The sequence below is a fragment of the Rhipicephalus sanguineus genome, chromosome 1 (assembly GCF_013339695.2).
Source record: "Rhipicephalus sanguineus isolate Rsan-2018 chromosome 1, BIME_Rsan_1.4, whole genome shotgun sequence".
Lineage (NCBI taxonomy): Eukaryota > Metazoa > Arthropoda > Arachnida > Ixodida > Ixodidae > Rhipicephalus > Rhipicephalus sanguineus.
Window position 1 is genome coordinate 218,286,368 of NC_051176.1, and position 60,948 is coordinate 218,347,315.

The following is a 60,948-nucleotide window of genomic DNA, read 5'->3' on the forward strand; positions in this document are numbered from 1 at the left end:
CGCGACTCTATCGCATGAGACATATACTGACGTTTAGTACGCTCTCTTAGAGGGACACATGCGAAGGTCCAGTCGAATCGGGCTCGCGGTTTTGTTTTGGCCACTTGAGGAAGCAGGTAATGTTCGTGTGTCCGTTAAAAATGGAAAAAGAGCAATATCGGTCGGTGATTCGATTCTTGTTTTTGGAAGGGAAATCGCACAGCGAAATCAAAGAGCGACTGGATGCCGTCTACGGTGAGTCTTCTCCTTCGATGGCAACCGTCAAAAATTGGCTCAATGAGTTTAAACGTGGTCGCACGTCGGTTTTTGATGAGCCTCGCCCAGGGTCCCCGAAAACGGCTACCACGGCCGATAATGTGGCAAAAATCCACGACCTCGTATTGGCAGACCGCCGACTGAAGGTGCACGAGATAGCTGAGTCAGTAGGCATCTCAAACGACCGCGTGGGTCATATCCTGCATGAAAATTTGGGCATGAGAAAGCTGTCGGCGAGATGGGTGCCGCGTTTGCACACTCCGGACAACAAGCGCACCCGTGAGACCACTTCAGAGCAGTGTTTGAAGCTGTTTAAGCGTAATCCGAAGGCGTTCCTGCGTCGTTTTGTGACCGTCGACGAAACATGGATACACTGGTACACACCAGAGACCAAAGAACAGTCGAAACAGTGAACTGCACCCGGAGAATCTGCTCCGAAGAAAGCGAAGGCTGTCGCATCGGCCGGAAAGGTGATGGCCACCATTTTCTGGGATTCTCAAGGTGTAATCTTCGTCGACTACCTTGAGAAGGGCAAAACGGTGACAGGACCCTACTACGCTGAATTACTGGGCCGATTTGACGCCGAATTGCGAAAAAAGCGGCCACATTTGGTAAAGAAAAAGGTGCGCTTCCACCATGAGAACGCGCCAGCTCACACCTGCGCCGTCGCCACGGCCAATTTGGTCGAACAGGGCTACGAAGTGGTGCCCCATTCAGCGTATTCTCCAGATTTGGCCCCGAGTGATTTCTTCTTGTTTTCCAACTTGAAAAAGTCACTCGCCGGACAAAATTTTGAGTCGAATGAAGAAGTTATCGCCGCCACAGAAGCCTACTTTGCAGCTCAGGAGAAAACGTATTTTTCTGACGGGATCAAGAAGTTGGAGGATCGCTGGGTCAAGTGTATAGAGTTGAAAGGGGACTATGTTGAGAAATAAATCGACGCTATTCCAAAAAGTTCGTTTTTCTTTTGAAGGCTAAGTACTTATCGGACCGCCCTTACGCGGGCTTGCTCATAGTGCGGGTCCGCCCGTTGCATCTACTTCTTCTGGTTTCTTGTTTCTCGCGCTTCATTTGGGCGCTTGAGTAAAACAGAAAACTTTTTCCTTAAACAGTGCAATGATTGCCCCTTCCCCTCCTCCTCATAAAATAAATTGCACATAAAGTAAACTGCGCACAATCTCAGTGTGCTACGGAGTTTACAGCCTGTGTATCATACTTGACCGCGGTTTTCCCATTTTCGGTTCTCCTTAGCTCCGGACGTCCCTGACGCGCCTGAGCGGCCGTGGCTGCAGCGACAGCACCGCCATCCTCCACTTCCCAGCTGCCAGGGTCCAGTCCGCGAGACGGCGGCGTGTTGTCGTCGTGCTCATCGTTGGGTATGCACGACGCCCGGGCGCCACTCGTGCGCTATAGCGAAGCGCCGGCCCCTGAGGCGCGCTCTTTCACGTGACAGTCGATGCGGCCGAGCGAGCTGACAGTGGCGACAGTGGGACGGCGACGACGCATCTGGAGGAAAAGACGGCTGACGGGAAGAGAAATAAGAAGCAGTGGGGACGGGAGGAAGGCACTGGTTGACAGCCGCGCCTTTGTCCCCGTCGTGCTGTCGCCATCATGGATCGCTGCCAACTTTCCGAGTTTTCTGTATTAGGGCAGTCGGACGTATTGTAATTAGCTTTGAAGTTGGCAGTAAGCAAATGCAGCCCCTTCAATAGACGCCATTGCTTTTTATCGTTTTAATTTTCGTTGAAATGTAAACGCAGGGGAGAAAAGTTTACATTTCAAAGGAAGACGTACAGCGCGTGTAATGAAAAAGTAAAAAAAGAACAAAACAAAAAGAAAACGCGATAGTACTTAGTTCAGCCCGCTTTTCGTTCTCACAAAAGAAGTTAGGGGAAGGATAAATGCTGTTTGTCGAGTCATAAGAAAAGAGCAGATCGGAATGAAGAGATGTAGTGCGGCGTAGCACTGCTTATTGAACCATGGGCAATGTTTCTGCTCGCTGTGAGCGAGGCTACCACTTGTGTCAGCGTGCTAACACTTTGGCGTCAATAGCTGCAGCCTGTCAGAAAACCATTGCAGAGAACGGAAACCCAACGTCGCCAGTCTTATAGAGATGTCATCTACGAATATAACCGACGTCGTCTTCGGAAACTTCATCATAACATATCAACTACGTCGTGATATAATGCTCGAAGCTTTCAACAAGTGGCCTACGTTACACGTAAATTATTTCTTGCGGCCTCTTCGCGCCTGCAAGAAATACATTTTCTCGCTTGCCGTGCTTTCATCGTAGGCTGCTGACGGGTGCCGTGTCGTTGGCACAAGTGTACCTGGCAGCGAGTCTGGCCGGCAACTCGTACCTGCACCTGCTGCTCATGTCGTGCGCCGAGCTGTCTGCCTGTGTGGCGCCTTTGGCGCTACTCGAACGCGCAGGTTGCGGCCTGGTCGTCTTCTGTGGCTGCTTGTCCGGCGGAGCCGCCTGTCTGGCCCACCTGGCTCTGGCCGGTACGGGCCCCAGCTTCGTCGTCATTTTGTTTCTCTCTTATCCGATAAAGTACTACTACGTGGAGCGCGGCTGCATATTTCTCCATATCCATACAATACTTTAGCAAGTGCTCGCAGTAGGCGTCAATTCCAGTGGACTGTCTGCATAAAAATACGACTGTGGCGGGCGCGTTTGCTCAGGGCGTCCCTGCTTGAGTTTGTGCCTGCTTGCGGTGGCCAAGGCGTCGGTGGGCAGCTCGCTGGCAGTGCTACCGGCCTGGCTTCTCGAGGGCGCGCCTTGCACTGGGCATCACCATCTCACTCACTTGGCACAAGTGGCGGAGCTGGCAGCATTCCCCGTGGTGCCGCTCTTCTTCCCGGCGGTGAGATCTCGTTTGCTTGAGGGACTGAACTCACAAAGTTTTTACTGTTTTTGCCTTCAACGTATCCAGCATCACGATTCGCTGAAATCTGCTCTCAAAGATACTTTGTAAGGGTGTAACAAGAGAACTTCTTGGGCATGTTGGTGCTTACATTTGCTGTGCATGTTTCTGGCTTGAAGTTCAGATCTTGAAAAAGGGTACAGGGGTGATAAAGACAGTGAAGCGCCAACTACCTGCTGTTTAATGACCGTCCCAGATGCAAACAGAACAAAAGCATTGCTTCAGCACATGCGCAGTAGAGCCAAGCTGTGCCGCCGAAAATGACATGGTCATGATAGCGGTCTGAAAAGTAAACATATTTTTGTTCAGTACAGAGCGATAGACGCGTCACCAACACAAGCAGACCCCTTCATTTGGAGCGATAGCTCTATTCCTATGGATGCGAATCCAGAAAATGTCTGGTTCCGCGTATCTGACCTTCAAGGTTGGCCAAGGTCATCCCCGAGTATCTCAGCTGCGTCAGCGCTGCAGAAAATTGTTTACACATTGCCCGCTGGATGGAGCAAAGTTTTCGCTGATGAGTTCGCACCGACGTTTCTCCAGCGTACCAGCGCGTTGACCCCGTGCTTCGTTCCACGCGCCTCGTCGCAACGCCGGCCGAAGGGCGTCAGCGAAACGCTAGAGAGGCGCGTTCGCAAAAACGAACAGCGGCTCAAAGAACAGCGGCTCAAGGGTTAACTTCGATGCCGCTACCGCCAGAGGCGCTGCCTGCATCCAAGTTCACTGCGCGTTCAGTCGACAGCGCCGACGGCGCCGAGCAGCGTCTGCGTGTTGTCTTGTGGTGCTATTGTAGATGTTGTAGTTGCTGCTACAAAAGCGGCTGTCTGCCTAACCAAGACATGCAATGAAGTTAAATCTCTGCAAACCAATGGTCTCGTCCTTTCCCAAAGCCAGCAAAACTGAGCTAACGCTCGGCAAACTTGGTTTAACTGCGTTCAACCACTGCAATTTTTAATATAGAAAGCTTGCGCCATGCTCGGTGCAAGTGTCGATTCTCTAGAATGTCTAGAGATCAAACTGCCAGAGCATTGATGACAGCAATCCCGGCCGCGGCGGCCGCATTTTCGATGGAGTCAAAAATGCCTGGAGCCCGTGTACTTAGATTTAGGTGCACGTTAAAGAACCCCAGGTGGTCGAAATTTTCGGAGCCCTCCACTACGGAGTCCCTCATAATCATATCGCGGTTTTGGGATGTTAAACCCCATCAATCATTATTATTGATGACACCTTTTTTTATGTTGACAAGAAAGGTTCTGCTTGTATCAAAGCCACACCCACCTCTTTGCACTACCGTGTTTTCTTGAAGTACTCACACCTTGGCGTCACACCTTCAGCATGTGCAAAGGGTTCTTCCGTTTACTTCTATGACTGTCGTTAAGCAGTTCGTTGTATAACGCTTCACTGTCTGTCCCACTTTTCAGGACTGGAATATCACGCCGCAAACAAGATGATGCACTAAGGCTTTATGGAAGGAAGCTAAGCATCCAAATAGGCATAGAGCAACGGCTTAACTATATTGTACCCTCTCTCTGTTACGAACAGTTGCGTATAACGTGTGAACTCTTTTGTGAATACTGACCTGGGAGGCCTGGACTTGCGTGGGAGACGGGGTGCGGGGACGTGGGGGGGATCGACTTGGCCCTGTGTCTCCAGAGTTGGTGGGGAGGCACTGTCATGCCAAGCCAGGAATAAGGAGGTGCAGAAAATATCGTGATGCTTATGCTTGTAAAACTCTAAGGACTACGAACACGTTAAAACTCCATATTCTTCTTGTACTATCGCAGCCAGCTGTGTCTCATATCTGTGAAGTTCTTAGAATTAAAGCTCTATCTGGACAAACATCTCTCATGGCCTTTATAGTGTGACAACACGCGCAGAAAATATAAAGACTACTGGAGTACTTTCGTGAAATGTATGAACATTTTGTACTTGTGTGCCTAATATTTTCTTGTAATTTTCGGCGGAACCACTTATGATCAGGAGTACAGAATATATAGACTACGTACCATCTATATCTTTCTTTTGGCTATTAATGATAAAGTTTAAAGGAACTGATAGCTTTGCTGCCCTATGATCTTATCATACAACGGCACATTAACGATATTTTACTTAGAGGAGACGGTAAGGAAGGTACAGCACAGAAAAGAACAGGGAGCATACCAGAGAAAGAAAAAAAAAAGGCGGGCTCTGGGTGAACTGTCGGCGAAAACAAACGTTTCATACGGGCAGTGACCCGCTCTACGTGCGTGCCCATTCTGCGTAGGGGAAATAGATCGGTTCGGTGTTGCGAATTGACGCGACTGACGCAATGGTATGTACCTCCCGGCGCCGGGTCAAGGGAAGTGCTTGTACCTTACGCAGGACAGTCCCGAGGCAACGCTCGCCGTGTTGAGCGCGCTGCTGGCGTTTAGCTGTGCCCTCTCGGTGCTCGCTTGCGACACAAGACGCGTCCGTGGACTGTGGTGCCTGTGGCGGCCTGACGGGCCCTGGAGAGCCTGGTCTTGGGACAAGAGCAGGTAGGAGAATCGCGGTCATGTGCATCACATCCACGGTGTAAGACCTACTGAAAGGTAAAGCAAAGTGTCAAGGTTGCTAAAGTATTAAGAAATATATCGTCTAAGTTCACAGAAAAAAAAAGCGAGAAAAGAACGGAATGAAAGAAAGCAGGGAAGGGCGGGGGGGGGGGGGGTGAAGTCTAGGGGCGAAAGCCCAGATGAAAGAAGGCTTGAAATATGTTTTTCTACGTAGAGGAACTGATTCTGTATTACTGAGAAATGTACCTTCATCTTCAGATGTTCTATTCTGACCCAGGTGTAGGACAAACCGTTTGTTTGTCTGTTTTGTTGTTGCACGTTTACATGTGGCCGAGGGTTGCCTTCGCTTTCTAATTTTTAGCGCCGTGAAATGTGCCTGCCGTTCTCTTTCATGTGTTCGTCTGCTTAAAATGCTGCCCGTAAAGAATTTCATCTGCTTATATGGACACTGCGTTTTTGTTACCGTATGCTCTTGTTACCTTGAATTACCTTGAATATGTGAACTCTGCTTGTCACCGAGCAAACAACGCTTTTTTTCTTTTGCTATATAGTGTTTCTTGGTTGTGCGAAAATGTATAAGACAATGGGGATAAGCAAAATGTGCACCCAGAGGAAGCGCTCCAGCGTCTTAATTAAATGGCCAGTTCGATATCATTATTATTGCGAAAACAATTATATAGACATTCTTGGTGGGTTTTGTCGTCACCGCCATGTTCCGCACAAAGTACAAATCGACAACATCGCCCCACGCATCGTATGTTCTACGCGCTAGTAAAAGCGCTCGAGCGCTGGGGGCGAGAGTGGCTCAAGCAGAAATGAAATGAGCCGGCCATCTCCGTCGCACGAAGGGCACATGCGATAACATCGCCCCGCGTGCGAGGTCTGGCGTCGATGGCTTCTTAAGCAGAGAGGAAATGCCTCGCCCGTCTTTCGTCGGGCGAAGGAGCCTGAAGGGGTGCGTGGGGAGGGGGGGGGGGATAATTTCCTCGAGCAGCAACTGTGAACTTTGGTCATAAGGGCACGCGCACTACCTCGACAGCCATCAGTAGACGGCTAGTATACGTGCTGCGCTATCACCGCTTACTTCGCGTTGAGACGATAGACAGCACGAAAACCGCTCCACTCCCTTGAACGACCGTATTCGCTTAAACCAGCGTTTTGTAGAGTTGCGCCATCTCGGATGCTAAAGCTGTCAGCTAATAGTTGGTATAACATTACAATTTTTTGCTATCGCATTCATTGCTTCGCCATTGCGGCAAAGCTGATTTTTTATTGTATACAGCCAGCCAACTAGAAGATACTCATACTTGCTTATAGTATTTTCTATAGCGAATTTCGCATTAGGATGAGTGACGAGGGGGCTCGCGCAGCTGATCTTGCTTTATCAATTTGCGGTTGGAGTTTGTAATTGCGCACATTACTTGCAACACAGTTACACACAGTCGTCTCACGTACCTCTGGTGTCAACGCCGCATAATGTAAGGCGCGTGCTTCGACAAAGCGGCGACATTACACATCATGAAGTCCCAGTATCGCACCAACCTTTTAGCACCACGCAGGACGAGAGGCCAATTCATTCTCGACTCACGACACATGTCACCAGTCTCCTTCCAACTTCATCCCGAATACAGGTCACGGCTTTATATGACACTAGAGAAGATATAACACTGGCGCGTAGCACAGACAGGAATTTGTCAGTCCAACAGCCTCAAAAGTGGGCTGTCTTTTGCGACTCTAAGGCATCCCTTCAGAGTCTGCAATCAGCATTACGACGAAGGGTGCACGAGCAGTTAGTGAACGAAATGAGAGAAGCTCTTCACCAAGCTTTATCGAAGGGACATGACGTTGTGTTCCAATGGCTGCCGGGACATTGTGGTATTGTGGGTAACAACCTCGCTGATGATGCTGCTCGGTCCGCTCACGAGGATGCCCAGACAACCCCAATACCCTTGTCGAGGACAGACGCTGCAAAGGGTCTACGCTCGTTCGCTGACACCATGACGCAAACTTGGTTGAGTGACCCCAGTGTCTGGAACCGTCGACTGCATGAACTAGACCCATCGAGGAAGCTCCAAGTTCCATCGCACCTCCCCCGCCGTGATGCAACTTTACTGTGCCGCCTGTGGTTAGGAGTAGCTTTCACGAAGGCGTACTCTTTTCGCATAGGAATGGCAGACACCTCAAAATGTGACTCGTGCAATAGCAACCAAACGATAGAACATCTACTGTGTTTCTGTGGACGTTTTGTGAACGAACGAAACGTTCTGCGCGATGCGCTGAACAAGTTAGATGACAGACCGTTTTCCGAAGAGAAGATCCTCGGATCGTGGCCCTACGGGCATCGCAGGCCAGCAAAGCGACGCGAGCATTACTGCTGTTTTTAAAATCGACCGGCTTAAACGACCGCTTGTAGGCATTCTATGGACAGGTGCATATGTACCCTGGCAGTGCCTTCTTCCCTCTTCTTTCTTTCTTTTAATCCCTTCATCCTTTCCCCCCAGCGTAGGGTAGCAAACCGGGCGCGCGTCTGGTTAACCTCCCTGCCTTTCCTTAATTTCCTTCCTCCTCCTCCTCCTCCTGTCAGTCCAACAACCAGCTCTCTGCCGGGTCACGAGAATTCCTAACCGAGGGGCTGCAGCGTTTTCTCACGTACGCACTTGCGGGAAAAACTGTGTAACTGCTCTTAGTTTGTCCAACGGAGAATAATTAAGTAATGAATTAAAATTTCCATACGAACGTCAATAAAATGTAATCTAATGCATAGATAACACAGAAGCATTTTTAGCAGCTGAAAACATGAAAGAGAACAGTGCAACAGTGAATAATATGGCAATAGAACAAATGTAGTAAATTCAACGAATTTAGGTGCCGCAAATCCGCGATCTCAGTTTAAAAGGAAAGTAGATGAAGAAGGCGCAGTAAAAATTTCTTTCGGTAAGGAGTTTCTGTCATGCATACATGCATAATATCCGTACTTCAATAAATTTGTGCGAAACTTTTTCAGTGTATCGTATTCGCAAAAATATTTTTTTTCTAAAGTACCTATTCTTATCAGTACCAGTTCTGTTGTTCAGAATTTCGTGAAGTAACGAGAGTCTCAGATACAACCGATAAGTATTTATCGAGGAGAAACCCATAGATGAATAATTGGATGACTAATGCATTTTTTCTATATATATTTTGCAATCTTTCCAAGTTAGGTGCCGCCTATACCGTTTAACATATGTGACCGAGTAAGGCATTGGGTCCTGTAAAAGCCTACCGGCTCACTGAACTTATCCTCCCGATTGTCTGAAACGAAACATATTTTATTTATTCGTCTCGAAATTGCTACAGCTTAAATCTCTGATTTTATTTTTGTTAAGCAGGTGAGACTTTTCTTTTCGGGCATCGCAACTCTGCCTTCTGTCCTGCACAAAAATTTTCAACAACGACAGACTAAAAAGGTGTTCGACATATGCGCAATTTTCTGCGAGAAAGAGTGATCAGTGGAATTGATCATCGGGCCGCAATAAGAACACTGTTTATGTGAAGCTCAATGAACAGACATACAATTTTGTGCAGCTCAGAGAGTGTGGATAATATACGGTCTTGTGCGCATTTACAATAGAAACGCGACCTCAAGTAACGGGAAAGTTGTGAGCTTGTTGTTATTAAAAAAAAAAGGAGAGTAAGAAGTTCAAGTTTAAACCGCTTCCTAGGCATTTCATGGATAGAAACTATAGTGTGGGTGCAACTTTTCAACCGTTACGGCTAATTCTTTGTGTTCAACTCGTGCTTTAAGCAAACCAATAAAAAACGAATTAAGCGTTCCGCTTCAAGTTGAAGAAGGCTATTTGAAAGCAGGTCTCGGGAAATATGTCGCATACAATTGTGTCTTTCAGAGACATGAAATGTCGGAGCATCGCCTGGGAGTTCAAGTATCCGCAGGTTCCGTCGCCCATTCCAAGGTATGTACTTACAGTAAAAATCAAGCAGGCTCGTACCCAGCGAATGTGGCACCATAGCGGGTTCTTCTTCTGGGAATTCTAAAGCTGAATTCACATTTGTTTCGGTATCTATAGTTTTGCTAACAACGCTGTTATGTTAACATTTGGCCACTCTAAAAGCGCCCGCCTCGTGTTACCACTCACAAGCGAGCTTCACCGTTTCGAGTGCACTAAGCGACGGTCTGTTCAAATCTCATATATTCTATAGACAGCGCAAGAAACGCATTATCGCCTAGCCGAGCACCCTCCTTTAGTTTTCTCTTCTCGAGTTCTTGGAGCTTTCCAGTGGTTGAACAGGGGAACTTTTAAGCTCACTGAGCGCCCTTGTGCGAGGGTTGGTCTTTTTGTGGCGCCGTGGGCGTCGGAGAGAGCCATCGCGAGAGCGCATTCAGTGCGAGTTGTGATGTTCAGCAACTGGAAAACGGCGTTACTTCGCGGTGTGCTGTCGGGGAAGTGAGCCTTGCTGACTGACGCAGAAACGCCGAGAGCGCACTCGCGGCATCGGTGGCATTGTTATTTTGTTGTATACGCCAGGCCAAGGCGGTTGTATTGCCGCGCATAAGAAATACGTGAAAAGTGTGTTGTGCTCATGTGAAAGCGGACGTTCAAGTGTTTGTAGACGCTCTTACGTACTTAAGAGCGTAAGAGCGTCTAATTTCTGACTTAGCATACTTTATCGGGTATTCCGACACAGTCAGTAACAGGCTAGCATTTGTTGGGAAGAACATAAAATAGTATTATTAACACACATGTAATGCGTTTTTCGACGAGATACGCCCGACACTAACATGCAAGCTTCAGCTTGTATGGTCCATGAAAGGCTGGTGACTGTAAGTGATCAACGATGCAGCTTTTCACTGAGCTTTTACGATTCCTTTTTCTTTTGGTTATTGCAGCCTAGTGAAGAAACAAGAAGAACGAAAGCACGACGGTCACTACAGCGCTCGACTACGTTTGGCGGAGGTCGTCAGGGTGACGGTCGTTTGAGCGTTAAAACGCAAACGTACTTCACCGCTTACAGGTCGGTATTGTTTGCATAGAGGCAGCTTTTCTGTGTGCCTTTACTCGAAAACTCTTAACTCGTTCGCTAATATATTTGTTTTTCTTTTTGGGGCGGGGGGTCACAAAGACTTGCACTGGTGCTTAGGGTTCACTTTGGTAATTACTGCGATAATTTATCATTTGTCTTGGTAACTCTCTGCAGAAGCTAGATTCTTGATAACAACGTTAGAGCGCCATTTGGAGAGGAGCCGATATATTTGATTTAGATTTCTTGATCTTCATTTCAAAATTGAATACAAGTCTTTCGTGGTGTCTTTTTTTCTTTGACGTCGCTTACACTGATAAACTCGCATGCAATCGTACTCGAGATTCGGTCGCATATGAGCTGGCAACCCCTCAAGTTATAGGGAGTATACGCACTCTTATTCTGTCGCATGTTGTTGCTTATTAATTGTTGACTTCAATGAAAAGACTTCCCAATTTGCCGTGGTTTATTTTTTGTTGGACGTCTCTTCTCATACGAAAACAAAAATGCTTATTATTCAGAAATCCAACAGGGGCCCCGGCATTCGCTTAAGACGACTGGAAGGCGAAAGACATGCGGTGTGGCTATCTTACTGTGCACTTTATATCGACGTCCAACGTTCACTACGTGACTATAGTTAATTAAGGGCGACGCAAGAGAGAGCATGAAGGTCGCTTTGCCTGCTGCAGAGGCAGCGTTTCCTTACTCCGGCGTTTTGTTGAGTTACGCCAGGTCGGATGCTGAAGGAGTTAGCTACTTGCCTTGCTTCGTATAATATTTCAGTTTGTTGCTATCGCATTCATTGCTTCGCCTATGCGGTGGTGTTGGTAACAACTTTACTAAGAACTCCGGCAAATTCGTGGCCTAGGCCGCCCCCGAGGAGGACCGGAGACCCTGTCTCGTCGCCGCCTCACGTGCTTGCTGGATGGCCCACAGTCGATCTTGGAGGTTCAAGCTGCGCAGCGCGGCCGTCCACTGCGCCGCAGCTTCATCTGCGGAGACTGCATTTTCTTCGCCTATAAACGTACATTCCCAGAGAATGTGGCTAAGAGATGCGTGCGTCCAGCCTAATAATTTGCATTTGTCGTCTGAATAAATGCTTCAGTGTATCCTCCTGAGATGAACGGGGTTGGGGAAGGTCTGGGTTTGTAGCTGCCTCCAATCTACCGCTTGGGCCCTGTTGAGTTTGGGGCTTGAGGGTGGATAAATACGCCTGGATTTTTTTACAAAATTTTGTTATGTCAGAGTATTTGGTCATTCTGTCCCTCTCTGTCCCACGGAAACTACACAACACGAACTCGCGCTGTTAGTTCACAGGCGCTCGTGAAGTCCGGTGGTCCTCAAGAAGCACAAGAGGGCGTTCGTGGCCTTGCGCATATGCGAGACCGTAGGCCAAGGTCCCAAGATCTTCTTTTCTGTCAGTGGTCTTGAGTCCAGGTGGCGGAGCTTGACTTCCATACTACTTCGTTGAGCCTGATATGATGGGCAGTGACATAGAATGTGTTCAAGCGTCTCCTCGCAGGCGCAAATGTTGCATGCCGCACTGCTGGCCATTCCAATTAGACACGAATACGCATTCGTAAATGTCACGCCCAACCACATGCGGCACAGTAAAGTTGCATCGCGTCTCGAGAGCCCGGATGGCAAACAAAGTTGCAAATTTGGAGTTGCAAATCTCTTTCTTACTCTTCCTTACCCTTTCCTTTCTATTATTCCCCCTCTCCCCCACCCCAAGTGTAGGGTAGCCAACCGAGCCAAAGCTTGGTTAACCTCCCTGCCTTTCCTCTTCGTTACACACTCTCTCTCTGTCCCACCATCCACTGGATTTCCCTCCCCTGGAGAAGGCCTTTCTACGCGGGCGCGGAATGTGAGACCTCCGGCTACACAGGGTACGGGGTGTGGGGGGACGTGTGAGCGGAGAGCCATAATGTGTCGTTCTTGCGTCTCTTCGGAGGTGATATAGTTCGCGTTGGCGTTGAGGATAGCCGCGGCCTCTGGCGAAATTCTGCCTTGTGCATAATTTTTGACTGCCGTCTGCGAGTCACATAGTATATCGCTGCAACTTGGGCAAACGATAGGGCTATGGCCACTTCTTCCGCTACCGAAACTGTGACTTCATGTTTTAATCACTCGAACGCCGCAAAGACGATGTGAACGCGCAGCTCGTGGGCCTCTATCCACAAGGCGCGGATGTGGTCATGTGACTTTAGGCCTAGTCACGCGAGCACCGCTTGTTTTTTGATTTTTTTCTTTTTAGTCACGCGATCCTGGAACGAGGTGCACGGTATGTTGTGTTTTTTTGTGATTCATGTGGTTTTTTTGTACCGCACACCGGCTTTTCGCCACGTGGCCCATCTCAGGAGGCCTTAAGACATCTTTAACTGTAGTTAAGGTGCACGTTTGCGACAGTAGATTTGAACCAACTTGCAACCAAGCGCTATCATAACGGTGTCTTCGCACTCACTCAATGATCGCCCGATGGTGCGATGTAAACAGTGGCGTAAATCATCGGCGAATGCTGATATCATGACAGTTTAGCTCTTCAGCGTTTCAGTGTATGTTTCCTGGATGAAATTGTCCAGAAAGCATTAATCTGTACAAATTAGAAGCTTCAACTTTTTTGCACATCTGGAAGCGGTTATTAATTCTTCGGATGTTGGACATCGAGTCCCGAATTCGGATCTAGCATCACACTTTTCCTTTATAAATCAACTTATTGGAATTGGTGGAGTGACATGTTTAATCACTACTTCGAAGGATTTGAAAGTGTACGGAGTTGGCTTCGTGTGTAGTTTTGCATAAACAACAACAACAACAACGACAAAAAAGGCCCTCTTATTGGCCGGGCTTTATGGCGCTGTCTTGGGATTCGCAGTATGCACAGTTAGGAACAGCAAACGATGATGTCACCGTTTTCCAGGCAGGAGGTATCGATGAAGCAGCGATTCTTAAAGGGGCCCTGCAACACTTTTCCAAGTAGCCATAGAATGGCTTTACTACAGGAACTTATTGCCTCACGAATCGAACGCCGCAAAAATTTTTAGAATCCGTCCAGTACGAGCGAAGTTACAAAGATTTGCCGCACGCTGTAATTGCTTTCTCTCTTCTCTCGCCCCGACGAAAGCGCTGGAAGCTAAGCAGGGAGGGGGGGATGGCACAGGAGAAGAACGTACGTCACGCGCGCCTCCCGACCTTGAGCACATTTTATTTTTTTTTTCGAACGCGTCGCGTACTTCAGTGCGATGGATGGATGGATGCTATGAGCGTCCCCTTTATAACGGGGCGGTGACAAGTGTGCCACCTGGCTCGACAAAAAAGTCTCTTTCCTTTTTTCTTTTTTTTTTTCTGTTGGCCTAATGCCTCTACTTCGATAAAATCTATCTTACTACAGGAAAAAAAAACCGTTAATTCTCAGCCCAGTTCTCTGCCCTTTACTGCAGACTGTCCTTATTTTTCGCAATATTTATTTTTGTCCTTTCTTTCTAATTTTCTACCACCAATACTCTAACCGTCTCTTACTTATTTCAATCGCGGGTGTGTTCAGCTTTCCATTGTTGTCCCTAAAACCCAAGGCTTCATGTAGGCTCGCGCCCAAACGTACACCTGGGTGGGTATCTCCACATTCAATCAGAACGTGCTCCACCGTTTCCTTATCTTCCCCGCAGCATCGCGCAGGCGAGCGGCGGCCTCTCGCGACGGCTACAGTAACTACCGAGTGCGCCATGTTCAAACCAGCCAATGGAGTGGAACCTGCCTGTGACGCCGTAAGCATCATTTTTTGTCGAGAGAAGAGGAAGCGCTTTTTAGCTGACTTTGCGAATTTATTGTAAATCCCTGGCCTCGTGCTGCGCTATAACGTTTGGCTCGCATGTTTTTGGGAGCCTCGACTACCGATCGGCAGCGTTTTCTGACCATGCTTAAAAAGTGTTGCAGGGCCCCTTTAATGTCCACAGAGGGCACTACGTGGCTCGCATTTATTTGTATCATGAGACAATGAAGCTTATGGTTACCAAATTCCAAAAAGGTGGCGTAGATACCAAGAGCGTACATCAATATTTGAGGCAATTAGACCTACATCCACAAAGAGTCTGTGCTCATTGAAAGAGTGATCGATAAAATTTTACATCCCAGTTTCATGTCTGTGCACCAAGGGACGAAGCAGTGTACAGGGCTCCTGACTAATACTGACCGACTGGGTTTTAAAATGCGCTGAAAGGTATAAGGTGAGGCAGCCGCAGCTGTGTGTCGAACCCGCGATGCCAGACTCTGCACCGGAACACCACTGGCTTTTCGCTTCCGTGGCAGGTGCTGCTGGCAGCAAAAGGTGTCCAGTTACGCTTCGACACAGTCATAAGCGCAAGGGCCTGAACGTGATGAGCAATCGTACTCGACAAATTTCCGCGAACGAAAATTCTATACGCATCGTCGCCTCGCTTCTTAGGCAGGCCAACTTCAGAGGCGCTCAAAAGGTCATTTTAAAGCCATAACGCCCGGATTTTCGGTAGGTTTCGCTGTGAATTGAGATGCGAGCACAGGGTCGCCAATGCTGTTTACGCTGCGAATTATTCTTCGAGAAGACAACCTGAAGTTTTCGCTCCGAATGCAGGATTGTCTGCTGGAACCACATGTGGATCCTGCGCCTTCCAGCGAAGTACGGCGGCGTAGCTGCGCCAACCGCACTGTCGCAACTTCATTTCGATTTCTGACCGCACACCCATGTATGCACGCTTCTCGATGCTTCAGGCTGTCTCTACCTACATAACAAAATGTGGAGCGCGGCGCGATTAGTATCTCTCGCTTCGGAATGCAATGACCGTAGCACGCACGTGAGCCCATTCTCGCGTGGCCTAAAGCTATGCCATAGGTGCTCGCTTGCTCTAGTGTCAGGAGGCGAAAGCTCAAAAGCCTATCGGTGCCGTGCGAATTTATTGACGAAGGAAATGTGGCTGCCTTCCAAGATCCCTCGTCGTCTCTCTCTCTCTCTCTCTAGTGTTCTTAAACGCTCGAAAAAAATAATAAAAAAACACTTGGATGATTCTGCGGTCGCCAAGACACAAATAAAGCAGCAACATCTATTACATACCTATAGAACGAAGCACACTGCGCATAAAGTCTGCAACAACGCCACACTCGAGTGTTTGGCTTGAAATGACTCGCACAAACGACGTAGCAACCTCCGTGTATTGGTCTGTTGTATATCTTAAAAGAAGATGCTCGAGAAATCTAAAACAATTGTACAGATTTGATCTCTCGTGGTGGGAGTAGTGGGGATGACCGAGTTGCAAACTGAGGTGCCGTTATTAATTCAGACCATACTAACTATACATATGTATTACAAGCTGTCTACACGATTTATAGGCTGTACGAAAGTTCATCTCACTCTGCATTATTTAGCGCATAGGCGAAAAACACTTCTTAAATAGCCTTTATTTTTCTTTCCTTCTTTCTGCGTACGGTGTACACAATTTGCGTAGGACAGCGCCAATTCAATACCCGCTATGTCCGTACACTCCCCCGTTTCGTAATCGAGTACGAGGAAACGGAGAATTTCCAGAGCAGTGGAGAAGCGTGACGGTTGATGTAGAATCGGGGTATGGGAGTGCGCACACGCAGGCACAAAATACCGTGCTCGCTGTTTCTCGCTGTCCTCTGCGATTGCTTTCGCGTTCTCAAACCAGGAACCCGATGATTCACTGTCTCAACGGCATCTGCCATCAGTCTATACGTGTAATGTACGTGCGACGTTACCTATCGGCCATGAACAACTTTTTATTCAGTGTGTAGGAAACCGTAATAACATTGGACATACGCAGCTACACTGATATTTGATTGATTTTAACGATCTCCTCGAGACCGAGACAGGTAAGTATACGTCGCAGTACAGGGCTGTGGGGTTTAACTTGAGATCACCGGGGACTCGTTTGTGCGCACCGGTATATTCGTAAAATGTCGCACTTCATTCCACTGTGGCTCGGGAAAATGCGCCAGTCGCCCCTGGAATTTGAACACGCGACACTGCGTTCAGCAGAAGTATCTTGCCGCAGTCAATTCTCCACTCATGGAGAGTGTATGTCTCCTAATGATAAGCCCAACGATCACTCTATTGCTGGCAGCCCAATAAAGCATCCGCTCGCCTTGGCCGCGCTGTGCGTAAGATTCTTCCTGAACAATCTATCGAAATTTAATCTTCCCTGCGTTGTAACAAAAAAAAAAACAGATTAAAGTAATGTAACGCAATGCGAGGATGGATCTGCGTGACCATACAGCACCGCTCCGCACAGTACCCGGAAATCGATGATTCGGTGCGCACGGTGTATGTTCAACTGCGGTGCCGCGGCGTTCTAAAACAACCAACAGAACAGGTAATTACGTTGACCGTTTGGGAAACGGGGACGGCCATTTCAGATCGTGACCGTGTCGCACTAATCGCATGACTGGTCAAAATAAATAGCGGCACTGCACGCGATCGAAAGCCAGACTAAACGCAGTGCCCGCGTGGGCTGTATGGCTTCAGGTAATCCAATGTAGAGACATTAATTGTATCCACGTAGAAAACAACTGCTCTGTATTTTAGCTCTGCGCATTGCTTTACTAAGAAGGGTCACGCTAGGTAACGACAAACAGGAAACATCAGACGACTGATGTATTTCCTATTTTCGCGAGCGTTGCACTTGTGTATGCGCACTTCGCACTTGTGTATGCGCCAGTTGATTTTTTCATTTTTTGTTTTCTCTCTGGCAAGCAAACTGAAGTTGCAGCCCCAGTGGAAGTTGGCGTGCGCGAGCGCAGCCTTCTTCTTTTTTTATCATTACCCGAAGTGTAAACAGTGGCTGGCCCCGCCACGGTGGTCTAGTGGTTATGGCGCTCGGCTGCTGACCATAAGGTCGCGGGATCGAATCCCGGCTGCGGCGGCTGCATTTTTCGATGGAGGCGAAAATGCTTGAGGCCCGTGTACTTAGATTTAGGCGCACGTTAAAGAACCCCAGGTGGTCGAAATTTCCGGAGCCCTCCACTACGGCGTCTCTCATAATCATATTGTTGTTTTGGGACGTTAAACCCCACATATTATTATTGTAAACAGTGGCTGGAGTCATTTACATCGTTGCCATCGCGCTAGCTTTTCTTACGCTGGTAATGTATACGCGCTACGAATCGACATGTTGCATGGTAATCAACACGAACACACAACAACCACGCACACGCAGGATCAGCGTTAATTCAGCGCATGGTCCTGCGTATCCTGTGCAGCATATGCTGATTTAGCACGTATATATATGCAGGTTTCTTTTCAGGACGTTTTAGGTGGTAGAGGGCTGCGCGCAACAGTTAGCACATGTTTGCCCATTTCTCTTGTTGGCCAGCCGAAGCAGTTACCGAACTGTTTTATTATAGCTTCCACATCTTGGCAGCATAGGAATGTAACGCCAGCAAGCAAATGGTAGGACACTCATACGAACTTTGTTTCTTTACAGGAATGTCCGCACTGCCATCTTCACTGTCTACTTCAAAACAAGGGGATAACAATGAAAGAACCAAAGAGAACCTTTTGTTTCCGTCATATTCATGTGTGTGCAGTCACTGTGTGTACGGAATTTACCACGCATTTTGAAGCAACTTTTTTGCTGTACCGCAAAGTACATCTTACGTCATGAATGCAGCAAGAAACGGAACAACTATGGCCACCTACTCATTTATACCGCGTGCCTTTACGCAACCAATTGACGCCTTTGGGAATTCAACGGGAAGGTTTCACAAGCATTTATTTTTCGACAAGAATGGCTAAAAGGGCTCGTTAATAACGGCACCTGACGACGCACGGCCCTGAGTGTCGCCAGATGTTCATTTTTCCACGTGTCATTCCTTGACTTTGCCACGCTACAGCAAGGCAGATTTCCTTTCCATAAGACGAAAAACGAGTAAATATATGCCTTCACAACATGCCGCGCAAGTGTCGCCGCAGACATGTACTGCAGTCTGATGGGTGCTGTACACCGCACATTCACGTCGTCGAACGCGAGATGCACTGAACATAGCACTAGATTTGTTGAATGAAAGAAAATCGATACCTTGAGATTTCTACTCGAGCAACCGATGATGTGACGAACATCTGACAGAGAAACATAGGTTCACTTCTATAAATTTAAGAAAATGAGCAGATGTGCGCTAACACGGACTTTTTTAATCAAGTGCAGTAAGAGTATGTCGACACGACAAACTGCATTTGAATCGAAAGCTGCGAAGTTAATTTTTATGTGGAGAGCAAGAAGATTGGTGATGCATTAAGGTAAAAGAGAAATAACGAGCATATCGGCTAATAATACGCACTCACGTAATGCAGGGACAGCCGGGCTATCGGGTAGCGATACCATTTCCTACGCTAATCCCTTTCATGCTCTTCGCGCTTGCCCATTGGTCAAAGTGACGAGCAGACCGTCGCTCTAAGCAATGGGCGAGCGCGAGGAGCATAAATAGCATTAGCATCAGGAAAGGCATCGCAAGGTGGCATCACTCCGCGATCGCACCGTTGGGGTCCGAATTACGAAAACCACATGAACCATTCAATATAAGCATTCCAGGACCTACACCGGACATCCATTACAGATTCTGCGGCCCTGTCGGCGAAGCGCGTCTCCGTACCCTAAAGAGCGCAGCAGCGCAACTTCTGGTCACCGTCACACGCGGGAGAGTCACGTGACCAGAGCAGAAACGTCACGTATGACGTCACTGGAAGAGCGGCACGTCGCTGTCGACTCTGCTTCTGGCAGTAGTGATGGTGGCAAAATAGTGAGAACCGCGAAAGTTACTTGCCCTCCAACGACACGGGCCAACCATTGACACTGGCGAGATAGCGATATTTATACAACGCCATGCAGAACCTTTCCCTTTCATTCAAATTTTGGCGGGGTATAACGTCATACGTGACGTTATTGCTCAGGTCACGGGACCCTCCCATATGTCACCGCGACTGGAAGTTCCGCTACTGCACTCGTTAGGGTATGGAAACGAGGGCTAAATTTGAGAGAGGATTCTAAGAGCTGAAGATGGGACAGTTGTAGGCGTTTGCTCATGGATAAGTTCTACATCAACTTTACATGAAGCGATCTTCCATCATGTATTCAAGAACACACCTAACCGCAAGGCAAGCTGCACGAAAAAAATCTGTGCGGTGTCTAGAATGTGAGCGTGCTCTGCTTGGTTACTGACAATTATACCTAAAGTAACTGCTCACCCATGCCTCCGGCAGCATAAAATACGTTTTTACGCACAGGAGCGCTATAGTATGACGGAATATTACGACACGAGATTGGACCAGTTGGCTTTTTAACGGGCACTTGAAGAGGTCTTGCCTTTATTTTTCCCCGCGTGAAGTACAATAATCGTCGCTATCCGGAACGCGAATGCGCGTAATATTGCTGCGTTCTATGAAGACTAAGGAGATGCGCGAAAAAGAATGAGGTACGACAGGAAGGTGTTTCACCGACAGATTCCACGAGCATGACGGCAACCTGAGTTGCTGCGAAGATTGTTGCCTGGTCAGTCGCTGCACAGTTTGCGAATGCCATATTTTTACTAAACGAGAAAAATTACTACTATAATAAGGGAGCGATCTACACCGAACCCGCATAATTATATAAAATAGAAGGGTAAAAGAAATTGGAGACGATTGCGTCATCAGAATTTTGTCTTATCGGAGAAGAAAAAAGACAGCAAAGGTACTGCGACTTCACCAAAATGAACCAACTGAGTACTCGAGTTTCAATGATATATTAATCGTAGCTAAATTAAACACATTCATAAGCTACCTGTAGGTCGTTTCCTTTCTTTACCTTCGTCTTCTTGTTGTACTTCTAGATTCTTTATGTCGTGAGAATTGAGTGAATCACAAAAATAGAGGAATCAGAGAAGTTTGTAGTTTACTTTCAGTTACGAAAAAACTTAGGAAGCGAAATTCGTGTTTTTCTAATAGAAGAAAATGTGCTATACCTATTCATTCCCGAAAGCTGAGGATATGCAAGCGCGACCTAAACCAACACTAACGATATACATTTTCGCTAGATATGTTTCCTTTCCGACGGAGGCTCGCTTTACAAAATATTAAACAAAAAAGAAACCTACAGATACAAATGTGAGCGCGCATCGCGCACGAGGTCCAGTAAGGCTACGTAAGTCGTCATCGTCCCATTTGCTGAAGCCACCGTGCCTATCCCTGCGGAAGCCAGACCGTCTGAGCAAGGACTCAAGGACTCACGGACCTGTCGTGTGTCTGGGCCATGCCTACAACAGAAGGTACTGTGTGTCGGGGCTTATATGCCGGGCAGTACAGTTGGGGCTCGTGGTGTCGTCCACGACGAAAGCCTTCCACTTGCAGACGACGACAGGACTGTTGATTTCCTGAGCCGTATCGTCCTCATGAGAGAAACTTCCTCGGCCTTTGTGAGATAGCGGGCCGGGATGCGGAAGGGAGCGAACACGTGTTGCGTCAGGAGAGCAATTTTTTTTTCTCTTTAGATTCATGAAAGTGGCAAATGATACTGACACAAAAAGTGAAGTGCTCCTGTATGCGTGTTCGTGTCATCACGTGTCAGATTGCCTGTCACGTTATAAAAAGGTCAAAGCTGTGTTGTATTCTAGCGAAGTAATGTATCTTTACTGGCTCACTTCAGCTCAATGGCAGTAGCGGAATCTGCGTATATGTGTACCTGGGTGATGTCCAATAATTAAAAAGCTACCTCAGTGGCGTCATCTATGGCTTAGAATTCAAGTCTAATAGAGTTACAGACATTCATCGCATATTCCTCATTTCCTGGCCGAGGTAAATGCTTAGAATTGGTCAGTGCAGTGAGTGGACTCACTGCACTGACCAATAACAGCATGCGTGTTAAAATGTAATTGGTCACTTGCGCATCCTGAGAACATAAGAAAGTCGTTACTAATATGTTTTTGTTCCAGTTGAGAATAGCGTGTTCATCACTGTCGCTTTACAGAGGCTTTTCAGGGAAATACGAAAATGAAGGTTACAGTGCAGCGTGGCGTTGTCAGCGATGACTTGGATTACGCGAATAAAGACGTGATTAATACCAGTTTTTTATTATTCGAAGTAAGATTTACGCAGAGTTCTCAATTAAATGATACCTTCCAACGTTCGCGTAAAGATCCTTAGAACTCGTGTGTTTTATCCCATTAGGCCCATTTATCCAAAAATTTGTGCAATTGTCAATATGTGAACGTCATAAATTTGTTATGTTAGCCGTCTGCGGCTTATATAAAAGGGCATAGTGGTGGAAAAATCCTCGCATGATATGCATGAAGTGTTCAACTCGTTATAGGCGGGACCTAAAGATGTGCCAAATGGGTGCATCGTAGTCGCTTCGCCGTAAATTATAAACTTGACAAGGCCGTAGCACCTCTATATATGCAGGAAACGAAGGCAGCCCATGACAAACTTTTATGTGCGACACGGACGCAGCACAATGGCAACATCGACTTGTTAAGCCTTTCTAACGAAGGACTACTCGAGGAGACGTTGTGGAAAGCTGCCAGGACAACGACCGCACAACACTGAACGCTGCCAGGAGACCGGCACAACTTCGCTTATATACTGAGATCCTCTCTCTCTCTCTCACACACACACATTTTCTACCTGTGTTCGAACGATTCGAACCTGTTGCGAACGATAATAGGCGCACCTATCATTGGGGGGCTTGCCCACCAGGGGTCATAGCTTACCTTGATTCCTCTCCATAACTGTAGACAATTACGATTAGCAGGAAGGGCTCCTGGTATCAACAAAAGGGCGAAATTCGTCTGTGGGTTAAATAGAAAGAACCCAAATGGAATATTTTCGTGAAATCAAACTGGCAGGCTTACAAGACAGCCATGCGAGCAGAGGTGCTTCACGCAAATGAGGCGACTGCAGCGAAGACATCTAACTTTCAGAGGTGCAAGAACCTTAAAGAAGTACTCAATAAATGTGTGGAATGAACGACTACACCCGACTAGTTTTGATGGACGACACTTGAGAAGCTATAAAAGTCACGAACATTTCAGATGGAAGAATGGTAGAAAACAGCTATTTCGAAAAGAAAGCAACGACTGTTGACTCTGGGCGGCGAAAGTGCGAACGGATATGAGAACATGTGGGGAAAAGTCTCTTCTTCAATTGAGATTAAGGGATATTGCAACACAAAGAAGTTCTCTCTCTCTCTCTGCGTGCGTGCGTGCGTGTGTGTGTGTGTGTGTGTGTGTGTGTGTGTGTGTGTGTGTGTGTGTGTGTGTGTGTGTGTGTGTGTGTGTGTGTGTGTGTGCGTGTGTGTGTGTGTGTGTGGCCGGTGAAAGTGGAATCAACACGCAGAAAACTGCGATCCATGCATGTTGAAATGGTTTCCAAGAGACCAACATTACTAATTTCTTTCGAGTATTTCAGTTAATGATATCAGCAGATCAAATCTGGTAACTTTTTCCCTGGTCCGGCAGCTTGGTGCCTATAGCGTAGCGCTGCTGAGGTCACGGCTACGATCCCGGCCGCGGTAGCTGCATTTCAATGAGGGTGAAATGCCAAAATGCTTGTGTACTTACATACAGGTGCATGTTAGAGAAGCCCAGGTGCTCAATAATAACCCATAGTCTTCCATCGCGGAGTGCCTCATTACCAGATTATACTTTTGGCACGCAAGACCAAAAAATTCAAAATTTGATAGTCTTCTCTATACATGGCAGTTTTCGTCTTGATATACGTACGAAAGCGACGGCGACGCAATCTCTTGACTGGAGTCGCATTGTCAACTAGAAGGAAACCGCACTCGCAGGGAATCGGCGCGCCTTTATCCGGCACAGGCACAAAAAACAAACGCCGTTATCGTAATCGGCGGTTCGTGAAGACACGGTAGAGTAGTGGGCTGCGGCTCGGAGATGGCGAATCGCGGCAACCCCGAGTGGCCACGAGGCCGGCCTTGTTTGCGGACCCTGTGGCAGCTGGTGGCCGCACTGATGGTCTCCGGAACGGTGGCTCGAGGCGCGCGCCAACCTCACGTAATCTTTATCCTTGCCGACGACGTTGGTAAGTGGGCATTGACCATAACGGCTGTTTCCCCCTAATAGCAACGCAACGGGCCACGGTTTGGCTGTCTCTGCTGGCCTTGTGAGAGCATCGGTATGTACGAGGATTCGTTACCATATTGATCCTTAGCAGTATACTCCAAGGTTTCGTGCCTTTTACTTTGCTGAAACAAAATAATCTACCAGCAATGAGTGGCCCGTTCCTGCGTCGCAGTCGCGCAACGACTGTTTTTCCATTTAAGACCAATTTCCGCGTTACAACTCGTTTTCTCCATCAATATCTATATAACACAAATTTCCGTGTTCCTGCGCATTCTCTCCATTAATCTCCATTTAAATCAATTTTCCCTTTACAGCGCAGCAAACCAGACTTTTTATGCTCATGTGAGACAGTAAAGTTGGGCCACTTGGTGCGAATCGCAGACTTGAGACAAATCTCACAAATCTTGCGTGAAAGTGCTGCACATGCCACTAGCCGTACGTTTTAGAGAAGTAAATATTCAGTTTAAGTTTGGCGCTTTGTCGTGCGCGTTTATTTTTCTCGTACGACGTCTTTTGCGCGCTAATTAGGTGTGTCTAAAGCTTTCCGGTTAGCCTCCCTGTCTTTCCTTCGTTTCACTTGTTTTCTCTTCTTTTCTTTTTTCAACCAGTGTGATTGGATAATTATTGCGATAGCTAGAGGTTGTGCACTGCGGCCAACTGTCTCGTCAGCTCTTCTTGTGGCACTAACACTGCTTTCACCTGGAGAGCCAGTATAGCATTTCGGCTCTCACTGCATATTACTTCCAATGTTCGCAAACGTTTCTTACGTGCGCACGTGTAATCGATCGCTGCTGCTCATAAAGATGCTTCCGGGAAGCGTTATCTTCCACATGATTGTCCCGTTCATGTAACGCCACAGCTTCAAGAACAATGGTATCAGGAGTACTTAACGCGAGGCATATATTCCTAAAGTCGGGTGCTGCGCCTTGGCGATACGATCACGTAGCTTTGCCTCGAATTATCTGCAACGGAAAATAAGCCATCTCTTTCTCTCTCTAAAAGGAAAGATATGCAGAGAGAAGCGGACTGGTGAAGGTAGTGGTGGGCGACAGAAGCAGCTGAATATCCCGAGGGGAGAACAATGGACGAGCAACCTGTGCTAATTAAAAAAAAAAGGGGGGGGGGGGAGTTCGTTCGAATCGGCTTTGGTTTCTTAATCAGTGCTTCAGTTGGTGCATGTGCATGCATGTGCCGAGCTTGCCAGTGGTTCAGCTGAATTTAGCGAACACGTATGACTAAGTAGGATAGAATAACAGTAAATAATAGGCACGCAAGTTTTCATGGCGCACGGTTGCATACAAATCAATTGGAAGCTGTTCGCCGCTTGTTTTGTATTCGTTAACAAGTTATTACTTGCAAAGGAAACTTTGAAGCAAGTGATTGCTTGTAAAGGAAACTCCTAATGCATTAAAACCCCACCATGTAAAGTTACGATGCATTGTGAGATGATAAATGAAGCGCTATATTTTGTTGCGTACAGGCCGGGGGTTTTATCTCATCTTTGACAATTTTTTTTAAAACCACATAGCGCAAATCTGCTTTTTGGACTAGATTACTCAGAGCAGGACACTACAATGGAAATTAAAATAAAAACTTAATGCATGGCGAAATTTACTTATCACATCTTACTAATTACTCGCGAGCACTTGCAATGCTGAGTTGAAGCGAGTCCGCTGACAAGCACATCCACTGGAAAAATGATTTCGAAGGTAGCCCCAGTTTTCAGGTAGGTGCAGTCCCGCTTATGGTAAAAAATGCACTGCCACTCCATTTATACCTTTTTGAACAAGACACTTTTTGATGCATTGAATACTGATAGCATATTACTTACACACCTGTGCGTTTTGTTGTAAACTTTAGGAACACCTTCTTGTACTGACACAATCGTCGCAATTTGTTCAAAGTCGATATGATTTTCGAAGTAGCTGGCTGCAGATCGGGAACTTCAATATGTGCCGCAAGGTAAGTAATATAGAAGTTAACCAACGAAGCTTAGCTAATTAGTAAAGTATGTATGATGATTTTTTATGCAAATAATGTTCGTCTCTGACAGTAATCAAGAATGAGAAGCGTAATTTTGCCACATGGCAAGAGGGATCTTTAAAAGTCCCTTTGACAAAAGAAAGACAATAAAAGAAACGAATGCAGGACCCATGCAATATTTCAACAGCATTGTTGTCCTTACAAGAAGTTGTTAGGAGTGTCGTTGACTAACCTAAAGATTAGGACGTGAAGAGCTCCGGTAAGAAAAAAAATAATAAAGGCGCATCCACAATCAAATCACTCTCAAATTTAAAATGTGGGCAGCGCTATTATCACGTCGTTTGTTTTGCGTGAAAATAATTCCTGTGCTATTATAAAAATGTGTGTTATGAGCTTTTTTGAATTCAAGCTGAAAGCACGCGCAGCTTTAGTTTGACTGCGAAAAACGACCGCAGGCTTGCGACGGCCATGAGAACAACAACAACAATAATAATAACAATAACGAATGGACAATGATTCGTGGTCAGTCTTAAGTTCGGGCTCCTCTTCATAAAATGCTGCACTACTCGGCTGTGTCGCCTCCTCCAGCTCGTAGCGAATGTTTCCCGTTATTATACCATAATGATCTGTTTCAAAGCCGGACTATTTTTCCCATGGGTGTGGTGTTAGGTTTTAGTCCGGACATACTATTTTGCCAGCGGTGTTCGCATTCACAATACAAATCGTGCTGTATATTCCTGGATTGCAATCACTGGTAGGACCAGAAAGCGTGGACGAATAGCAGAATGACAAAAAATGAGGAAATACCGAGAGAGGTTAGCCAGAGGGCCGTCAGGTTGGTTATTCTGCACGAGTGAATGAGTAGGAGCGAGAGATAAACAGCCGCTGCGCGTTCCTAGCCTCTTTTTGCTGTGCAACATCGTGTAACTGAGAATGGCAATTTATGTAAGTATATCTTCCCCTACGAGTGTCAAAGGAGACAGTAAATCCTAGCTAAACTGGGCTGCGAATCTAGAACTCGGCGTCACGAGATCATGCTGATGCAGGCTGGAATGACGTCCCGTGGCACAATGCGGGCCTCTTCAGCCCGAATCTGGCCCGACTTGCATCAGAAGGCGTCATCCTGGAGCAGTACTACGCGCAGCCCGTTTGCACACCGTTAGTATTGATCGACGTGGGTATGCATGAACTCTCAACACTATGAATAAAGCTTTTTTTCCACTCCATTCTATTTTAAAAGAAACCTTCGCAAGCGCCAAGCGGCTCATAGATCAAAACCAGCGAACCTGTAGGCATTAGGGCATTTTGAAACGTCAAATACTTCGCTACGCTATAGCCTAGAACGTATTATTCGTTATGTTCGAGCTTATATAGTACTTTAAAGGTCGCCATTATATCCTATACACGATAGTTTATAATGCACCGGCCATATGAACGCCGGCTTCGGGATTCCCGTTCATATGACCGGTTAGAGCTGTGTCGCTGACCGTTCTAAGTGACGGTGCTTCACTGGTGCCAACGTCCAGCAGTGCCTTCTCACTGATACCCTCTTCACACGGTTACACCTCTCGTGGTAGCTTAGCAGGCTCAGGTGTCGCGCTCCTTAGATCGGGGACGCAGGGCTGGTTTCTGTCCAAGGCGACCCTTTTAGGCGAGGGCAAAAGGCAAAATGACGCTCATACATAGATTTAGGAGCACGTTGCACAATCTCAAGGGGTCAAAATAAATTCGGAGCCTCACACTACGGCGTGCCTTGTAGTCGTATAGAGGCTTTATACGGGAAATCCCAGATAATTATTTTCGTACGGCAACTTCAGGGCTTCAAGGCAGGGAATTCTACTGGTTGTTGTCTGATTGACCTTTGAGACCGACTGCGCGCCGCACAAGCAATGTTGCGTAACTCTTTTAATAACAGCTTCTCTGTTAGAAAAGTGGTGTCGTGTACTAGGATGTTTGGTTATACATGCATAAAATCAATTGCAGGCAACGACAAATATATATATATATATATATATATTTTTTTTGAGTGTCTCCGACTTTGCAATATGAAGAAAAGTGGTGATCTGGAAAACGCAGTAATAGCAGCTGGTTAAATGTCTTAAGCGTATGATGTACTGGTTTGAATGCCAGTGTTTTCCTTCCATAAAAAAATTTGGTACGAAGGAAGAGTGACCTTTTTTGTTCTAGGAAATAAACGCGCATTATAAACAGGAAAATATTATCTTTTAAATTTCGCCAGTCCGTCTTTCCTTCAGCTTCCAACGCAAGCTATGCAAGAACGAACGCTAGGATAGTGCAGCTTTTTGGAACAGAATACTGACGTCATTATGCAGTTAATAACGCACACTTATTCTACTCTTAATCTTGCAGAAAAAAAGTTTATTGTGGCAGAAAAGCTGAGAGGTCGGCCTGAATCAATCTTTTGGCCTGCTACCCAGCGTTAGGAAAGGGGAGGGGGTGGGGAAAGAGAGAAGGTGTTGGTGAGAAGGAAGGTGGCGATGAAGCAAAACCTTGAATGTCCAGAAACTATATACAGTCTCTTGTCGAGTTCTGCCTCGCGCAAAAACTTGTTCAGCGCTTTCAGAATATCGCGTGGATGACGAGGGGGTGGTACCAACAGACCCGTTTTCAGGGCTACATCGATGTGATTCGGCTACTTCTTGAGCAAGAAGATAATATGGCCCTCGTTAAAGCGCCGATTTTATTACTTGAAGCGTTGTTTTGCAATCACAAAATATAGTCCAGTTGCGAGGAGGCTGCTTAGATATATAAAGGATTACCTCGCGGATGGCCACAATCTCTGCCGCCGTCGATGTTGTTCAGTGGTCTAGACGGAAGCGTTCGCTGGTCTTCAAACTTGGTATGACGAACGCCGCTGTTGACACAGACCCGTCTGTAAACGCATGTATGGAAGCGGCATATTCTGTAGATATGCACGATAACGTTAATTGTTTTAGGCCACATGAGGGTATACGCGATTTTTTACCCACTCCGGGAATGGATAAGCGCACCTGAGGTCTAGATAAAGTCCACGCTGCTACTTCTGCGACTTTTGCCGGTGCGAAGCATGAGGAAATGATGCTTTCATGGCGTGAGATGGATTCTGAAAAAGTACTGTCCGGTTGGTGGGTGTGGATCATCGATAGAGGATGACGATCATGACGGGTCAACAGTGGGAGAATAACCCTAAAGGTTAAGGGAGGTCTACACTTTATCTTGTGGGCATTCTGTTTTCACCGCCCGTAAGTTAAGCAAAAGGAGGAACAAATTTATGGATGGCAGTGAGCTTGAATTCATCTCTACGTATCTGTTATGTGTTGGTTGTGCCCTCAATATTAAGAACGTCTCTTCATCTTACCGCAGAACGCGAGCTGCTATTCTGACTGGCAGATACCCGTACAAACTTGGACGGCAGGTAAACACTTTTTGAGACTGTACGTTCCATTAGCCTACACTCGATTACACGGAATACTTCTCGTAACACTTTCTTTGCTCCTTGGTTTTATATTTTAGGGACACGTGATCGATCACCTGGAACCCACTGGGCTGACAACGAGTGTGCCGTTTCTGGCAGATGAGCTGTCACACCTGGGATACTCCACACACGCTCTGGGAAAGTAGGCATAAAATAAAAACTACACTTGCAGCCGCAACTATTCCGTGACCGCTAATGCAATGCCGTTACATTACAGACGGACAAGACTCACTCAAATTATAATTCGTGGGTTATATTTAAAGCACGCTAAAGCATTACGAACTGGAGGATCTGCAAGTTATTGGGTCAGGACAGGGCATGTGGTGTCATGTACTCAAAGATATATATATATATATATATATATATATATATATATATATATATATATATATATATATAGTTGAAGAAATGAAGGAGCACACTTACGAAAATTGCATATTTTTACTCATTTACGTTTCGGCCGTGGCACGGCCTTCGTCAGGAACGAAGGCCGTGCCACGGCCGAAACGTAAATGAGTAAAAATATGCAGTTTTCGTAAGTGTGCTCCTTCATTTCTTCAACTACATGTGCACCGGACCTTCAGAACTTTCTTTTGAATTATATATATATATATATATATATATATATATATATATATATATATATATATATATATATATATATATATATATATATATATATATATATATATATATATATATATCCGTGGATTATCCCGTATTTGTGTACCATGCTGGACCGAACGGTCCAATCGCCAACTGTTAGAACAAAAAGTTGCAGACCATTGCGCGCAAAGAAATTCCGTGTAGAAGTTTTTATTTGCGCTGTTAGGTTTCTGGGGTCTACGGGCCTTCATATGATAGACTTTAAGGGCACCGGCCATTAACACTATAAAGCATACGTGGTTACATTGTTCGTGCTCGTCTGTCTCTCCCTGCCATCCACTCTTCTTCTCTTTTTATACCCTACCCCTTTGCCCCGTACCCGGTAATACTACCTCAGGTTAGTAACCCGCCTTTCTATGCAACTTTTCTAAGGACTCTCCTTGCGCAAAATGATCAAGTTTTGTTTGCTGATCTCATTCTCGTTATCTGACCTCCAAGCATCCGCACACCGACTTTACTGAACATATCTGCCTATTGCACGCGCAGCCATTAAGTCGCGACATTTTGGAGCAGCCACCGCAGATCCCGGACAGTTCAAAAAAGAAGGAAAAAAAAAAAGAAACGACTATAATCGTAATGCCGGCGGGCCCTGCTTTCCTTACTTAAAATTACAAAGTTGAAGGCGATGAACTGTAGCTATGTAAGGTAGCGCGGCGTCTGTAGTACGCGTGTCCGCAGTAATATCGGTTCTTTTTTTTGCGGCACAGGTGGCACCTTGGATACTGCAACTGGTCGTACACGCCAACAGCGCGCGGCTTCGACTCGTTCTCTGGTTTTTATCTTGGCTCTCAGGACCACTACTCGCACACTGCTTGGGTCAACAAACATACGGGAGGGTTCGACTACCGCGCCAATGCCACGCCCGACAGGGATGCTCGCAACCACTACTCTTCGGTGCGTGCGCCGCTTGCCCAAATCTTCGTTCACCGGTTCAGTGATCACTCTTTGAAATGATCACTTTCCTCTAATTGTGTTCATTATTCATTACTCGCCATGCGGAGTGGTCGTTGAGAAAACACGCGCAAGGGTTCTTCCAGTGAAAAAGAAAAACGAAAGAACCTTATTCTCTCCTTCACACTCTGCTGTGACAGCGGGGGCGTGGTTTAGCACGCCAGTCAGTCAGAAAGCAATCACGCAGCGTAAACGGAATGGAAAGTGAAAAGAATCGTTGTGCTGTACTGTGCAATCATTATCAATTTCGTTATGCCTGCCACTTTCACGTACGTTTGTTGTGTAGTCAATGACTACTTTTACGTACTAAAATGCGGGCATTCTAAAAAAAGGGGAAAATGGGCAAAAGTGATCGTAGACATCATAGCAAATAAACAGGGAGTATAGAACCACTTACTACCTACAGCAGGAGTTATTGACCTCAACAAGTATGAGGTGCACGCAGCGCGGGACTCCACGAACTCGCCGCGCGTACAGCCGATCGCAAAAACGTTCTGCGAAAACGTAGTTTACGAGACAACCTACTTTGCTCGCTAATTCGGTCATAAAGATGAAAATTTATGTAAGGAATAATTTGACCTTACGGAGAAATGTACTGCACACATTTCAAACCGAAGGGTGGCGCAGTCGGTGGTACGATGTCTCGTATAGTTAATTTTTTCCCTCGAATCCTGTGGCTCCAAAAATTTTTGTGACAAGAGGTACTTGATACCCCTTTGCCGGTCTCTGAACCTACGGGAGTGGACAAGTAAATATGTGTGTAAATATCTCAAGCCGCAGTAAGCAGCAGAACTATTTCTTTCCAATACGGGTGTCGTTGTTTGTCTTCTGATATGGAACTTATCTACTACATGCAACGTTATTACGTTTTTAAGATCTTAGGTCCGCGGAATCAACAGTGCCATCGACTAGAAGCGATTGATCCAGGTGATGAAAACTGAAGATTATTGTAATAAGTGGCTTAAAGAAAATAGGCCCTTTGACGATTGTCGCAGGGATGTGTGCGGACAACCGCCGCGGTGGTGCAGTGGTTACGGTGCTCGGCTGCTGACCCGAAGGTCGCGGGTTCAATCCCGAGCGCGGCAGTCGCATTTTCGGTGGAGGCGAAAATGCTAGAGGCCTGTGTACTTAGATTTAGATGCACGTTAAAGAACCCCAGGTGGTCGAAACTTCCGGAGCCCTACGGCGTGCCTCATGATCATATCGTGGTTTTAGCACGCCAAACCCCAACAATTATTATTATGTTGGTGGACTGGCCCCTGGACATAAAAATGTGCCCATTCGTATTCACTGCGCAGAAGCTACTGGCGGATGACACGATCAAAGTGCTGGCCGATCACGCAGAACAAGATCGTCCGCTGTTCCTGTACGTTGCTTTCCAAGCGGTGCACGCGCCGCTGCAGGTTCCACCAGAATACGAGGTTCCCTGCACCAAGTACCAAAACACGAACCGTCGCCTAGTGTGTGGCACGTACACCCTTGCTTCATTTCTCTCCTCATTAACTTTCTGACATTGGCCGTTGTAGGATGCTACATGCGGATTCTGCCTGACAAGCTTACTTGAGAATCGTTCCATGTCAGCGGCTTTAACGTGAAGGCAAAGATTAACGGTCAAGCGCACCAAGCAAAACGGTGTCGTGGAGGAAGGCGATTACAAAGCGCAGGCCTTCTTGCCTTACAATCTTGGGCTCTTGCCAGTACGTTACGTGCTGAAAGTACGCGAACGTTTGTCTATACGTTTGTCTATTCAGGTATATGACACTTTGCTTTTTTTGTTGTTTTTTTTTCACTGTTAATGCGGAATTGTGCGGCTATTACTTCTAATAACAGATAAAAAGCGCATGCAGAAGTTCTGATATGTAGACATGAACTCTGAGCGATTAATTACATATTTTACTAACAGCGCGAACTCACAAAGTACAAAAAAAGGATCATACAGCCTGAGTGCCTACTCCACCAATTAGCCATGGTTTTACAGGGATTCGTTATCACATTAATTATTATTAAGTAAAAAGAAACCCTTCATGATGATGTTACCTTTCCCTAGGTTCTGTAGGCATAGGCGTGCGCAGGGTTGTTCATAGAGGGGGGGGGGGATCTAACTTTTCAGTGCTGCGCCACTCGCCACGGTGGTCTAGTTGTTATGGCGCTCGACTGCGGACCCGAAGGTTGCGGTATCGAAGCCAGGCCGCGGCAGCCGCGTTTCGATGAAGGCGAAAGGCTAGACGCCGGTGTGCTTACATTTAGGTGCACGAGAATGAACACCATGTCAAAATTTCCGGAGCCTTCCACTGCGGCATCCCTCATAATCATGTCGTGTCTTTTAGACGTGAAAGCCCAACAATTATTATTATTCTTATTACCGCATTGCCCCCCCCTCCTCCTCCCCCCCCCCCCCCCCCCATTGGTCGAGTCCTAAAGAAAACAAACTCCGCAATGGTTGGAAATATAAAATTCAGACATGACGTGCTTCTCACAAAGGCCAGCCATTGGTCCCCGGCTTTCGAGGGGGGGGGGAGGGGGTAATAAGCTGTTCTTGGAATACGACATCGGGACATGAGGGGTCCCCTGCCCGCCTCCCCTCCTTGCGTACTCCTATAACGGTAGGGAGCAATTCTATTAAGGAAAATCGTTGTATAGGGAGCTTGCACGAACGGCGGCGACGCTATGCACTGTGGGTAGGCAGCCATTTTTTTGTCAGAGCCCACCGCGAAGTGCAGTGGCGCAGTCTTGTTTGCGAGCGTTGGCGTAGCTTGCAGGTGTGATGAAGAGCGAGCGCGACGCAAATTCAACTCCCAGGAGCGTCGTGCACGATGTCAGCTACACTGGAAGACTATACCGCAACACTGTGCCAAAAAGACCGCGAGCGGTACGAAGAAAAGACGAGACTCTGCGGGCTGCACCCATTCACACTCCGTCGGATGAACCTGTGGCCGCGCGTCGACATCTCCGATATTCACGAATTTCTCGTTTTGAGGACGAGTTTTATTACCGGGGAACAGCTGAAGTCGAGAAAGGCCCTCGAGGGCCACAGTTACGAGTGGCTGGGAGCCGTGGGCGAAGAAAGTCGCCGCCGACACCGTGATCGTCGTCACTCAAGTAAGACGTGTTAGTTATTTGACTTTTTCGTAGGCGTTGATGTTTATTTCTCTGCGCTGACTTGCGTCGGCTTTACGACAGATCCGCATTAACCCTTACTCACCAAGAGCTTTTGGAAAGGTGCCGTGAAATTTACGCTACACTTGGCGTAAATGATAAAGCTCAGAGGAGCATCGATGCAAGAACAAGGAAGCAAAACATGTGCGTAAAATGGTGCGCTTGACGAACTGGCCGAATCACAGCATTAGCACCTACGGAAAAGTCAAATAATTAACACGTCTTACTTGAGTGACGACGATCACGGTGTCGGTGGCGACTTTCTTCGCCCACAGCTCCCAGCCACTCGTAACTGTGGCCCTCGAGGGCCTTTCTCGACTTCAGCTGTTCCCCGGTAATAAAACTCGTATTCAAAACGAGAAATTCGTGAATATCGTAGATGTCGACGTGCGGCCACAAGTCCACATCGCTTACACAGTCGTCCGACGGAGCGTGAATGCGTGCAGCCCGCAGAGTCTCGTCTTTTCTTCGTACCGCTCGCGGTCTTTTTGGCACAGTGTTGCGGTGTAGTCCTCCAGTGTAGCTGACATCGTGCACGACACTCCTTAGAGTTAAATTTGCGTCGCGCTCGCTCTTGATCACACCTGCAAGCTGCGCCAACGCTCGCAAACACGACTGCGCCACTGCACTGCGCGGTCGGCTCTGACAAAAAAATGGCTGCCTACCCAGAGTGCATAGCGTCGCCGCCGTTCGTGCAAGCTCCCTATACTGACGTATAATTGAGCATAATGCGTCGCTACGAAATACCGCCGCAGACACAGCAATATATTACGCTTTATTCTGTCATCAGCACAAAAGAACATGACGTTTTATCTAGGAGGTTGTCCAAGCATGCCAGCATCTATGGGTTTCCCCTACTATTTCATACAATTGCGACATTATACTATAATATATTGTTTCTTCCTTTCTTTGTGTTGGGATCACATCTTTACTCAGTACTTTATTTTAAAAAGCTAAAAAAGTCACAGTTTCGCCGCAAGGGCGAAGCAATGAATTTCATAGCAACAAACTGGAATGTCACATGAAGAACGGCAAGCTTGAAACTTGCGGTGCGCTTCTTAAGCCCAAAGGACGCACGAAAAGAACACACACAGGACGAGCGCGAACTAACAACTGTCACAGCTGGACACTTGCAGCGCGCTGCTCAAACACAAATAAGGACGCACGAAGGAATGCGCAGGTATACACAGGACGAGCGCGAACTAACAAATATCAGAGTTGTTACTTTGTATTTGACCAGCGCGCTGCAAGTGTCGACTATGCACAACCAATCAGCCCCTACTTTTGCTCTTTTAGCCAGCAATTTACTCCTTTCGCAAACGCGGCCGCCGCAGCGAGCGAAGTGACCTTCGTGCGGTCTATAGCTTCGACGCAAACTTTGCGGTGAGAGCACAAGAGGTACGAACCTGCCCCCTCACGAGATAAGCGCGCGAGCATGTGCGACCACGCCCTTTAAGTCAAAAATACAGGTTGGTGGCGCATGTGTTTCGCGCGCATCGGAGGCGCGCTAAACACGAGCGAGGAGACGACCTTTAAAGCTAGAGTTATTGTATATGCTACCTTTAGGTAGCAGAGTTGCGCATAGGTCGAGCTAGCAACCAGAGCTATGCGGTGAAGTCGCACTCAGTTTCTGCAGGCGACATGCCTACGGTGTCGCCGATTAACCTGTCTTGCGTGTCGAAGACCGGCGATAAACATTGGCTGTCGATGACTAGTGTTAATTCAGTTCGCTGCAGCGACGGCGTCGAGAAATACAAAAGTTGGCCCGAGCGTCAGCTTCTCTGCAATGCATGGTTGCTAGCGGCGTTTGGAAGACAGATGCGCAACTCTGCTACCTAAAGGTAGCATATGCAGTAACTCTATTTAAAGCGCGCTCTTCGCGCCCTCTTGCGGGTGATAGTGAACAAGCTGAAGCACCTCCGAATTCTGCGTACCGCCAGTAGTAAATGGTGTATATAAATAGCTCGCCGTTAGTATGCTGGAGGACGTATGCTGCGTGGAGGAGTTGTCTAACGCGGCGCGCTGCGGTGCGAGGCGAGGGATCGCAGGTTCGAATCCGCGGTCGCGCTCTTCAGAAAACATTCCTTCTGAATTATTTGCCTTCGTCGCTTATGAAGGCGACGGCAAAAACCAGCCGAGAGTGTCCATATAGTTGCTATCGCAAGAAAAGCTAAGCCACGGCAGCAAAGCTGATGTTCAGCGACGAACGAACAGACCTTTCAAAGACGGCATTAGAAACAGCGAACGTGTAAAACACCACGGTGTTCTATCACATTCCTAAAGAATACCAATAGAGAAGGACACGCCTCGAAATTAAAATTTTCCGCTTTCAGGCATGGTGAATGCACTGGATGAAGCTGTGGGAAGAATCGAAAAGGCTCTACTGCACTACGGATACTGGAATAACACTCTGCTGGTATTTAGCAGTGATGTAAGTCAAATGCACTCTAAGTTATTTGACCTGGTCGCTTCATTGCACACGCACACAAAAGGGAAACAGAATAGAAAATAAAGACTAGCGCTGTAAAGAAATTAAAGCTTAGAGGCAAATCACCTAGCACTCTCAGGCGAGTCGTTTTAAAACTCCATTAAGTGGGCGATAATAATCTCTCAGTACGTTTATTTTCATGGTTTTGTGGTTATTGCCCAGCAAGAAAATGATAAATTACGCCTGCATCGTCTTTCAGAATCAACCCGGTGATCTCATAGTCAACTTTTCTTCTGCCAATTATCTCTTTCTGAAAAGTGCTTTCTACGAACTGCACCCACGCCGCCTATGCTATCGCACATACCCATGCAGTCAGTGTAAGAATCAGATTTAAAAAAGGCGGGGGGGGGGGGGGGGGCAAGAAACGCTACCTTGTTCTCTTCATTTCGCATGTTTCCCTGCTGCTCGTATTTTCGCCACTTCTCTCCACACAAAGCATTGAACTCAAGGTGAGCGCAGCGCAATCCGCAGTTTCGAAGTACGTACGTTCACGCTATTTCGAAGTATATACTTACGGTATGACATGTTTGTGGGTGCATGGGTCCTCGAGTAAGCGTTATTTCACCGATAGGAGTAATGCAAACGGGATCTTCTCTATGTGTCCCGTAGAGCGCTAACCATCAAGCCCAGGACGATTCTCACGCAACAGTTATGTAAAGCCACGCATGCCTGATTTGCATACGGGATGCACAAGGTGAACCGTACATTGACTATGGGATGTGAGCGGGGGTAGCTTCTTGGATTCTTGCTTCTTTTTTTCTTAGTGTCTTGCTCACGGATTAGGAGGCTACCTGTTTGAGCAAACTTTGTATCTTTTTTTTTTGTTTTTTGCGGGAGGAGAAACTGGAGCTATCATTTTGGTTTTCTGGCATCGTTCGACTTGTGATAATAGATCGCAACACCGCGTTTGTTTAAAGCTTGATACAAAGTCTCGACGGGTGAAATCGGCTAAGTATCTCGCATGGGAAACAGGAAAAGAGTGACAGAGTAACGCGTGCGCCAGTTGCACAAGGATTTGGGTCGCACGTGATGTCGCCGTGGGCCCATTCAGTTCGAACGAGAATAAACACAGCGATGGCGGAACGTGCTGCAGCATACGAATCGATCGTGAGGCAACTTACGCGAGTACACATTGCGCGTGCGTGCTATACAACATCATCTCGAACATTCACGCTGATGAGCTTTCAAACTTCGTATAGAAAAGAAGGAAGGAATGACGTGGGAATTCGTTCGACGTGCGAGCCTTGTAGGGTGCGTTATGTAACGTTGGCTTCAGCGTTCCTTCGATTACACGCATCCTTCTATTGGCGACGTCACGTTTCCATGTATTATAATATTTAGGGGTATATATGGACAGACAGGATTCGACACGGCTTCCAAGGGAAGGCAAAGCCGACGTCTGATGACGCTGCGTTGGGGCGAAAAACCACGAGTAAGTCAGGCAGGCTGGGCGACTGTTCGTCGCCGCCGCATTTTAATAACATGATAATAGAAATCAATCCTTTTATTGTTAGTAAAAATATAATAATTATAACGCAAACGTTGCCAAATAAGATATTACGCATGTCCTATCTAAATGCATCCACTCAAATAAAAAAAAGCAGTTAATTTGACTTGTTACTGGCACATCCTCGTATCATTTCATGATAGTTCTATAAGCGTAATCCGTATTTACGAAAGCGGCACGAATAATAGAGTGATAGTCTGCTTGTTCACTGGAAATTGCATGCGTGTGACCGGTTTGATAATGCTGCCGGAGCAGTCATTCTTAACATCTCGAAGAAAGCGCGCATAGTTTGAACGCGATAGCGTTAAAGAGCTCGTTTCGCAGAAATTCCGGCGTCGGCGTCGATGGTTGTGAGCGAAGTATCAGCGTTATCCGTGAGCGGTAATTCGAGATAGATGCATATAAATAAATAATAAAACTCTTACGTTCGACAATTTACAGAATGGCGGGCAAATTCTTTTCGGCGGGAACAACTGGCCGCTGCGTGGGAACAAGAACACCCTGTGGGAGGGCGGCACCCGAGTGCCGGCTTTCGTAGCAGGACCAGTGCTCAAGAAGTCGGGCTACACAAACAGCAAGTAGGTTGCTGGTCTCACTAAGCAGGTTTTCAACAACTTATCAGCTTATCGATACGTTTTCGAGCGGAACACTACCGGCAACAAGACATTAAAGCTGTAAACACGCTTCCTTTTCCTCCTTCTTCTTCTTCTTTTTGTGCGTCGGAGATTAGTGAATCACCGTGAACCGATATTATCTCTGAAATGTCTACAAACATCGTCATGAACATCACGCAACTACCTCTACACTCGTAAACGATGGGTGTGCTAATGACATACAAAACCCGCCTTCATATGTAATGTGAAGCGGTAATTGCCGACGTGCTGCTGAAGATGCTCCCTACAACTTGTACATTGCACGAAAGGCGGCGAGTCTTACTATTCGGCCCCTTTCGGGTCGGAACTGCTTTATTTTTATTTTTTAAGTGTGCATACAATAGATACATGAATTATTTATTGTCCTTAGTGGTATGGGCGGTATACGGCAGTTACCCTAAAACTAACTAGCCCAATTTTGAAATTAGCTTGTGTCACACGTCTTACCATTTATTTATTTATTTATTTGAAAATACCTCACAGGCCCCGTGAGAGGCATAGGGTGAGGGGGGCATACAGTACAATTCAATACGTTGTATATGAGATTTCCACAGAGTACAAATTACAGGGCAGTAGGATAAAATAACACAGAATAAAATAACATGTAGATAAGAGATAACAGATAACTATACGTGCAAACAAGGAAGAAGAAAAAAATTAATTGTGCGCGACATAGTAAGTATTGCGTAGGAGTAATATAATACGAATTACAGCCACAATACACAATATAACAGCCACCATTCAATTGCGTCATTGTAAAAAAACAAAAATGATCAACCACAAGCCTCGATGAGATAGACTTCTTTCTGGACACAGTTTACAATGTCACGTGGTACAAAGAAAGGGCTCTGTTCACTCTGCACGCATCAAGGTGTTCGACTTCTGTGTCTGTTGGGTGGGGTATCACTTGTCGCAGAGTAGTGCACGCAGTCGACTGGCTTCCGACCCTGCTGAGCGTGGCCGGCAAGAAAGATGACCCCGAGAGCATCGACGGAGTGAACCAGTGGGAGGTGCTGAGCGAGGATGCAGCTCAAGTGCGCCACGAATTCGTCTACAACATTCGAAAGCGCGCACATTTGGAAGGAGCGATCAGGTATAGGTCGTCTTGATAAGCTTCGATTAGACATTAGAATATGTGTTGATGTGGAGAAACTTAGTTACTAGAAATAAAATTTGGTCTAGATTTTGACTATAGGGACTTTTTTTTTAGCGACACTTCATTCATGGTATGGTCGTCAAAGGCATGGATAATTCTGCTTTCAAGAATTTAATTATCCTGGTTCGGGTGGCATGGCAACTTTTCTTTCTTGTTTCTTTGATTACGGTTTGTGATTAACCCATGTTTGAGTTGATAGTGTCATTACGAGCATTGACATTTCCGACAGGAAACACTGGATTAATCAAAGGCAAGGGATTCTTCTTGGAGTATGTAGAAATATGTTAGATTAACTGCAGAACCTGCCGCGAATTTAAATCGAGTGAGAACCTTAAAAAACAGAATAACTAATAGAAATAAAGTTGGAGGCCAAACGGACATTCTTAAAAGTGCAATAAGAACGTACCTATCACAAGCACGTCTGAGTTACGACCCTTTCGTGATACCCGAGCAACTATTTAGCAAATAAAGCTAGCGGGCTGCATACTGCCCCCTGTTTTGCCTTATTCTCAGTAAGTTTTACCTCTGCCTACGGCACAACTATCCGCAAATTACAACTATCTGCTGTCTGGGTCACTTATGTGGCACATATCGATACTATACAGGTTGTCCCACATAACTTTAGCCAAGACTTTGAAAATGAAAGGCACTTCAGAGGCAAATTGGACCAAACGTATACTACTCGCACTAGCCTATAGATACTCAGGCTATTTTTTATTTTCCCCTAAACTAATTAGTTAATTATTTTTAATTACTTAAATTCTTAATTATTGGCTGAAAACCCAAAATATGAACACTGAGTTGTAGAGCACATTTAGAAACCACGGGCTGAATTGTTTCCTGTACGATACGTCTCGCGGTGTTATTTTTTCCGCGTTGTAAAGAAAGCCCGCGAAATTTGAAAAGAGGCCACGTGACGGACCGCGAGCGCACTGCTATAGTGCTGCTCTCAAGCGTGCAACCGGTGAACGAGGTCGCCTGCGGCTGCCACGGGGAAGCGACAGGGTGCTTTGAAAGTGGCCGATGTTTGGGCGTGCCCACAGCGTTCATGCCAACACGCTGCTTTTGCATTGCCGGCGAGGCCATGGAGCGTATGCGATGGCGTTTCGTTCATTTGATTTTGTGGTTTTTGCAGCCAAACGCACTTAGTGTCCTCTCTCAAGCCACCGCCACATGATTGTTATCGCAGTAATAATTGAAGTTACGTCACTAATCACGCAACGTAACCTGGAATAATGCAGAAAGAAGGAACTATATAATGCCTTGACTGCCTCCGTAGACGCGTTTCCTCGTGCTGTGCACGTCACCATCGCTATGCAATTCGTAGTGTTTTTGCTCCTTTTTCTTGCGCAACGCTCTTGTCGATCGTTTTTTTTTTAGGGAGTGAATAATTAAGTCATTTCGTGAGTATATTCTTGCTCGTTAGGTTAGTCCAAGCTGTTATGGATGATGGGTTATGGCAAATGCCGCAGTTAGATAAACGCAGGCGAAATTCGTGTGCCTGTACCGTTTTATTGGAGGGCGAAGTGTGTAGAAGTGGCGTTAACAGTACTAAAAAATAATAACAAGAAAAAAAGGACGTCTCGAAAGATGTGGTACGTTCACAGCTGGGTTAGTTTGCTGGAAATTCTAGAGCAGAAAATAATTGTACTGCTTTCTTCGGTTCTGGTTTTGTTTCATTTGTTCGTTTTGTTGCGTTATGTCTGCACGGTACGTGCATACACACACTCATGCTGGTACGCATGAACATGCATGCACTACGGTACTTGTTTTTGAGAGTGTTCATCGTGGACAATATTAGTGCTTCTGTGTGAGATTGGGCTTCATTGTATGATTGATGTTTGACGTAGTTGGTCGATTCCACGAAAGATAAAAAAATGGTGTATACTTGATGTTTCCGATTTTCCTGATAATTTTGTATGTTGTGCACATATGACTGCACAGCACGAAATCGCAGTTCGTTTTCAAATAAAAAATTTTTTCAACACAGGAAAATTCTGCAAGCGTCGCCGGTTGACGACGACCATTTTACGAAGAGTGCGTTTTCGTAAATTCGGAACGATGCTGGCAGCTACTGAAGCTATATATTACAAATATCTTTCTTTTTAGCGGAAGTAGAAGTAAAGGGGAAATAGCTCTCATTATTTCATGAAATGTTGAGCAAATTATGTATTTTTAAAAATTCACAAAAAACGCTGCGTTTTTGAAAATCAGTCATATTTGGGACGATATGGCTACTTCTGTGAACACCTTAGCTTGTTCATATCTGCAGTATGAATAGGCCTTTATGTGAAAAATGAACCTCTGCATTTGTATTTCTCTAATAATTTTCAAAGTAGTAAATTATTATGCTCGAAACACCAAAAAGACAAAAGTGCTCCTCGATTAAAATATCTATAATAAAAGAACCCCAATCTCAATTTTGTTCAAAGTCCCCCAAAATGTTCTCAAAGGACTGCAGAATGATATTATGAAAAAAATATGTTGCATCATTTTTATTAGAACAAAGAGCAGAAAATATCAAACATTGTGTTTCCAGAGCGTGGTGGCTACTGCGTAAATGACATCTCCAGTAACAAGAAACTACAGTAACACGTCTTTTTCCTTCTCTGAGCTTCGCTAAACAACAGCAATGATCTATTGACGGAAAGTGGGAACTGTTTTGTAAAGAAAAAGATCGTTCCAATTAAATGCATTTGCGTGGTTTGCGACTTCACGCCAGTGTTAGACATCCCTCAGTCCACAGTACACACCTTTCAGTTGTAGCCTCTTTTTCTTTCATCTATTTCAGTTGAGTATAATTCATATCTTGCATGCTAAAGAACGCATTCCCTCCATGCGTCTCTTATGATGTTGTGCTGTGCCAAAATTGAGAGATTGGTTAAAAGGCAAGATCTCTTCATGAATGGAAATGAATTTCTGAAGGGCGGTCGCCAAGAGGTTTGGTTTTTGTTGGTCCAAATGTGTACGTTGTCAAACCTTATGTGATCATTGCAGAGTTTAAAAAGAATCGATTACGTGAAGATTGGTGGCAGCCGTTTTGACCACGGACAAAACACGTCTTGTTTTCATTGCATCTGCTTTGCTTTGCATGTCCTTGTTTCTCTTGAAGCAGTGCTGGCAGACCTGGTTTCCCTCTTGAATTGAGCGCGCACCCTACTTCATGACCCTCCGCAAAAGAGACTCGATCCGATATCTTCTACACAACGAAAATTCCGCTGCAGCGGAATTTTCTTTTTTGTGCACCATGAGGTAGTCCGTACAAAAAAAGACAGCAGATCCCACGCATTGTTGGAATCGATGTAATGCGAAGCAGCCAGCAAAGAGCTGCATACATCGTCTTGTATGTCATTGAGGAAAATGCGCGTCATGGTTTTCATGTTAACTCCTATTATTTATGTTCGTCACACAGTAACGTCGCGCAATACCAACTTCGTGGTCGATCAAGCTAGAGAAACGGCCGCCAGCGCCCTATGAGCGTGGCACGCAAGTCATGCTGTACATGACATACGTGTCATGACTTTCATGTTAACTCGTGTTATTTATATTCCTCACACGGTCACGTCGCAAGATACCAATTTTGGTGTATATCAAGCTAGCGAAACGGCCGCCAGCACCCCATGAGCGTTGCACGTAAGTCATGCTGTACATGACTTGCGTGTCATGATTTTCATGTTAACTGGTGTTTTTATGTTCGTCACACAGACACGTCGCGCAAAACCAATTCCCGGGTAGATGGGTAGATCAAGCTAGCGAAATGGCCGCCAGCGCGCCATGATCGTGGCACGTAAGTCATGCTGTACATGACATGCGTGTCATTATTTTCATGTTAACTCGTGTTATTATGTTCGTTACACAGTCACGTCGCGCAATACCAATTTCGGGGTAGATCAAGCTAGCGAAGCCGCCGCCAGCGCCCCATGAGCGTGGCACGTAAGTCATGCTGTACATGACATGCGTGTCATGATTTTCATGTTATCTCGTGTTATTTATGTTCGTTACACGGTCACGTCGCAAGATACCAATTTTGGTGTATATAAAGCTAGCGAAACGGCCGCCAGCGCACCATGAGCGTGGCACGTAAGTCATGCTGTGCATGACATGAGTGTCATGATTTTCATGTTAATTCGTGTTATTTATGTTCGTCACACAGTCACGTCGCAAGATACCAATTTTTGTGTATATCAAACTAGCGAACGGCCGCCAGCGCACCATGAGCGTAGCATGTAAATCATGCTGTACATGACATGCGTGTCATGATTTTCATGTTATGACTTGTCATTTGTGTTCGTCATACAGTCATGTTACGCCATACCAATTTTGGTGCACATTCGATGAACCAAGCGACCAGGAGAGCACAAAGTCGTAGGCGGCTAGATAGATAGATAGATAGATAGATAGATAGATAGATAGATAGATAGATAGATAGATAGATAGATAGATAGATAGATAGATAGATAGATAGATAGATAGATAGATAGATAGATACGCTCAAAGTCGCAGAAGTTCGCTAAGAAATGCTTCGCATTTAAAACTCGGTCATATAACGCCTACAATAGCCACCTTCAGAGCGAAGGACAGTGATCGCACAAAAGTGAAGCACAGTTTGGATGCTTAACTTCTATCTCAGGTGGTGTTTGGCTGACTGGCACAGCCGTGCTCGTTCCTGTCGTCTGCTCATGCGGGCGTCTATCGCGCCGCCTTTTGCACCTCTCCGCCTAACGCATGCTACTCCGTTTACACGAAGGCGTGTAGCGCGGGCCACTCGATCCGCCACACGATCCGCACGGTGCGGACCCAGAGACCGGGCGGGAAAGCGACGAGCGGTGAAAAATGTATCGTGTAACCAACGCAATCGACACCCCAGTATTTTCTCGTGCAGAGCGACAAAGCCTGACAAACCATGTGTGGCTGCTGTGCTTAGGTTGCACTGCGGTACTCGCCGTTCACCACTGTCGCCATTTGTGATTTCTCACATTCTTACAATTCATGATCGACTCAGCTACACAAATTTCGCGTTTAGCTTCGTTGCTTTTATATAAGCGCATTTAATAAAAAAAGATTATCCAGAGGGATGAAAATGTCCGTGCTGCCCGTCGACGAGGAAATAAGTGGTGTCGCAAATGCATTTAATTGGAACGATCTTTTTCTTTACAAAACAGTTCCCACTTTCCGGCAATAGATCATTACTGTTGTTTAGCGAAGCTCAGAGAAGAAAAAAGACGTGTTACTGTATTTTCTTGTTACTAGAGATGTCCTTTACGCAGTAGCCACCACGCTCTGGAAACACAATGTTTGACATTTTCTGCTTTTGTTTAATAAAAATGATGCAACATGTTTTTTCATAATATCATTCTGCAGTCCTTTGAGAACATTTTGGGGGACTTTGAACAAAATTGAGATTGGGTTTTTTTATTATAGATTTTTTAATCGAGGAACACTTTTGTCTTTTTGGTGTTTCGAGCATGAAAATTTACTACTTTGAAAGTTATTAGAGAAATGCAAATGCGGAGGTTCATTGTTCACATAAAGGCCTATTCATACTGCAAATATGAACAAGCTAAGATGTTCACAGAAGTAGCCATAGCGCCCCAAATATGACTGATTTTCAAAAACGCAGCGTTTCTCGTGAATTTTTAAAAATATATAATTTATCCAGAATTCAATGAAATGATAGGAGCTGTTTCCCCTTTACTTCTACTTCCGCTAAAACGAAATATATTTGTAATATATAGCTTCAGTAGCTGCCAGCATCGTTCCGAATTTACGAAAACGCACTCTTCGTAACATGGTCGTCGTGAACCGGCGACGCTTGCAGAATTTTCCTGTGTTGAAAAAAATTTTATTTGAAAACTAACTGCGATTTCGTGCTGTGTAGTCATATGTACAGAACATACAAAATAATCAGGAAAATCGAGGACATCAAGTATACACCGTTTTTTGATCTTTCGTGGAATCGACCAGTTGTCTTCGTTTTATTAATACCAATACTATTGTGAAAAATAACTTATGTTAGAGGTATGAAGGCTTACAATATAAACGTTTTTGTAGTTACAGGTATTAGAAAAGGCAGTTTCTTTTCTACTGCAAAATATACGTCTCCTTTTACGGTTGTTGTATTAAAATAAAACTTAGCCAAAGTAATCCAGGGAGCCAGGGTTAGCACTAAGTGGTGAAGAGCGTCGTATTTTTGCTGAATATGTAACTTTAATGTTCTCACGTTCGTCACCGGAAAATGATGATGCTGTCCTGTGAATAAACAGGCTGCCATACTGTGCTGTATACTGGAGCAGCATGCAGGGTGCCAGTAATTAAAGCTCATGGAAACTCAAAGCCAAGGCGTTTCAACTTTTGCTAGCGCTGTTCAGTTGCCACATGCTTTGAATGTCCGGCCGCTTTGGTGCCTCATACACGACCTGTTTGGTGCTTTTGTTCAGAGACGGCGACTACAAGTTCATCTTAGGTGACGCAGGCCATCCGAATGGCTGGTACCCGGAACCTGATTTTGATGAACATTTTAAAAAGCAAGACTCCAGGAATATATCGCGTGCTCTCTTCAACGTTCGCAGTAAGTAAACAATTATTGGCAAATATCCTCAGACTATACTGCATCAGAGATGCACTGTAGTTCCTTGTTTCATTCAATTGTTTAACGGCGGCAGTACTTTAGTTTGTCTTCACTTGTCTTTTTTCTCTCTCTCCCGTTCTCTTCTTCTCTTTTTATCCCTGGAGCCGGATCACCCTCTATGTTGGATACATTTATGGATGGATGCTATGAGCGTCTCCTTTGAAACGGGGCGGTAACCTGTGAGCCATCAAGCTAAATTATAATTCGGTCGAATGCCTTGCCTATCTGAATTGAATATTTCTTCTAAAAAGTATAAGTTCGTGGCTTAACTTTCTCCGCTTTACGCCATAGTATACGTTTGGATTTTATGCTGTTTTGTTTCCGTTCTTGGTCCCTGCTAATCCGCCACCAGTCCTGCAACTGCCTCTTCAGGGGTGCTATGCAGGATGGCCCGAGTTTGACGAAACTCGAGATTTTTCCGAGCTCTGGCGACACCCCCTTTTGAACGAGCTAACATAACAGTACGAGAAGAGGAAAGCCATCCCTCAGCGCGCGCTCCGTTCCATTGGTTACGACGGAACGCGGCCTCACGTCAAGAGCGGTCGAGAAGGTTGGGTGGTGTCGTCAAACTAGAGGCAGCTTCTTTCATTTGTTTGTCGTTCCACTGAGTGCAGAAGTGCACCCATGCAAGAAAATTGGCAGAAAGCTCTGGGCGGTATACCTAGCTAAGTCAGGACGTGCTATGACGAAGCTGATTAGGCCAAATCATGCTAAAGCCGAGCTAACTAAGCCACGTCTAAGACCATGCTGATGAAGTCGTGTAAAGCTAAGAACAATTTAATTAATATCATGCTAATAAACACGGCGCTAATTAGGAGCGTGTAATTAAAACCAAGATAATCGGGACCTTACTCACCGAGGTCGTGTTAATTAGGTTCGTGCTAATTAGTATTATGCTAATGACCTCTGTACTATTCAGGACCTTGCAAATTAAGCCTGAGTAATTAATGGCGTGTTAATTAAACATTAACGATTAATACTAATTAACATACCGATAATTAGGAACGTGTAATTAAAGGCAAGATAATGAAGACCTTACCGAAGTAGTGTTAATTAGGATCGTGCTAATTAGTAATATGCTAATTACCTCTGTGCTATTCAGGACCGTGCGATCTAAACCTTGGTAATTAATGTCGTGGTAATTAAAACATTAACAATTAAGAAATGACTATTCAATATCATGTTAGTTAAGACCTTCCTAATCAATAGCACCAATATTGAGACCGAACTGACACGGTCATTACTCCGAAGCAGACCAAGCATACTGAGTAGACGAACCACGTAAAAAGCTGGAAAAAGCTAGGTGATCACAAGCTCCTCCGATGGCCCCAGCCTTGCACAAGTAGTGCAAGCTGACCAAATTACTTTATGTGCAAAGAAGCTGCTGAGTAGCGTCCACCGCATGAAACACTTGACAGGCACACCGGCACTATGACAGTCATGAGTTGAACTGGGGTTTTTTCTGAATCAACGAGTTTGTGTCCGACTTCGCGCATCAATCAGTTTGATTGACAGATGCCCGCGGCGACGAGCGGGTCCGCCCACCGCGTTTCCTCTTGCCGAGGAGCAGTGCTCACGCCGCAACGACAGCGAGCGACATGATTAATCGATGAGCCTAATCGCCCAGACTATGTACACACGCACGAAGAACTAAAGGTTATATCATCACGTGGCTACGATGTCTCGCATTCAATTTCACCGCTCTCACGACGTACCACTCACAGCTATGAAGCAAGCGCCCCTGGTGGGATTTGCGGCGAGAAATGTTACAATTTACTTGTTTATGGAGACATTGCTTCTACCGATTCGCGACTACAGAAAAATCTTCAGACATGCAATGTAACTATAGCAGTGACCTGTCCATTTATTTATCTGTAATATTCCAGAGAAGCGAAATGAGCTGTACCAGAGTGCTGCGTGTGCGCCCTTGTTGCCTTCGAGAGTGGAAATTTCCATGCTGCAGGTGGAAGGAAAGAATTTTCCGAAAGAGGACAAACGCCCACGAACACGCCCGTAGGAGGCGCGATGATGAGATGGCAAAAATATAGCGCGACAATCAAGCTGACGTCGCTGCACTGTCAAAATGTTGACTAAGTGGCGGCGCTGTCGCGTTCGGACGCGATGTTCCTTTGAAAACCGCCGCAAATGTCGCACATGCGTTTGTGACGCCATTCTCGTTCTTGTAGCCGTTTTTACCAACGCTGCTATCGCGTGCTCCACACTGTCTTCCTGTCATGACCGCCGTAATGCAAGCTAGGAGCAAACTCGTGTGCCCAAGAAGCTCGGGCCATCCTGCATAGCACCCCAGGATCTCTGTGGCGGACATCTTCACCTTTATGCTGCTATCCCTAAAACAAGGGACTTCATGGAGGCTAGTGTCCAAACGAAAACCCCGGGGGAACACCCTCAAACTCCAGTAAAGCACGTTCAGAGAAACGGAACAACCTCTGGTTGGCCTCCATTCCTTTTCATGCACCCTTTCTCTCTTACCATAACGAAATAAAGCACGATAGCGTCTGACCGCAGTTAAGATGCTTGCATTCAGATACTCATTGCTTCGAAAAGGCAAAAGGAATAAATATAGATCCCACTCCCTGTAGGAATCAGTTCAAACGGGGCTTTCATCAGTGTTTGCGAAGAATGCTGAATTGCTTTAGCGACCGTTACAAAGTAGAGAGCACACCATCCCCTACCTCTATAGGATTTCCGCAGTCTCTATTTTCTTCAATACACAATCATTTGTGTCCTTCGTCATTAACCATACCTGTCGCGCTGTTTATTAGCGAACTTAATTGTCAACACCCCTAACTTCTTCATACATGCAGACGACCCAGAAGAGAAACACGACCTGTCGTCGTCGCAGCCACAGCTCGTCAAGCTGCTCGAAAAACGGCTGCGGAGGCTCGCGCGCAGTATGGTTCCCGAGGACAATCCCAGCGGCGATCCACGCGGCGACCCTCGGCGGTGGGGCGGAGTGTACACGCCCGGATGGTGTATGTCGCACTGATAGCTAGGCAACATCATGTGCCGTGTGGGGAGAAGCGACAGCTGTCCTTCACACGAGTTCGTGGCTCTGTATTGAAGGAATATGCGACGGCAAAGAGAGGCAATAAAGACCTAGGCGCAATGTATCGTGTCATCCGCCGATTGTGTCAACGACCGCTTACCGAACGCTTGAGGTGCTATATGCGTTGCCGGTGCTTTGCAAGGAAATCAGAGGAGTCGGATTGAGAAACGGATTTCTAGCCTCTATAAATACACTTGTCCACCATGTGAACATGACCCCGTGCATGGTTGCCCCGATATAACGGCCGTCTCTCACGGGTGCTGGTTTGAAAGATGGCGGACCTATTAAAGGATTACCCCTTGCCGTCGTAAAATGAAATCCAGGAGATCCTTCCAGGCTAGGAATCTAAAATGAGCTAGGAATATAAAATAAGGCAGATCACGTTTGTGGTCTGTAGTTTCGATATGAAATATCAGTACTTCCGATATCAAAATCAGGGTTTTCAGATCTGGCGTGTAAACACGGATGGGTGCAACGTCACTAGGCGTTGTCTAACAATGTGCGTGCGACACTGTTGTATGAACGAGTAGGCTTTTCCTTATAATGCGACTTTCTGAGAACGTAATCGGTTTCTCTGTAACTTATAGATGTAGCATGTAGCGTGGGACCAAGCACAATGTGAACATATGTTGAAGTGTCGTGGCAGCTAATCTTTCATCTGCCTACGCCGCCATGCGCCGTATACGTCCAGCGCCCGTATCAGTTTCCATCAAGTGACGCAGCCGCGGCATTCGCTTCTTCCTTGTCTGTAGGCGACGTGTAGGTTGGCGCACTACCAGAATCGCGTGTCTTAAAAACACTAAAAACTGAAGCTGACATACTTTTTTTAAACTGTTGCTTCCGAATGTAGCTTCTCTTGCCTTCCAGGATTCGCCGCGGTCGGCCAGTGCTATGCTGTTGCGCGCAGCTCAATTTAAGGGTTTGATCCCGGTCGCTGCTGTCGCATTTATAAATGCGAAAACACTCGTATACGTAAATTCAGGTGCACGTTAAAGAACTCCAGGAGGTCGCAATGAATTCGCAGTCACCCACAACAACGTGCTACATAACCACATCGTGGTTTGGCACACAATGTTCCACTGGGGAATTTCAGGTTTATATCATGAAAACGTACCACCATAATTTTCTTTCCAGCAGAACATTTTGTTTCGTCAGAAGTAGGAACTTTCTTTCAGCAAACGGCCTTGAGACATGCCGTAGTGCAGGTATCCTAATCAATTCGGACAGCATGGCACTGCCTAACAAGCGTCAAGCGCCCGTTGGACGAGCGCCTTTTTTTTTACATTCTACTTCAAAGACGACCCGAACACCGCGTCCAGAAATCGAACCCGCGAGCTTGTGCAGTTCATGTAAATGAGAGCTGATTGTTCTCTCCTTTGCATTAAGTCGACTGACGTCTGTCATGGTAGTCAACTTTGCCAATAAGTACTACCACTAGGACATACGGACAGCTATCGAGATCGACCGCAGGCGGTTCTGTTTACCGTTACAGTACGCCTGTCGCACCAGTTTACCAGCTCAGCCAAATAGGTTCTGTAAAAAAATCAGCATTAAGCTTTATCTTGTTGTCGGCACGGCATAGATCAAAGAAGAAGCCACGTAAATTTAGTGTTATTTGTTTCTACGATATCACCATTTCTTGCCCCAAGACGCACAGCAAGCGACGCGCAGAGTTCACCCAACACGGGAGCGTTACTGAATTCCTTACGTGTTTTTGCATACTGATCCCTGAATGCGGCCTTGGCATCTAGGGATCGAACACCGTGGCAAGAAGACGAACGTCGAGGACAAGCAGCTTTTGAAAGGGGTTCATTTCTTTGTGAGTAGCCTTATAAGAGCCCTGTACCTTTGAAACAACGAGAAAAGACTACAGTCCTACAGACTCGAATGAAGAGACCGTTCGCGGCTGTCAATCCATGGCAGTCGGGCTTGCTGTAGCGATGAGTCGGCAGCAGCGTTGGTAGGCGGGCGGTCGGCGCTTCTGAATGTGACTGCAGCGTCTTCTAGAAGCGCTGCGGAAGTGCCGGATGCTAGCTCACCGGAAGAGATTTCCGACCACGTCACGAAACTTGCTGCTGGGCATCGAAAAGGGCAGAAGCACTGAGAAGGTGTTCTACGGCATCGCGATGTCGGAAGGCAAAACAGAAACCGAAAACAAAACAAAACAAATCGAGCATCAGCTTATCCATCGCTTCCTCTTGCCGACAGCACCAAAGGGTTGTGTCTTCGCCACTACCGCCAAAGCACACCCATTTTGAGCTGAGAGCGCAGTCAACTTGATCTCGGCGCTTATCTTTTGTTCTCCGGTTCTCGAAACTGCGCCTTTGGTTTCCGTGATGCTCGCCGCCTTTGTATCGCTTTTCTTTTTTTCGCACACACGTTTTCAACCCTGGAAAGTGTAACCCAAATCCAACACATGCTGATTTTACAGGATTGTTCTATCTGACGTAACATTTTAAGCTTTCCTCATGTTATCGCGTTTTTCCCTTTTTATCGATTGACATGAAGTAAACAGCCTTCGTTTAAGTAGAAATCCCCATGGATGTAGTTGGCGGAATGCGCTTCTGCGAAGAAATCGCATACTGAAAGTTCGATGTCGCGATTGCTGCAGTTTCGATTCGGTCATTGACCGTATGGCATAAAGTGATACAGTTGCGACTCAGAAGCACGACAGTCGGCAAATGGAGGGAAGAACAGATTAACATTTTGCTGTCTTACAGACAGCTATATTTAGCGGCTAAGAAAACAGCTAACCAAACTGCTTTGTCGTTGCCGCCACATCACACACTAAACCACGCTTCCCAGGTGACAAAAAAAAGTTTCGTGTACAGTCACTTACACAACAACTTAAGTTCAATTGTAAGCACATTTATAGTGCCCCTTCTGACGCATATTTCGCAGACAATTTATGTATAACACATAAGGAACGAATTGCACAGTTGCCGCGGTGGCACAGTGGTTACGGCGCTCGGTCGCTGACCCGAATGTCGCGGGTTCGATCCCGGCCACGGCGGTCGCATATCGATGGAGGCGGAATGCAAGAGGCCCGTGACTTAAATTTAGGTGCACGTTAAACAACCCCAGGTGGTCGAAATGACCGGGGCCCTCGAATACGGCGTGCCTCATAATGATATCGTGGTTTTAGCGCGCAAAACGCCAGACCTTATTAATTATGATTTGCACAGCCAAGTAAGAGTGGATTCGCTAAAGACTAACTTCAGTGGAAAATATGAATATAAATTGGAACGCTCTCGTGTACGGACAATTGAGAAATATTTGAAGTACGCGCACTGCACTTAACAATGTTTACCACATGAACAAATGTGGGCAGAACTTCGCGAGGTTATTCTGAGCTTCACCTTAAGGTGAGATGAGGCTGATGACTACTCGAAATACGAAGATGAGGGACTTTAACGTTGTCTTGATGCGCAAGTTTCAAGTTAAGTAAAGTCGATATGGGCTTCTTCACGTTATAGGGAAGGCCGAGGTCTCTTAAAGCTGCTTAAATGCACGCCTGCTACTAATAAGATGGGGAGGAGTAGGTATAAAGTTTATTGAATGTCCTGTAAAGGGCTGGAGAGCACGCCTAACTGCTCCCACGTTGGAAGATGATGATCAGATTTCTTCAGATGATGATCAGGTTTCTTCTGACGTGAATTTAGCAACTCTTTAAAGATGTCTCTAGGGCCGGGCCCAGCTTTATTAAGCTATACATAGGGCACATGGACATGGCATTTTTTGTTGCTTGAGCCTCTTAGTCAACACTTGCTTCACCTGTCATTATGCTTAATCCGCTCTTGGCTACGTGACAGCTGTAACAGGGGCCTCAGAACGTGGTTACGTAGTTCAACAAACAATTACGTAAGCATAGTCTGTCCTTTTGAAGCATATTCAACAGTGCGATCCTCACCACAATTACACGAAAGGAGGATCAGGTTGAGGACCCGACTTCAACCTAGGTGTTATAGATGACGTGATTTACGTAGCTTCAATATCATCGAACTAATTGGGTGTCGAGGGGGGTCGTCGAGTCTGAATTGATGTTAAGGATACCAAGCCCTCTGAAGTAGTTCGTTTACATTCAAGCCCACGTCCAAGCACTTTTAAGGCACAGTTTCCACAAATTCTAAAACGAGTAGCCAGCCCCATTACAGTCGACTATATATTTTTAATTGTATATATATATTATTATACGAATAGTAGTATTAGTATATATTATTAATTAGTTTACTTAAAAAACACAAGAAAAAAAGGATGTCTACTGCAAGCTTACGTTGTTCATTTGGCCGCCATACTCAAGTCGTTCTTTGGTCCAGAGCACGCGATTTCGCGCTTAGTGTTTTTGAGAGATATATGCTAGCGTACTGCAATGCAACAAGAGCTGCTTGATCGCTTATTTCGTGCAGGTGCATTGCGAACTATAAGCTCGGCCTCTGCTATGCAGGTAGCACTTTGTGTGCGCACAAATGTAATCGTAGATGTCACCGGTGTGCGATTTTCGATGAATATAGTTAGGTATCTGAATATACGAGATGTAATCTCACTTCACAGACTAGGCATTGAAGAAATGTCGACAGGACTTACCAGCTGAGATATCCGGTCCCGAAGTTATCGTATATCCTCTCAACGATTACTCGGCCAAAAGAACGGTGTAATTCTAAATGACATATGCCAACTCAAAATTATACATTTATTACATGCAGCTCTTGAAAGGCAAGTTCATTAATGTGTTATGTGATTGAATTAGTTATATGAGATTTTTAACATGTGAAGGTGGCACTTTCTCCCTCACATCCTGCTCAGAGGTGCTGCTTATTCTATGGCACGTCCGAGTTGCAGGTTTGCACTTGCGACTGAGCAGACAGTATACAGGGCGTCCCAAATATCACGCAGCACGATTTAAAAAAAGGGGAACATCATTACGCGAAGCACACCTAGTCCATATTGTTCCCAGTATACTGTAGTAGCCAGTACTACTTTTCGTTGATTAGGTTTAGTTAATCAGCCCTAATCATGTTTCTAACTCGAATAATACTCACCTAATCATTAGAATGTCAATGAGGCATATGTAGGCATGCTCAAATGACATCTAACTGCGCTATTTTCAGCAACGTACTAACTTCGTGCTCATTTTTTCTGGCTGATAAAGAAAGCACGCGAAATATGAAAAATAACGCGTGACTACGGTCCCACCCGCAAAAGGTTGGAGCGTAGTCTTGACATGCTGCCTCACAATGATTCTCTTTGAGGGCGCTGCTTCCTGATGCGCGCTGCAGTGTAGTCACGTGTCATTTTTCAGATTTCGCGCGCTTTGTTTATTAGCCAAAAAAAGCGAGCACGCACTTAGTACGTTGTCGAAAACAGCATAGTTAGCTGTCATTTGAACATGCCTAGATGTGCATCATTGGCATTTTAATGATTGGGTGAGTATTTGTCGAGTTAGAAACGTTATTAAGACTAATTAACTAAACCTAATTAACGAAAAAATATACAGTGTACTGGGAACAATATGCACTAGGTGTGCTTCGCGTAACGACGTTCATCTTTAAATCGTGCTGAGTGATATTTGGGACGCCCTGCACGCATATGTCGTGTTCTTGGTCATTCTATAACCACAAAACGCCGAGTGTTGTCTCTTTTGGCAGAATGGGCCCGCGGCACATGCACGCCACAAGAGACCGCGACGAGCGCGGAAGAAACGCAGCGACGGTGGAGGAGAATCTTTGACCTTTACAGTCGGAGACGACACGGGACAATTCCTCGCGCTCTGAAAACAAGTTCGTCGTCAGCGTAATGCTATGTCGACGATAGACACATGTCGTTCCTCACATTTGTCTTTGATGTTTTCCTTATCGAATCCGGACGAAATGCCTTATCAGATGTCCCTGCGCGTCACAGTGTTCATGTGCGAGCGTCCACAACCAGTGAGTGCCGCAGTTTCGCGCCCTCTACAGCTTCGCAGAGTTACGTCCGTAATCGCGTGAATACACTTGTGCCAACAACTGCTGCTCTCGGTCAGTGACACTTCCTCTCACGTTGCGAAGGGTATCGTGCAGCGTGAGGCAGGCCATCGTCACTTTTCCTTTTTCGAGAAAGGAACGAGAAACTCGCGACTAAGCGAGTAGTGCGTGTATTACGAACGTTTAGTAATCGAGTGCTGACGGTGCACCTATATCGCTCCCAACAACTCCACGCAGCAGGAAACGCTCGCCGAGGAAACGCCCGCTGCATACCTGAGAAGGACTAAAAATCATTGGATACACGGGAAGGTATCAGAGGGATCCGCGGCGGAAGCGCGCAAACGACCGGCGTCTGCGAGAACATGGAACATATCGCGGTCGCGGAAGTAAAAAAAAACGGCGTAGCTGTCGCCAGATGAGAACGGATATAGAAGTGGCTCGCTTGCGTCCTCGTATACTCATCGGTGAGAGTTTCGAAGGAGCCTCGTACGTGCCGAACTTAAAAGTACAATCTGTTGGCTCCACATAGAGCGTGGGCCGCTCTCATCTCAGACCTTCTCCTCGCTTTGTCGTTTGTTCAACCTCCGCACCGAATGGGAAGCCGCAACTGTCTGGTGACGTATTCTACGCACCCGTATAAAAGATGCGCGCAGGTCGATGGCAAGGACACCATTCTCATAAGACCTGCGGAGAACCGACCAGGACAGCAGCCATGTACACACTCGTGAGTAAATACTTTGTGTTAACGGTGAGACATATGTGGGAAAAAAGTTAGGCACGACCTTGGATTAATAGGTTGCTGTTACAGGAAGTGCGAGTACAGGACGGGTGTTTTCGCACTGACGTTGACCATCAGTGCGGAAGCATCGACAAGTGATTAGCTAGCCCATACAGGAAAAAAAATAGCGCTGTAGCGCATCTCTTAGTGCAGCCTCCTGTGGTATGTAAATATTTAACGTCCGTACCAGACTCCAGCTTATGAGACATCACACCGTTGGCGAAAAATGTTGCAGCGGCACCGTCCATGCAGAAATAAATTTTTGATAACAAATGTTTATTTATTTATTTATTTATTTATTTATTTATTTATTTATTTATTTATTTATTTATTTATTTAGTTATTTACACATACTGCAGCGCTAAGTGCGCTATGGCAGGAGTGGGTATACAAAGATACGTAGAATTTTAACAACCATGAATGAAAATTATGTAAACAGGCAAACTAATACAGATGTGTGATTATAGAAGGTCAAAAGTGCACAAACATGTGATGAACATGAATGAAAATAGAATAAAGAAACAATGCTACTCAAGTGATCACACCAACAGTGTGTTGTCGCTATACGTGCGCGTTTATGCATTCGATACGTTTTCCTTCTTTTCTGACAGTCACGGTGCAAATTCTATTTGTGTCAATTACACAACCCAATATTTCAACTGCGCCCGTGCGCTCAGAGTTGTCCTTTTTTTGTTTACTTCACTTGCAGTGGCTCGCTAAGCACGCTACAAGCGAATATTGCCCAGGCGCCAGCAGCGCCCTTGCACTTATTCAAAAACACAAGCAAATCAACAATGATGTGGTGATTGACGAGCGGAGCAGAACCTAAAAGTGTTCAGAATTGAAGACTGGCGCCTTTAAGTGTCATTCACTCGAGTGTCCTCGAGACCTTGCAATCATTTGAGTTACGTTCATTGACCTTTGACTCTTGCAGCTCGCACTTCTTTCGGCCCTTGTGGCGTGTGCCTACTCCGGCGACGTGGGTGGCTTCGGCTACGGTCCCGGACTTGGAGCTGCTGGTCTAGGCGGCGCCGGTCTTGGCCTCGGTGGCGCCGGTCTAGGCCTAGGCGGATTGGGTCTTGGAGGCGTCGGGCTCGGAGGTCTCGGACTAGGAGGCGTTGGACTCGGAGGTGTTGGACTCGGAGGTCTGGGACTAGGAGGCGTTGGCCTTGGTGGCTTCGGTCCAGGACTCGCCGTCGGCGCAGGGCCCGTGGTTGCCGCGCCAGTGGCCGTGGCAGCCCCAGTGGCAGCACCTGTGGCTGTTGCAGCACCTGTCGCTGTCGCGAAACCTGTGGCAACCGTGTCGTACGTGAAGCAGCCTGTGGTGCGCGTCAGCTATGTGACCAAGCCGGTGGTCAGCTACGTTAGGCAACCGGTGGCCTCGGTCTCACACACTATCAGGCCCGTGGTTACATACAGCGCAGGTGGTGTCGGGGCTGCTGCAGCTTTGGGCAGTCTAGGCGCTGGGGGTCTCGGAGGCCTGGGCCTGGCCAATGGACTTGGCCTTGCAGGTTTAGGAGGCGGCCTTGGAGGAGGACTCGTAGGTCTTGATGGTCTCGCAGGCGGGTTTGGAGGCGGAGTTGGAGGCCTCGGCGCTGGACTGGGCAGCTATGGCTACGGGCCTGTCGGCGTCAAGAAGGGATACATTCGTCGTCGCTAGATGCGTCATGAGCTCTTTGTTTACCTGGACGTCGTATGCGTCAGAGCCTTGCGGCGCAAACCGCTCATGTCAACGTACTGCACTTTCTACATTTGTGTAAATGTCACCCTCATTTCGAACATGGCATGGCTAGTCGCAGAATAAAATGTATGCTTGATCTCTTCAGTTGAAATATTTGTTTGTAGCATTGTTATTTGTACTGCACTGCCTTTCTGTAGTGCTTTAACTTATACTGATAGCCTTCGACGACGCCACTGAAATGGTTTTAATTGAACATTGTTAGAATATGCGCGAACACAAAGAAAAGTGGTTTAGAAGAAGCGCTCAAATGTTGTTCAGTCATTGGTTTACTATTTACCCTTCACACTCGGAATTGCGTCAGTCCTTGAGAATGGTCAATTATCGCTTTGTTGATAGTGTCTTCTGCTCGCCGCCATTATTATTTTTGACGCATGGTTCTCATTTTCTCAAGCGTGAAACGCAGTGGACGTGGTCAGGTGTGGTGCTCCCAAACTATGGAGTTGAACACAGTGAACCGTATTTGCTTACGGTGATTCTACTCTGTGTACTTCGTTTAGCAAGAGTTGAAAAGTGAAAGCCCACCTTACCTGCTAAGTTTTCCCGCCAATCTGGCACCAGCGAAAGTACCTGACCATACCACGGCAGGGGGACTGTATGTGTAGTTACTTTAGTATGACGCGGCATCAGTCACCCGATTAGCAGAACAAGAACACAAATAGCATTCGTGTTTTGACCAGAGTAAGGTGCCGTAAAGATTAAAGTTTAAAGGGGCAGGGACGATAATTCGGCCAACTCTTCAGTCGTCTCACTCTGTCTCACTCGGACTCAGACCAACCCATGAGTACAGGGGCGTAGCCAAGTTGGGGGGGTTCAAACCCCCCCCCCCCCCGAAAATTTTCAGTTTGGCTTGCGTATATATACACGCACACATACAAACGCACGCACGAACATACATAAAGTATGGTTGAACCCTCCCCCCCCCCCCCCCGAAAAAAATTTCTGGCTACGCCCCTGCATGAGTACACGCTTGAGTAAGCACCGCGGGATATAGTTTCGGTTTGTTTGAGTCAGCGTGAGCCCAGCAGAGAAGGATTATATAAACGCATAGGTCGGCAAACTCACTCATGAGTTGACTCACTCAGACTCAGATCTAGCCGTGAGTCTGAGTCTGAGTGAGTCCGGGTGAGTAATATTATGGTGAGTTTGAGTCCGAGTGAGTTCGGTTGAGACAAATTTTCGTGCGTCTGATTCTGAGTGAGTCCGGCTGAGGAAAATTTCGGTAAGCTTGAGTTCGAGTTAGCCCTAAGCACAAAATATATTTCTTGAGTGAGTCTGAGTAAGCTCCAGATGTTTTTGCCGACCTATGCTGATAACTACTCAACGTTAACATTACTATCAGCCTTATGACGGTTCGCGTTGATACTCTCTTCTACTCACAGATACTTCAACACACTAGCGTTCATACGCGAGCTCAATATTTGTTGATCAGAGACGTGCCTTCGCGGAGGCCGCAGTAATGACGAATTACTATATTTTACCGCTCCCAGAGGGCAACAATCCACCGACCGGGAGAGTGGTAGATATAAAAGGCGCTCTTGTAATGGCGCCAGAGTCTGTGACCGTGGCGCAGTGGATAGCGTGCCCGGCATCTGTTGTTGCGAACCGAGCGGTCGTGGGTTCGATGCCCGTTGACGGAACTTTTTTTTCTTTGCCATCTGATCGTGTAACTTTTTTCTACGTCATTTCCGTGACGGAAATACGTCACTGAAGTCTTGGTGGACCCCGGCATAAAACACTTTCGTGTTAAAATAAAAAAGCTCCTGCACGTAAATGGACGGTCGTCGTTTATGCCGCCGGCCGGCTTAGCTAAAACAAAAATCAACGAGAAACGCTCGAGTTTATCCGGGCTATTGTAATTCAAACAACAAGGAAGGCCGTCGTCGTCTTGAAAGTTAATGAAGTATATTGATATGCATTTACAAAATCGAGAAAAGAATGCTACAACATCAGTTTTAATTCGAAATTACTAAGCGAGAAATGTGGACGCCTAATTAGTTCACCGCTTCCATTTATCGACTCTATACGAGGCCCGCGAAGCCGCTTCGAATAAACGGCCCGCCACTGCAAAGATCACACGCCGTTACCAATTGTTTCTTAACAAAACAGTGCTACAAATAGAAAATACCGCATACCGTATTGTCGATCACACAAGTTCCTGGGTGTCATAATAGACAGAGAAATCTCATGGAGTCCTCACGTCTCGTACCTGAAACAGCGGTTGACAGGCGTTTCTCACTTCTTCAAGTTTTTCGCTGGAAAGACTTGGCGAATGTCGCCCAGTGCTATGTTACAACTGTACAGGGTGCTGTTTCTCGGTTTCCTGCGATAAAGTTTGCCTGCATTAGCTAACGCAAACAAGACAAGTCGACGCATGCTACAAAGTGTTCAGGCCCAGGCTTTCCGGATTTGTTTAGGCCTGTCTCTAAGTGCTTTAAAAGCGGCGACCAGCCGCTGTTGAAGCCATCGCCAAGGACCACCTCATAAAGACTCATATTGAGGTTGAAGCTCTGAGGACCCACATAAGGCATCTTGCCCGGATTCCACACCACCACCTAGCCTCTCTAGCAGCGGACAGACCACGCACCTCTGTCACTAATCCCGTCAATGGGGACTGCAATCGCCGGGCGGATTCTAAGGGCTGGCGTCACGGCCCTCCGAAAACGCACCACGAAAGCGCGGACAATTTAGAGTTGGTCCTTTGGTGCGCCAGCGAACGCCGGTTGTGGTCCAAAGACCGAGTCAGAGCCGAGAGTCGATAACACAAACGAAAACGAAATATATTCTCAGTTAAGGCAATACAAATAATACAAACACATGCAACCTCGGCTGGTACCAGTTACAACTTCACAATATAACTCAGATGGTGTTTACACAACGGGAGCTAAACAAACAGATCACACGCTACAAAT

The 60,948-nt window shown here is 46.3% G+C and overlaps 3 protein-coding genes across 3 annotated transcripts in view; all 3 read left to right on the forward strand.

Moving 5' to 3' along the window:
• Positions 1-18,287, forward strand: part of LOC119387625 (beta-alanine transporter) — a 25,924-nt gene extending 7,637 nt beyond the window's left edge. Inside the window, exons 5-11 of the mRNA XM_037655074.2 lie at positions 1,507-1,631; positions 2,549-2,760; positions 2,941-3,122; positions 5,544-5,698; positions 9,601-9,666; positions 10,602-10,726; positions 18,205-18,287. Coding sequence (XP_037511002.2) covers positions 1,507-1,631; positions 2,549-2,760; positions 2,941-3,122; positions 5,544-5,698; positions 9,601-9,666; positions 10,602-10,692 — 831 coding nt within the window. The 3' untranslated portion in view covers positions 10,693-10,726; positions 18,205-18,287. The remainder of the gene's footprint in view (positions 1-1,506; positions 1,632-2,548; positions 2,761-2,940; positions 3,123-5,543; positions 5,699-9,600; positions 9,667-10,601; positions 10,727-18,204) is intronic.
• Positions 18,288-30,720: 12,433 nt separating this feature from the next.
• LOC119372065 (arylsulfatase B) lies at positions 30,721-49,612 on the forward strand. Its single transcript, XM_049419552.1, has 6 exons — positions 30,721-30,848; positions 36,395-36,492; positions 38,498-38,634; positions 39,626-39,802; positions 46,303-46,433; positions 49,319-49,612. Exons 2-6 carry the CDS (start codon positions 36,397-36,399, stop codon positions 49,498-49,500), a joined length of 723 nt encoding a protein of 240 aa, XP_049275509.1. The 5' UTR covers positions 30,721-30,848; positions 36,395-36,396; the 3' UTR covers positions 49,501-49,612.
• A 7,743-nt stretch (positions 49,613-57,355) lies between these two features.
• LOC119372074 (adult-specific cuticular protein ACP-20-like) lies at positions 57,356-58,108 on the forward strand (the record flags this gene model as incomplete). Its single annotated transcript, XM_037642529.2, has 1 exon — positions 57,356-58,108. A coding segment is annotated over one exon (603 nt), but the record flags the coding sequence as incomplete, so codon positions are not given.
• Positions 58,109-60,948: the final 2,840 nt, after the last annotated feature.

Bases quoted from the DNA above. Each gene is read 5' to 3' on its own strand.
- LOC119372065 (XM_049419552.1), top strand. From the start codon at position 36,397: ATGGTGAATGCACTGGATGAAGCTGTGGGAAGAATCGAAAAGGCTCTA. The intron at 39,803-46,302 runs GTATAGGTCGTC...GCTTTTGTTCAG, and splicing joins CATTTGGAAGGAGCGATCAG to AGACGGCGACTACAAGTTCA. The intron at 46,434-49,318 runs GTAAGTAAACAA...TCATACATGCAG, and splicing joins TGCTCTCTTCAACGTTCGCA to ACGACCCAGAAGAGAAACAC.